This window comes from Salmo salar, chromosome 29 (assembly GCF_965601325.2).
Source record: "Salmo salar chromosome 29, fSalSal1, whole genome shotgun sequence".
Lineage (NCBI taxonomy): Eukaryota > Metazoa > Chordata > Actinopteri > Salmoniformes > Salmonidae > Salmo > Salmo salar.
Genome location: NC_138319.1, coordinates 13802563 through 13874316, shown reverse-complemented (window position 1 = coordinate 13874316; position 71754 = coordinate 13802563). Strand labels below are relative to the sequence as shown.

General features: G+C 43.3%; 4 protein-coding genes across 7 annotated transcripts in view; 2 read left to right on the top strand and 2 right to left on the bottom strand.

The window, feature by feature from the left end:
- The window catches only part of LOC106590157 (VPS41 subunit of HOPS complex), a 14286-nt gene extending 12403 nt beyond the window's left edge, over positions 1-1883 (top strand). For 2 of the 3 annotated variants that reach the window (XM_082970671.1, XM_014180818.3), the window contains exons 24-28: positions 281-417; positions 520-619; positions 702-746; positions 1445-1524; positions 1632-1883. In XM_082970671.1, the coding sequence (XP_082826797.1) occupies positions 281-417; positions 520-619; positions 702-746; positions 1445-1524; positions 1632-1712 (443 nt within the window). In that variant the 3' untranslated portion in view covers positions 1713-1883. The remainder of the gene's footprint in view (positions 1-280; positions 418-519; positions 620-701; positions 747-1444; positions 1525-1631) is intronic. The other variant, XM_082970672.1, reaches the window with a different exon arrangement.
- A 6366-nt stretch (positions 1884-8249) lies between these two features.
- LOC106590156 (uncharacterized) lies at positions 8250-19013 on the top strand. Of its 2 annotated transcripts, none has more exons than XM_014180810.3 (12): positions 8250-8351; positions 9082-13420; positions 13539-14258; positions 14492-14626; positions 14914-15001; positions 15322-15391; positions 15485-15593; positions 15894-16025; positions 16252-16341; positions 16660-16803; positions 17539-17723; positions 18022-19013. In XM_014180810.3, exons 2-12 carry the CDS (start codon positions 9083-9085, stop codon positions 18188-18190), a joined length of 6180 nt encoding a protein of 2059 aa, XP_014036285.3. In that variant the 5' UTR covers positions 8250-8351; position 9082; the 3' UTR covers positions 18191-19013. The 2 variants fall into 2 exon arrangements, with proteins under 2 accessions (XP_014036285.3, XP_014036286.3); XM_014180811.3 differs by lacking the exon at positions 8250-8351 and adding an exon at positions 8372-8866.
- Positions 19014-23277: 4264 nt separating this feature from the next.
- On the bottom strand, positions 23278-49319 carry LOC106590155 (uncharacterized). Its single transcript, XM_082970670.1, has 4 exons — positions 49281-49319; positions 32962-33620; positions 32081-32240; positions 23278-31622 (listed from the first exon to the last, which is right to left on the bottom strand). Exons 2-4 carry the CDS (start codon positions 33601-33603, stop codon positions 24166-24168), a joined length of 8259 nt encoding a protein of 2752 aa, XP_082826796.1. The 5' UTR covers positions 33604-33620; positions 49281-49319; the 3' UTR covers positions 23278-24165.
- Positions 49320-58051: 8732 nt separating this feature from the next.
- On the bottom strand, positions 58052-60421 carry LOC106590153 (transcription factor Sox-17-alpha-A). Its single transcript, XM_014180804.3, has 2 exons — positions 59952-60421; positions 58052-59460 (listed from the first exon to the last, which is right to left on the bottom strand). Exons 1-2 carry the CDS (start codon positions 60238-60240, stop codon positions 58577-58579), a joined length of 1173 nt encoding a protein of 390 aa, XP_014036279.2. The 5' UTR covers positions 60241-60421; the 3' UTR covers positions 58052-58576.
- Between the last annotated feature and the right edge of the window lie 11333 nt (positions 60422-71754).

The window sequence follows — 71754 nt, the reverse complement described above, 5'->3', positions numbered from 1 at the left end:
AACTGGTTCCCCCGCACATTGACTCTGTACCGGTACCCCCCCTGTATATAGTCTCGCTATTGATATTTTAATGCTGCTCTGTAATGACTTGTTACTTTCATTTCTTTTATCCTTATTTTTTTTAACTGCATTGTTGGTAAGGGGCTCGTAAGTAAGCATTTCACTGTAAGGTCTACACCTGTTGTATTCGGCGCATGTGACTAATACAATAAGCAGGTCTACAACATAGTGTTTCCATCACTGTCATTTTAAGTTCCTCTTTTTTCCCCTCTTTCTCAAGCCTTCATTACTGGTCTCCTTAATAACATTGGGACACATGTGGATCCCATCTTGCTCATCCACCGCATAAAGGAGGGAATGGAGATTCCTAACCTCCGAGATTCTCTAGTCAAGATCCTACATGACTACAACCTGCAGGTCAGAATATCAGCCATCACATATTGCACCTAGAATATCACTATAACAACAGATGAACAGTCCAACCTTACCTCTTCTCTTATTTGTTTCTCTGTATCTCAGATCTTGCTGCGGGAGGGCTGTAAGAAAATCTTAGTGGCTGACTCGCTCTCCCTGCTCCAAAAGATGCATAGGACTCAGATGAGAGGAGTCCGAGTGGATGGTGGGTAGATGATCAGTTTGAATATGTGTTAATGTTTACTGCTTAAGATTGACTTAAACCTTGTTATTGTTTTCTTTTTCAGAAGACGGCATCTGTGAATCCTGTCATGCATCAATATTACCATCAGGTGGGATTACCTTTAACATATGTTTTATATTGTTATACTGTAGTGTAGACACTATCATAATTGGGATGCTTCTTCCCATCATTATATTTTAACCTATTAAACATACCTCTATTCAGTAATGGCTCTAGCTAATAAACTCATCTGATGAGGCTTGCTGGGTGGAGCTAGATTATTTTATGCTGAATTAGTCTCAGACATCTGTTAGCAATTTATGTTATTCTTCAATAACACAAACTCCAAAGCAAATCAGGGGGAGAAAAATAGGTTTATTCAGAGAGGACAAATCAAGATGTTATGCTGGGAGATAGATGTTCAGATGTCAGTCTCCCCTGTCCTCAGCTTTTCCTCACCGAACAAAGGAACAAGATGCCATTTATAACCCCCCACCCTAGCCTGGGGTTGCCAATCAGAAGTCCTTGTAGTACAACTTGGCCAATGGCCAAATAACAAGCATCCTGCCCCCGACTCAATGTACAGACCAATGACAAGGTGGCACACGTAGGACATGTTGCTCTGAGTTCAGGAGTGACATTCCACAGATCCTAAACGGATGTTGAACTGAAACTGAAACTCCTATTTCCAATTCGCTATTGACCATTAGTACTCTAGTTTTTAGTCCTCTCATCCTCTGCGTTATGTGTATTTATCTTCAAAATGTTCTTATACGTCCATTAATGCATTTGCTCCTTTTATTGTAGATATGGCTCTGAACTTCAGTGTGGCTGTCTTCCACTGCAGACACATGTTCCACAAGGAGTGTTTACCTTCTCCTGGAACAGTAAGTATCTACCCCCATCATCTCCCCTTCTCTTTCTCACTCCATATGGACTTTCAGATGAGAGCAGCAGACTAGGGACTAATATGGCTTTTGCTTTTCACTTTCAGATTCCTGGAGTCCAGTTTTGCAACATCTGCAGTGCAAAGCGGAGAGGACCAGGAAGTGGGATACTGGAGATGAAAAAGTGACAGGAAATGCTCACCTTATCGTGCCATCGCTTCGTCTTTCACCAGTTGGGATGAATGGCAGTCTCTGGGTTGATAGATTTGATCTTTCTCCTTTGCTACGGTGTGATCTTCTGAATCAATGCATAATATATCATTATATTAACTGTTACCAAAATAAAATAATAAATGTTGCACTATGACCTCTTAATACACTTCTTGCAATTTGCTTTGAAATCCTAAATTCAATGAATTTAGGATTCCAAATAAAAGGCTTTTGAAATCTCAATGTGTGCTCAAAGTGATCTATGATTTTAACTGTAGCTCATTGAAGAATCTATTCGGTCCTACAAGGAAAACATTTACTTTTGGTCTTCAGTGACAACACATTTGTGGCTCAGTCGGCAAAGCATGGCGCTTGCAACACCACAGGTCGTGGGTTTGATTCCCATTGGGGCCACCCATACGTTAAAATGTATGCATGCATGACTGCAAGTCGCTTTGGATAAAAGCGTGTACTAATTCAGGAGAGGGCATGCTGCACCATCATAGGAGGATATTCCAGTTATACAGACACACTGCAGACTCTGTCCCTACTGGACACAGCTCTGCACTGACTTCGCTGTCAGACTCCTCAACCCTCCATTCAGAGACTGGCTACCCCTGACCGAAACCGTGACTGGCAGGAGCAGCCTAAGCCAACTGACCTTACCAAACTCGAACTGAATGGTACAAGAGGTCACCCATCCCATATTTCTGCTAATTAATGAATGTCACTTTAAGACCGCAGGACATTTTTGATTTATTAGAAGTTCACAGTGAAGCCAACTGGTTTGCGACTATGACTTCCCATTGTAGCCAATTCAACCGCATAATTATAAAAAAGTTTGGTCAAATTACTCAAGCATAGATTGACATGTTTTTTTTCTTCGAATTTGGCACAGAAACTAGAGGCCATGAGTAACTTGGTCAAAAAGAATGGCACCGATTGGATAGGGGGGGAGCAGTCTCACTTAAACCTTCATATCTGCCGCCCATAGACAATTGAAACTTTGTCTGTAGGTGTCTTTCCTCATGCTCAAAAAATTTGCCTAAAGGTCCTCGGGATCATAGAGAATGATAGAGGCCTCTAGTGGCCAGAAGGCAGTGTTAGCATGGGCAGCACCATTGAGGGCTTAGGAAATATATGAATAGGAAATATAGTCAAGACGTTGACAAGTTTATAAATAATGATTTTTAATTGAAATAATAATTGTCCTTCAAACTTGCTTTGGCATTCTAGTTGTCAATTTGTTGAGGTAATCTGAATAGATTTCACCCTATGCTTCCAGAAGCACCTCCCACAAGTTGGATTGGCTTGATGGGCACTTCTTACGTAACATACGGTCAAGCTGCTCCCACAACAGCTCAATAGGGTGAGATCCAGTGATTGTGCTGGCCACGCCTTTATAGACAGAACACCATCTGACTGCTTTTGCATAGTTTGGAGCTGTGCTTTGAGTTATTGTCCTGTTGTAGGAGGAAATTGGCTCCAATTAAGCGCCGTCCATAGCGTATGGCATAGCATTGCAAAATGGAGTGATAGCCTTCCTTCTTCAAGATCCCTTTTACCCTGTACAAATCTCCCACTTTACCACCAACAAAGCACACCCATACCACCACATTGCCCCCACCATGCTTGACAGATGGCGTCAAGCACTCCTCCAGCCTCTTTTCATTTTTTCTGCATCTCACGAATGTTCTTCTTTGTGATCTGAACACCTCAAACTTAGATTCGTCTGTACATTGAGAAACAAATGCCTCACTGGCAGCTTCATTAAATAGTACCCGCAAAACACCAGTCTCAATGTCAACAGTGAATAGGCGACTCTGGGATGCTGGCCTTCTAGGCAGAGTTCCTCAGTGTTCTTCTGTGTCTGTGTTCTTTTGCCCATCTTAATCTTTTCTTTTTATTGGCCAGTCTGAGATATGGCTTTTTCTTTGCAACTCTGCCTAGAAGGCCAGCATCCCGGAGTCGCCTCTTCACTGTTGACGTGCTCAGATACTCAACTATGCTCCAGATACTCAACTAGTCTAAAGAATTAGAACAACAGTTTTCAGCTGTGCTAATATCATTGCAAAGGTTTTCTAATGATCAATTAGCATTTTAAAATGATAAACTTGGATTAGCTAACACAACGTGCCATTGGAACAAAGGAGTCATGGTTGCTGATAATGGGCCTCTGTACGCCTATGTAGATATTCCATTAAAAATCAGCCGTTTCCAGCTACAATAGTCATTTACAGCGTTAACAATATTTACACTGTATTTCTGATCAACTTGATGTTATTTTGTAAGTGACCCCAAGGACATTGACATTTGTAAGTGACTCCAAACTTTTGAACGGCAGTGTGTGTGTATATATATATATATATATATATATATATATATATATATACAGTGAGGGAAAAAAGTATTTGATCCCCTGCTGATTTTGTACATTTGCCCACTGACAAAGAAATGATCAGTCTATAATTTTAATGGTAGGTATATTTGAACAGTGAGAGACAGAATAACAACAAAAAAATCCAGAAAAACTCATGTCAAAAATGTTATAAATTGATTTGCATTTTAATGAGGGAAATAAGTATTTGACCCCCTCTCAATCAGAAAGATTTCTGGCTCCCAGGTGTCTTTTATACAGGTAACGAGCTGAGATTAGGAGAGCACTCTTAAAGGGAGTGCTCCTAATCTCAGTTTGTTACCTGTATAAAAGACACCTGTCCACAGAAGCAATCAATCAATCAGATTCCAAACTCTCCACCATGGCCAAGACCAAAGACCTCTCCAAGGATGTCAAGGACAAGATTGTAGACCTAGGCTGAAATGGGCTACAAGACCATCGCCAAGCAGCTTGGTGACAACAGTTGGTGCGATTATTCGCAAATGGAAGAAACACAAAAGAACTGTCAATCTCCCTCGGCGGGCTCCATGCAAGATCTCACCTCGTGGAGTTGCAATGATCATGAGAACGGTGAGGAATCAGCTCAGAACTACATGGGAGGATCTTGTCAACGATTTCAAGGCAGCTGGGACCATAGTCACCAAGAAAACAATTGGTAACACACTACGCCGTGAAGGACTGAAATCCTGCAGCGCCTGCAAGGTCCCCCTGCTCAAGAAAGCACATATACCAGCTCGTCTGAAGTTTGCCAATGAACATCTGAATGATTCAGAGGACAACTGGGTGAAAGTGTTGTGGTCAGATGAGACCAAAATGGAGCTCTTTGGCATCAACTCAACTCGCCGTGTTTGGAGGAGGAGGAATGCTGCCTATGACCCCAAAAGCACCATCCCCACCGTCAAACATGGAGGTGGAAACATTATGCTTTGGGGGTGTTTTTCTGCTAAGGGGACAGGACAACTTCACCGCATCAAAGGGACGATGGACGGGGCCATGTACCGTCAGATCTTGGGTGAGAATATCCTTCCCTCAGCCAGGGCATTGAAAATGGGTCGTGGATGGGTATTCCAGCATGACAATGACCCAAAACACACGGCCAAGGCAACAAAGGAGTGGCTCAAGAAGAAGCACATTAAGGTCCTGGAGTGGCCAAGCCAGTCTCCAGACCTTAATCCCATAGAAAATCTGTGGAGGGAGCTGAAGGTTCGAGTTGCCAAACGTCAGCCTCGAAACCTTAATGACTTGGAGAAGATCTGCAAAGAGGAGTGGGACAAAATCCCTCCTGAGATGTGTGCAAACCTGGTGGCCAACTACAAGAAACGTCTGACCTCTGTGATTGCCAACAAGGGTTTTGCCACCAAGTACTAAGTCATGTTTTGCAGAGGGGTCAAATACTTATTTCCCTCATTAAAATGCAAATCAATTTATACATTTTTTTCCCCCACCTGGCTACCCCTACCGCGGTCAACAGCACTGCACCCCCCACAGCTACTCGCCCAAGCCGTCCCCATTTCTCCTTCTCCCAAATCCAGTCAGCTGATGTTCTGAAAGAGCTGCAAAATCTGGACCCCTACAAATCAGCCGGGCTAGACAATCTGGACCCTTTCTTTCTAAAATTATCTGCTGAAATTGTTGCAACCCCTACTACGAGCCTGTTCAACCTTTCTTTCGTGTCGTCTGAGATTCCCAAAGATTGGAAAGCAGCTGCTGTCATCCCCCTCTTTAAAGGAGGGGACACTCTTGACCCAAACTGCTACAAACCTATATCTATCCTACCCTGCCTTTCTAAGGTCTTTGAAAGCCAAGTCAACAAACAGATTACCGACCATTTCGAATCCCACCGCACCTTCTCCGCTATGCAATCTGGTTTCAGAGCTGGTCATGGGTGCACTTCAGCCACGCTCAAGGTCCTAAACAATATCGTAACTGCCTTCGATAAGAAACAATACTGTGCTGCCGTATTCATTGACCTGGCCAAGGCTTTCCACTCTGTCAATCACCACATCCTCATCGGCAGTCTCAGTAGCCTTGGTTTCTCAATTGATTGCCTCGCCTGGTTCACCAACTACTTCTCTGATAGAGTTCAATGTGTCAAATCGGATGGCCTGTTGTCCGGGCATCTGGTAGTCTCTATGGGAGTGTCACAGGGTTCAATTCTTGGGCCAACTCTTTGCTCTGTATACATCAATGATGTCGCTCTTGCTGCTGGTGAGTCTCTGATCCACCTCTACGCAGACGACACCATTCTGTATACTTCTGGCCCTTCTTTGGACACTGTGTTATTAACAACCCTCCAGACGAGCTTCAATGCCATACAACTCTCCTTCCGTGGCCTCCAACTGCTCTTAAATACAAGTAAAACTAAATGCATGCTCTTCAACCGATCGCTGCCCGCACCTGCCCGCCCGTCCAGCATCACTACTCTGGACAATTCTGACTTAGAATATGTGGACAACTACAAATACCTAGGTGTCTGGTTAGACTGTAAGCTCTCCTTCTAGACTCACATCAAACATCTCCAATCCAAAGTTAAATCTAGAATTGGCTTCCTATTTCGCAACAAAGCATCCTTCACTCATGCTGCCAAACATACCCTCGTAAAACTGACCATCCTACCGATCCTCGACTTCGGCGATGTCATTTACAAAATAGCCTCCAATACCCTACTCAATAAACTGGATCCAGTCTATCACAGTGCCATCCGTTTTGTCACCAAAGCCCCATATACTACCCTCCACTGCGACCTGTACGCTCTCGTTGGCTTGCCCACGCTTCATACTCGTCGCCAAACCCACTGGCTCCAGGTCATCTACAAGACCCTGCTAGGTAAAGTCCCCCCTTATCTCAGCTCACTGGTCACCATAGCAGCACCCACCTGTAGCACACACTCCAGCAGGTATATCTCTCTGATCACCCCCAAAGCCAATTCCTCCTTTGGCCGTCTCTCCTTCCAGTTCTCTGCTGCCAATGACTGGAACGAACTACAAAAATATCTGAAACTGGAAACACTTATCTCCCTCACTAGCTTTAAGCACCAGCTGTCAGAGCAGCTCACAGATCACTGCACCTGTACATAGCCCATCTATAATTTAGCCCAAACAATCTACCTCTTCCCCTACTGTATTTATTTATTTTGCTCCTTTGCACCCCATTATTTCTATTTCTACTTTGCACTTTCTTCCACTACAAATCTACCATTCCAGTGTTTTACTTGCTATATTGTATTTACTTTGCCACCATGGCCTTTTTTTGCCTTTACCTCCCTTATCTCACCTCATTTGCTCACATTGTATATAGACTTATTTTTCTACTGTATTATTGACTGTATGTTTGTTTTACTCCATGTGTAACTCTGTGTTGTTGTATGTGTCGAACTGCTTTGCTTTATCTTGGCCAGGTCGCAATTGTAAATGAGAACTTGTTCTCAACTTGCCTTAAATAAAGGTGAAATAAATAAAAAAATATAATAAATAAAATACATTTTTTACATGTGATTTTCTGGATTTCTTTTTTGTTGTTATTCTGTCTCTCACTGTTCAAATAAACCTAGCATTAAAATTATAGACTGATCATTTCTTTGTCAGTGGGCAAACGTACAAAATCAGCAGGGAATCAAATACTTTTTTCCCTCACTGTATATATGTGTGTATATATATATGTGTGTATATATATATGTGTGTATATATATATGTGTGTGTGGTATATATATATGTGTGTGTATATATATGGGGATATGTATATATGTATGTATATATATATATATATATATATATATATATATATATATATATATATATATATGTGTGTGTCTGTCCATATTGTTTACTTGTGGATATATCGTATGTTTCAAGAGAAAATAGCCTAATTAAAGAAAAAAGCATCTAATCAACAATGGCATTATTTTCATTGAACTCTGTAACTCTCCCAACTATTGACTTCTTTCACAACTGCCACCAAACGTACCCAAAAAGGCCATTAGATGTAATCTTGTAACATTCCCGCAAAAACCCTTAAACGCTACCAAAATTCTGATAGTTTACTGGTAACCCTGTCACTAATTTAGGTATAACTGAGGTATAACTGAGGTATAATAATTACGCTCTTAACACACCTTACCCCCGCCTCCTCAGTTCCGGCATTTTTGCTCCGGAAGTACACCAAATCTTTGGTTCACAGGAAAAGGAAAAAAACAGCTGTTGTTGGGAAACAAAACAGTAAAGTGAGTTTTAGTGACGAATGTGTTTATTTTATAGTTTCATTATAGGACTACGTATCATAACAAATGACGAGACGTGATTTAGTTAAGCATTTTTGTTCCTTGCAAATTATAGCTAGCTAACATTATTAGCTAGCTTGGTACGACACTAGGCTGTAGCCAATTCTCAAGTGTCAACGTTATCGACTGAAAAGCAGTGGTTTGCTTGCAATCTATTCATTATCAACTAACTGGCGTGCTAATCTTTACCTGCATAGTGAATGGACGTGAGTTTGATCATTGGAGTAACTAGATGGGTGGCTAGATAGATAGCTAGGTAGCTAGCTTTCTTGTTATTGTTGCAGCTAACAACATTAGCTAGCTTGCTAGTTGTCTAGCCATCCACTTAGCTGTTGCGCCCATTACAGCAGGCTAGCTAGTTAGTTTTCGTGCTGTACTTAGCTAGGTTACATATTCCAATTACTAACTTTATAGGCTACAGTACAAGATTTGAGCTATAACCACATACCACGCTTCGAGTAAGTGCTTAATTTGATAAATATCTCTGTCATTGGCTGCTTACTCTGATAGTTATGATATGACACTGACACAGAAGCACATACAGTTTACCAATACTCCATGTAGCGTGGTTATTACAGTCTCAATGGTATTGACTGTGTTATACTTTTTCAATAATAACAATGACAACAAACACCTATTGCCATTCATATATTGCATCACCTTTTCTTCATAGAATGCCTGCCCCTAAAAGACAACAGACTTCTCAGGATCCTCAAACTAAGAGAAGAAAGTTGGATCAGAATGAAGTGGCCATGCCGTCTAACAAAATGACACCAGCCTCTGCAACGTCAAGCAAGCCCCATAGAGAAGGACCTTCACAGAGAAGGAATAAGAAAAAGCCCCCAGCACAACGAAAAGACAGAAATAAACCATCAAAGTCCGGCCGTCATTCCTCCAAGACAAGATCAGCCCAAAAGGCCACCACAAGGACCAAGTCCAATCCCCTTGTCAAGAATGCCAAGCTGCCGAAAGCCACAAGTACCTCATCAAATAATCCCAACTCCAAAGGAACCCTAAAAAGACCAGCCAAGATCTCAAAAACAGCTTCCACAGAGTCAGACGAGGAGCTTATCAGAACTCGCAAACCCGATTGCATCAGAAAATACTCTAATGGGGATAGAGGTAAGCGTAAAGGGGCACAGACTAACCCAAGTGAAGCAGCCTTACCCTCAGACCCTGTGCAAATGGATCACAATTATGGTATACCCCCTGCATCTCGTGGTAGTCATTCTGAATGTGAGCAAAGTAAAACTAAGGGAGTCACAGAGTCCACCAGAAGCCCAAAGAGCCAGAGAGATGTAAAGATGGCAACTCAAGCATCTTCAGTGAAGGCTTCAGATCCCGTACCTGGACAACCTGAGCAGGTGAACCAGAGCAGTGAGACACAGGAGATGCAGGGAGATTCTGTGACTACTCCTACAGATGAAGTTAATGAGAGTGTAGAGACCAAGCCTGACACACAAATAATGTCTCCTGCTATATTAGCATCCTCTGAGAAAGCATCAGACCCCATCCCTGAGCAGTTGAACCAGAGCAGGAAGATGCAGGGAGATTCTGTCACTACTCCTACAGATGAAGTTAATGAGAGTGTAGAGACCAAGCCTGACACACAAATAATGTCTCCTCCCGCTTTAGTAGCATCCTCTGAGAGAGCTTCAGACCCCATCCTAGAGCAGTTGAACCAGAGCAGTGAGACACAGGAGATGCAGGGAGATTCTGTGACTACTCCTACAGATGAAGTTAATGAGAGTGTAGAGACCAAGCCTGACACACAAATAATGTCTCCTCCCGCTATAGTAGCATCCTCTGAGAGAGCTTCAGACCCCATCCTAGAGCAGTTGAACCAGAGCAGTAAGATGGAGGGAGATTCTGTGACTACTCCTACAGATGAAGTTAATGAGAGTGTAGAGACAAAGCCTGACACACAAATAATGTCTCCTCCCGCTATAGTAGAGTCCTCTGAGAGAGCTTCAGACCCCATCCCTGAGCAGTTGAACCAGAGCAGTGAGACACAGGAGATGCAGGGAGATTCTGTGACTACTCCTACAGATGAAGTTAATGAGAGTGTAGAGACAAAGCCTGACACACAAATAATGTCTCCTCCCGCTATAGTAGCATCCTCTGAGAGCGCTTCAGACCCCATCCCTGAGCAGTTGAACCAGAGCAGTAAGATGGAGGGAGATTCTGTGACTACTCCTACAGATGAAGTTAATGAGAGTGTAGAGACAAAGCCTGACACACAAATAATGTCTCCTCCCGCTATAGTAGCATCCTCTGAGAGAGCTTCAGACCCCATCCCTGAGCAGTTGAACCAGAGCAGTGAGACGCAGGGTGTTCAGGAAGGTTCTGTGACCACCCCTACAGTTCAAGTTAATGAGAGTGTAGAGAGCAAGCTTGATGCATGTATCAAGTGTGCAGACCCTGTATCTGAACAGAGCACCAAGACGCAGGAGATGCAGGAAAATGCGACAGGTCTTGTTAATGAACGTCTAGAGACTAAGGTCAATGCGAAAATACTCTCTCCTCCAGCTAAAGGCCTAGTAGCATATAGCAGCAGTAGTGATTCCGAAAGTGAAAGTGAGGAAAATGAAAGGAAGGCAGTCGAAGAGTCAAGAGATGTGACAAGAGATGTGACGATGGAAACTCAAGTGTCTTCAGAGAAGATCTCAGACCCTGTACATGAACAGGTGAATCAGAGCAGTACGAGCCAGCAGATACAGGAAGATTCCATGACCACCTCTACATATGAAGTTTGTGAAGGTCCCATGACCACCCCTAGTGAGAGTGTAGACACCAAGCTTGATACAAATATAAAGTCTCCTCCATCTATAGAAGCGTTTTCAGAGGACGCTTCAGACCCTGTCCCTGAACAGGTTAATCAGAGCAGTACGAGCCAGCAGATACAGGAAGATTCCATGACCACCTCTACATATGAAGTTTGTGAAGGTCCCATGACCACCCCTAGTGAGAGTGTAGACACCAAGCTTGATACAAATATAAAGTCTCCTCCATCTATAGAAGCGTTTTCAGAGGATGCTTCAGACCCTGTCCCTGAACAGGTTAATCAGATATGCATCGAAATAGAGGATATGCAGAAAAATTCCATGACCACCTCTCCAGATGAAGTAGTTGAACATTTAGATACCAAGCTTGATGCAAAAATAGATATCCCTCCACCTCTAGAAGCATCCTTTGAGGAGACCCATACAGTTGAAGTCAGTGAGAGTGCAGGGACCACACTTGATGCAAATATAAAGTGTCCACATCCTGCAACTGTACATGTGATGCAGAGCACTGAGATGCAGGAAGATTCTGCGCCCACCCCTGCAGATCAAGTTAGTGAGAGTTTAGACACCAAGCTTGATATCGAAGTAAAATCTCCTCCACCTGTGGAAGTAGCCTCAGAAGAGACTTCAGACAATGTCTCAGAACAGGTGAAGCAGAGCACTGAGAGACAGGAGGTCCAGGACGATTCCATGACCATCCCTACAGATAAACTTAGGGAAAGTTTAGAGACAATGTCGGGTGCTAAGATAAAGTCTCCACCCCTAGAAGCACTTTTCAGTGCTCTGAAGGAGTCCAGTCTTTGCAGACACCCCCTGTCTGATACAATGCGCTCAAATGTCAAAGAGTTTCTGGAGGTAGAGGATTCTTTAGAAATCATGAAAAAAGACTGCGACTTTGGTGTGACAGAGAGTATTGAGTGTACCTTAGACCTGGAGACCCCGATTATTGTTGAGGATATGGAGATCGGTCACTGTGTCGTGGAGGTGGTGGGAGAGAATGGGGAAGATGTGGATATGGATAGTGATCTGGAAATCATAGACAACTCTAAGGAGGTGCCAGAGAAGACAGTCCAGCTAACCAAAGGGTCTGAAGATGAGTGCCGTCTGGATAACAGTGAAGCTGGCACTGAAAAGAAAGGCACAAGTTCCTCCAACCAAGACAGAACTAATAGTGGCAAGAAGGAAGTTGCTAAAAAGACACAGGGTAGCCCGGAAAAACCTAAGAAACAGCAGATGAACCCTCAGGCCCGGACTAAAGCCAGACTAGCAGCGCTAGCTGAGCAAAAGGCAGCCGCCTCCAAAAAAGCGAGCAGGCAGCTCAACCTCCTTGCCTTATGTGAGGAAATAGCGGACGATATCGCCACGGACACCATGCTATTAAAGACGGAGGAAGAGGAGGAGCAGGTTGTAACGGTTGAGGCTGAACCCAGCAAGGAGCCAGAAGGCCCAAAGCCTTTCACACAGGCTGAGACTGTCCCTATCCCTCCAACTCCTGCCGGGCCCAAGGAGCCCTCTACCCCAGTAGTACCCGCTGCTGCAGTTTCTGCTCCAGCCAAGCCCCCAGCTCCAGAGCCACCACAGAGGCGCTTCTTCATCAGCCAAGTGACGGTGCCCCTCAAAATCCACGAGAAGAAGAAGCTTACAAGGTTCCAGAGGCTGCGGCAGGTGGAGCTGCAGCGGGAGAAGAATATGTCCTGGACCATGGTGAAGAAGCTCAAGTCCGATCAGGCCAATCAGAAGATGTTTCCGGAGACAGAGGCTAAACCTGCCCCCACATTACTGTCCACTCCAGCAGTAGCAGCACCCATCCCGGTGACCACAACCCCCCCACCCCCCTCAGCCAGTCCAGCAGCACCCACAGTAGCTGCACCCTGTCCTACCCCAGCTGCAGCCAGCCCAGCAGTAACCCCTAAGCTTGAGCCCCCCAAAGTTGAGCCCCCCAAAGTGACCCCAAGTAAGGGACCCACCCTTAGAAAGAGGACGCTTCCAGCAGTACCCCCGCCGATGCCCAACGGGCTGAAAGCTCAGAAGGCCAAGCCTGTGGCGGAGTATAAGCCTTACAAAGCCAGGCCCAAGTACTCCTTTGATGACTTTCAACTGGATGACGAGCCGAAACCCACAGTGCAGAAAGCAGTACTGTCGACCGTGCAGAGGGCAGCATTGAGACCTACATCTACCACCATTCCGAGGGCAGCAGTGACACTTACGACAGCGGCCAAACATGAGGTAGCTTTCTTGAACGATGATCTTAAATGACAAATTGCACGGATTCGTTTTTGTGTGGCAAAAACTGTATTGAAATTCATTCTAGAAAATGCATTCTAAACCTGTTCTCCTTCCACAGGACTCAAAACCTACCGGCCAGAAGACAGCAGTGCCTACTGGCCAGAAGGCGGCAGTACCAACCATGCAGAAGACGGCAGTACCTACCATGCAGAAGACGGCAGTACCTACCTTGCAGAAGGCGGCAGTACCTACCTTGCAGAAGGCGGCAGTACCTACCTTGCAGAAGGCGGCAGTACCTACCTTGCAGAAGGCGGCAGTACCTACCTTGCAGAAGGCGGCAGTACCTACCGTGCAGAAGACGGCAGTACCTACCGTGCAGAAGACGGCAGTACCTACCGTGCAGAAGCCGGCAGTACCTACCGGCCAGAAGACGGCAGTACCTGCCGTGCAGAAGACGGAAGTACCTGCCGTGCAGAAGACGGCAGTACCTGCCGTGCAGAAGACAGCAGTACCTGCCGTGCAGAAGCCGGCAGTACCTGCCGTGCAGAAGCCGGCAGTACCTGCCGTGCAGAAGCCGGCAGTACCTGCCGGCCAGAAGCCGGCAGTACGCGCCGCGCAGAAGCCGGCAGTACCTTCCAGCCAGAAGCCGGCAGTACCTGCCGCGCAGAAGCTGGCAGTACCCGCCGCGCAGAAGCCGGCAGTACCTACTGCGCAAAAAATAGTTGTACCTACCACTCAGAAGACCGCACCAACTGTGCAGAAGGCAGTTGTGACAAAACCAACAGTGCAGAAGGCAGTAGAGACACCAACCCCTATGCCCAGAAATGGCAAACATGAGGTAACATTCTTGGTTTTTATTCTCCTTGAAGTAACTTTCTTGGTTTTTATACTATTGAAAACGACTTATAATACAATGAGTGCATACATTTTTTTTTTTATATCCCTGTGGGATTTGAACCCACGACCTGCTAGAGCTTGGCGCTAGCAATGCTCTTACCCACATCCTTCTAATTGATCTAAAAAATATTGTCTTGTGTGGTACAAGTGTCTTCATCTCCCCTCCTCCCACAGGACTCCAAACTCACTGTACAGAAGGCAGAAGTGCCTAAACCCACTGTACAAAAGGAAACAGTGGTACCTACACTTACCCCTCAAACTGAGGAGAAAGCAGAAGCATCACCTACGCCCAAAACTGCCAAAGATGAGGTAACATCCTTGGACCTGTTCTTTCTTTATTAAGATGTAAGAATGGTATTTTTGTTTATCAATTATATTGAAATCTATTCAATAACTGTACAGGAGCCGGTTTCCCGAAAGCATCTTAGGGATAAGTTCATCATATGAACTTAGCCTTAAAATGCTTTTCGGAAACTTAACCCTGGTAACTTCAGTGACACATTTAGAAGCAGTGTGGATGATCATACAGCTGTTTTCATGCCTGACATAGTTTTGGGGATGCAATTTGTCCCTCTTAACCTCTTGTCTTTCCACAGGATTACATAGCACCAGTGTCTTCCCCTCCCTTTGAAGAGGCCCCACGAGATTCTGTTGACAAGGATCAGTGTGAAGAAAAGCCTGCTGGTACCCTCATGTCTGATAACATCCAACCAAATGAAATTTGAACAGTGTTATAACTACGGCTGTCAGAGCGCTTTATCAATTTACCTGATTTTGGTAACCGTTACTTTGGACAAAATCAAGACGTCAATATCCTGGTAGTGCTTTTTGTAGAAAAGAATTCTGAAATTACAGCTCAATTTGAGAAAATTCTGAATTTGCGATTAATCACAGCAAATCCTGCAATTAACTCTATTACGTTTTTTAAATAGTTTGACAGCCCTAGTTATAACACATCCTCAGTGTAACATGCTTTGTTATAGAATCTGTCTCTTTCTTCTCAGTTGCTGAGATTAAACCGGCATCCCCAGAGGTCAAGACAGAGGGCACGACAACAACAGAGTCCTCTGACTCGTAAGAACTTGCACTCAAATTGCAATAAATCTTTTCCACACAAAAAACTATTCTCCAGAGTTAATTCGAACAATTTCTGTGTTTCCGTGGTAGTGTGGTCGTGCAATCAGCAGATAATAGCAGTCCCCTCTCTGACGCATGTCTGCAGAAAGAGATAAAAAAACTAAAGGAGGCCGACAAAGATGAAAATCAAACCACCACTGTGAGTGTTTTGGTCTTTTGCCAAATACTGCCCACTGTATTACTGTACTTTGAATAGTTCTCTTTTATAGAAGAGGGGTGTTATCCAAAGACTATATATGTTCCTACCATGGTCCCAGATCTGTTTGTGCTCTTGCCAACTCACTCGCTGTCATTGCCAAGCATTTGGCATGACAACGATTGACAAGGAGTTGATAGCACAAACAGATCTGGCACTCAGGCTAGTAAGTTCCTGTAATTGTATAGAATCTAGGTACCGTATTTATGTCAGAACTGATCCAGTCTGCGTGTCGTCTCCTAGGATGCAGGGCAGAAGCACTTTGGAGCGGTGACCTGCGGTGTGTGTGGGATGCTGTATTCCGCTGCCAACCCGGAGGATGAGTCCCAGCACCTGCACTTCCACAACCAGTTCATCAGTGCTGTCAGATATGTGGTGAGAACTAGCGGTCTAACACAGAATGCATGCGTCCAAAATGGCACCTTACTCCCTATGTAGTACACTACAAGAGTACTGTATATTGGGAACAGGGAGCCATTTGGGACGCGGGCCTTTGCATGCCAGCTCTACCTAACGCGTCACCTCTGACTCAAACAGCATCTCTCACACACATCATGCATCTCTCATCCTATAAGCCACTGATTTGTCATGTCGTCCACAGGGGTGGAAGAAGGAGAGGATTCTGGGAGAGTACCCCGATGGCAAGATCATCCTTGTCCTTCCAGATGACCCCAAATATGCACTGAAGAAGGTGTGCTTCAGGCTCGAACTTTACACATTATCACATGGGAAAACCTTTACTGTAGTACAATCGCAATATATAACAGCATTATTGATCTTAAATATACTTTGAAGCCCCTGATACATATCACAATAGTTTATTTGTCCTGCAGTCAAGGGTTATATTCACTAGGCATCAAACGGAAGAAAACGTACCATAACGGGGAGGGATAAGAAACTCTGGGTTTCGTAGCGAAGCGCTGTCCTGTTGCAAAACGTTTTGATACGATGTGCACGACTGACTACGACCCTGCGAGGATGTCTCACGGTCTGTTTGTTGTGCTGTCAGGTTGAGGAGATCAGAGAGATGGTGGACAACGACTTGGGCTTCCAGCAGCTGGAGACCAAGTGTCCCTCCCAGACCAAAACCTTCCTGTTCATCTCCAATGACAAGAAGGTGGCTGGGTGCCTAATCGCTGAGCACATTCAGGAGGTGAGCAAGACATCTGCGTGGGTTGGGGCTGTACTACTTCCTTCTCCCCCAGTACTTGTTGAGTGTCGTAGTATTCTCTATAGAGCTCAGTGGGAGCATTTCCCAAGCAGTCACAAGTATAGGGATATCACAGTAGACTGTCTGCTCAGTCTGAGTCAGTATAACACTAGTAATTAGTCAGTCCTATAATTAGGACTGCAGGCAGTTTGTTCCCAGTTTATTTCACCGCAGGGTCATGTCATTATAAAAGCCTTATTGTTTCCCAGGGAGCCCATGTAAGTGATCACGTAGTACTGGATGCAGTATCCATCATCTAGCTTGTATTGCAATAACAAAGCCAGGAGTATGTCATTGGCTAATTACTGTAGAAGCCGTTTTGTTGTCTGATTGTAGAAGTCTGGTACCGTGGCCATTGTGAGAGCAGGCTAATTGAATAATAGTCAAACGAGTGAATGAGTGGGTGTGTGGAGTGATTTACCGCACAGAGGAGTGTGCTTATCTCTCCTTCTGCCCCATGGTGGAAACAGGGATGTCACCAGGCAGATTAAAAACTTGGCACAGCTGATAGAGAGCGCTGTAAAATGGAAGGGGTGTGGGACCTCTGAGTGTGTTTCTGTCCGCGAATGTTGGGATGATCTGCCGTTACGGGAAGTGTGCGCGTGCGTGGGAAGGGGTTTGAGATGGAGACTTTATTGTAAGGATGTATTTGCTCTTGTTGTGCGTGTGTGTGTGCAGGGCTACAGGGTGATCGAGGAGGCGGTGCCCGAGGGCTCGGAGGGAGAGAAGGTGATGTTTGAGCGTCAGAGAGCCTGGTGCTGTTCCACTGACCCAGAGCCAGCCCTCTGTGGCATCAGCCGCATCTGGGTCTTCAGCATGATGAGACGGACGGGCATCGCCTCGCGCATGATCGAGTCTCTCAGGTCAGTCTTAACTAGCTGCAACACTTTTGTTTTGTGTGTGTGAAAATCTACAGAATTTCATTGTGTAGTGCAGAGCCTGTTGGTTTAGGGGTATAACGCTCGCTCCTTCAGTCACCTATATACACTGCTCCCCACCGGAGACGGTTAAATCGCTGCGTCCACCTTTCCTGCTGTACTCCCACTTGCCTGTCTCCACCTCTGTTTCGGACTGTCCAAATAAGTGTCCAAAGTGTGCTTGTAAAATGTCAAAGAAATATATATTTAAATCTGTAGTTTCTTCTCGTATTGCCCTCCTCAGGAACAACTTCATTTACGGCTCCTACCTGAGCAAGGAGGAGATTGCCTTCTCTGACCCAACGCCCGACGGGAAGCTCTTCGCTACACACTACTGCGGCACATCGCAGTTCCTGGTTTATAACTTTGTCAGTGGGACTCGTTCAGACCAACCAAGTCTTAGCGTGGTGTAAGCAATCGCATCAAGGTGGATTTTTTTGTTGTTGCTGAGGCCCAGTGAGACTTGCCCTCACCAACTAACCAACCAATCTCTGGATCTTGTCGTGGGGACAGCCTGTCACAAGCACATTGTGGTTCTTTTAGACTGAAGAGTTAAGACTCAGACTGACTCTTCTGAAGGGGGACATCTTGGTTTTTAATCTCAGGTTGAAAACAACAACTTGTTGTTTGAAAAATATTTAAATTCTCCCTTTAATCCCTGCATAGTATTTTGAGACAAATAATATTTTTCTTTATGTTTTTTAAATAAGAAACAAGCGTTTTATTGGAAGTATTAAAGCGTTTACATGCATGAAACTTGACAGCAATAGAATACAAAGAGCATTTCACAATTCATAGTTTCCAAACATCGGAGAGAGACACTACATTTTACTCAAACGGTTCGAAAACAATGCTGTGGTCCTGTTCTAATAATGCATTTAATTCATTTTAGCCTCTTAAATCAGGTTGAAAGTTGCTGTACTAAGGTGAAGACGTATTCCTCTTGTGTAGGGGATGTTCTTACACACATCATGTTCATCATCTCTTGACATTTCATTCAGTGATATTATGACCACAGAGGTTCCATTATGTGATGGGGTACATTACTAAACTCAGCAAGAAAAGAAACGTCCTCTCACTGTCAAGTGTGTTTATTTTCAGCCAATTTAACATGTGTAAATGTTTGTATGAACATAACAAGAGTCAACAATTGAGACATAAACTGAACAAGTTCCACAGACATGTGACTAACAGAAATTGAATAATTTGTCCCTGAACAAAGGGGGGGGGGGGGGGGGTCAAATCAAAAGTAACAGTCAGTATCTGGTGTGGCCACCAGCTGCATTAAGTACTGCAGTGCATCTCCTCCTCATGGACTGCACCAGATTTGCCAGTTCTTGCTGTGAGATGTTACCCCACTCTTCCACCAAGGCACCTGCAAGTTCCCGGACATTTCTGGGGGGAATGGCCCTAGCCCTCACCCTCCGATCCAACAGGTCCCAGACGTGCTCAATGGGATGGAGATCCGGGCTCTTCGCTGGCCATGGCAGAACACTGACATTCCTGTCTTGCAGGAAATCATGCACAGAACGAGCAGTATGGCTGGTGGCATTGTCATGCTGGAGGGTCATGTCAGGATAAGTCTGCAGGAAGGGTACCACATGAGGGAGGAAGATGTCTTCCCTGTAACGCACAGCGTTGAGATTGCCTGCAATGACAACAAGCTCAGTCCGATGATGCTGTGACACACCCCCCTAGACCATGACGGACCCTCCACCTCCAAATCGATCCCGCTCCAGAGTACAGGCCTTGGTGTACCGCTCATTCCTTCAACGATAAACGGGAATCCGACCATCACCCCTGGTGAGACAAAACCGCGACTCGTCAGTGAAGAGCACTTTTTGCCAGTCCTGTCTGGTCCAGCGACGGTGGGTTTGTGCCCATAGGCGACGTTGTTGCCTGTGATGTATGGTGAGGACCTGCCTTACAACAGGCCTACAAGCCCTCAGTCCAGCCTTTCTCAGCCTATTGCGGACAGTCTGAGCACTGATGGAGGGATTGTGCGTTCCTGGTATAACTCGGGCAGTTGTTGTTGCCATCCTGTACCTGTCCCGCAGGTGTGATGTTCGGATGTACCAATCCTGTGCAGGTGTTGTTACACGTGGTCTGCCACTGCGAGGACGATCAGCTGTCTGTCCTGTCTCCCTGTAGCGCTGTCTTAGGCGTCACAGTTCGGACATTGCAATTTATTGCCCTGTACACATCTGCAGTCCTCATTCCTCCTTGCAGCACACCTAAGGCAAGTTAGCGCAGATGAGCAGGGACCCTGGTCATCTTTCTTTTGGTGTTTTTCAGAGTCAGTAGAAAGAACACTAAAGAGGCCTAAGTTTTCATAACTGTGACCTTAATTGCCTACCGTCTGTAAGCTGTTAGTGTCTTAACAACCGTTCCACAGGTGCATGTTCATTAATTGTTTATGGTTCATTGAACAAGCACGGGAAAACAGAGTTTAAACCCTTTACATTGAAGATCTGTGAAGTTATTTGGATTTTTACGAATTATCTTTGAAAGACAGGGTCCTGAAAAAGGGACGTTTCTTTTTTTTGCTGAGTTTACAAAAGTTCGCTCACACAATTTCTCATAATGTGTTTGTTTGATTCTGGTGAGTTCTTACTCACTATTTCCTTCACATGAAATTGTCGTTCTCACTCTTGCTGCCATGTGTCCTAAAAGGGAGATTCCCTTTTTGGATAGTTATCCCTAGGCGGTAGCATGGACGGACTAGCAGGCAAGGAAACAGCTAATAACATTGGTTGGATTTCTAGATGGGGCATTTTGCTGTAGTGTTCCTATTCAAGGCTCTTTACCCAAGTTGCCTCAAATATATCTAACTGTACAAATGTTAAATTTGAGCCATGGTATAAGTGAATTGGCAAGGCAGTGAGCATTTGCTTGTTTCCTCTACTGTGTATGTTTGTGCCTGACTGATAGACTGACTTGCGATACTGTAGACTTCCTCAAAAGTTCTCGTTTAAGCTGCCCTCAACGGGGCATCCCCCCCCCCCCCTGAATTCACATTTTTTATGATATATGATTTCTTCTGTCGGTAGAAAGTTTTATCAATGAGGTCATGCATTGTCCTAAATGCGAATAATAACTAAGAATTCAAAGTAAATCATGTGATATGAATAATATCAGCAATGCCATTGAAAAGGGTTTAAAAGCTTCGTGTTATTTGGTTTTTTATTAATATTATTATTAATAATATTACTACAGGAAGCCAAGGAACTGTTGCTCAGCCATCAGAAAGGGTTGTGATTCATACATTCTCTTGTATCCATGTGATGTATTAATTCATCACATTGCCCTTCATGTTAAAACATTTTCTTTTAGAAAAATTGTCATGTGTAAGAAAACTAAATGGATTTATACAGAGCTGTCATGTAAATAGTTATTTAAAAATAAACATTTTGAAAAACTATCCTGCTATGGGTAAGTTGATTTTAAGTTGCAATGTCTCCGTTGAGTGTTTTGAACATGCATGTAGCAATCATAATATTATAGCTAACATTGACAAGGAAAGCTTTGTGGTTATATGTCACATCTATTCTATACCACCTTGGAATAGGTTGGGTGACGAAAGCTTCTTCCACCACCTAGTGGACACAATACATGTCAACAGATTTTCTTTGTTCTGTGCTACCAGTGGTGGCCAGTACAGACAAAGCCCAACGTTACCAGGAAGTTTGACGAGATATTTCTGTGCATCTCTTATCAGTCATGGTGGCTCTGACAGACAGGTTTCTATCCGTTTTGCTGTTGAATGTTCTAATTGAAGCCACAGTCATTATTACCCCAATCAGCATGAGTGGGTGGGTGTTGTATTACTGTCAGTCCAATGTGTCCGAATAGTCAATCACACGTTTCCTTATGAGTTTCATATCAGCTCTCTGAGACTGGCTGATACTAGAACGGGAAATAATTGATGCTACGACACCAGTCAACCATCACGATTTAGGTCCCGAAATCCATCTGGCCACCATGTTCTCATTCTGTTTCTTTGTAGATGGATCGACGTAAACACTCTCCTGTTAGTGCATTCCACGGCTCTCCTGTCACAACACCGGGCCTGCTCGAAAGTTACTTCAGAGAAACAAAATAACCTTAGAACAACACGGACACTTCCTCAGGCGGAGGGCGTGAGAAAACACTGAGCAACGTTGATCCTCAGAGCTGCTCTGATACTGATCAGGAAATATTGTGGAAATGACTGAACATTTACAACAAAAAATAACAGGGCGGCCGAACTTTTCAGTAAATCTGAAAAGATCAAAACCAGGAGGTTAATCTCTATTACAGTGTAATACATTACTGCTTCCAAACGCTATATAGAGGAAATATAGTTCATATAATTATTTTCACAAATGCAGGGTCTACTGGTTAGCCACTAAACGTGACCACACACATAATCAGTATATTCACCCAAAATGTGCATCTACAGTATATGAGCCCTTTACAGATGAATCTTGTACACTTGTCAACCTGTGGCTACATTAAACACAGAGAATAGACAAACAGGTTGGACAAAAACAGGTATAGCTTTTGTTTTTATTTACAAATTACAGAAATTCAGTAAAGAAACACTCAATAGAATAAATCACAGCTGCCAGAAATGTACACCTATGATAGAAGTAGTGTAATAAAAGTTTGTTATTGCAAGTTGTGCTTAGGGCTATCGTTTATAAATGCAAATCTAGAGATTTGCTTTCTGAATTCATTCTATACTTTATGAATTCACTCTCATGTAATGATGCGAGAGAAATGCATTTACACAAATAAATGAACTGTCCAGCTAATACACTATACAACGTTAAGTACCAGGGGGTTACTGACAGATAATACATTTCTAGAGCTTGTGATCAAGCACCGTTTTGACCACACTGCACAGGCATGACCATGAACCTTGAAGGGGGGTCATTCCACCAATTAGGTGCCTTTTGAGTAGTGTAACTTGGTGAAACAAAACAAACATTTTGTTTCACCTAATAAAAAAATTCTGTCATAAAGAGCACATGTTCAACTTAATAAAAAATGTTTTCCCATCTCAAGAGGTTTAAACCCTGTTACACATCACCATAACAGGGTTGACGGCTTCATCTTAAATCATCCATAAATCCCCTTGTGACAGGAGGAGGCAATTGAATGCTAGCTTCCCAATTGTTTTTTTAATTGTTAAAACATTTATAGCCTGTCTATCTATGGGCAACAGCGTTGATGTGTTATGCTAGACCTGCTCAGTTTTCCACCGCAAATTGCTCAAAATAGTAGAACCAGCTCGCCTGCTTTTACACGGTTTGACTATTAGATGTTCAGTGTTTTGTTGTTTTTTTTATTTAAAAAATATATAGAAATGTAAAAAAGGAATTGTTTACCATATTGAGTTGAGTTCACGTTATAGGGCTCACCTTGTGGTCCCGTGTGGCTCAGTTGGTAGAGCATGGTGTTTGCAACACCAAGGTTGTGGGTTCGATTCCCACGGGGGACCAGTACGGAGAAAAATGTATCAAATGTATGCATTCACTACTGTAAGTCGCTCTGGATAAGATTGTCTGGTAAAATGTAAAAGAGGGACGGTTGTTGTTTTTTTATCTTAAAATGAATCACTAATCACATGAAATAAATTATCTTTATTCATATAAAAAATCTGATTTATAGAATTTTCCATGTGGTCTATATTAAAGGGAACTTTATTTAATATAGCACTTTTAAATTCTATATTTGTGCACAGTTTCTACTTAAAATATCAAAGGGACGCAGAAGGCACTGATTTTGTGGTACGACCCAGAGGCATGTTAGGTTCTGAGTAAAGGGGATTGCCATTGCGTGACATCAGTGAGGACCTGATCTAAAGCGTTTTAAACAAGATTACAGTAATGCACAGGATGCTCATTCTTAGGACAGCCCACCTACCTAGTGCTAATGGAGGGTGGAAAATACACAGTACACAGAAAATACACAGTACACAGAAAATACACAGTCAAGGTGTTATTGTAAATATATGTACAGATGCCATATTTACAGAATACAGATTGTTGGCATGGCATAACAGATTGTTGAGTAAAATGTTTTTTTGAAAATTGTACAATTCACATGATATAAAAAAAACTAGTGAAATAAGTTTCATCCATTAGTGTTGTCTATTCCACCGAAGTTATTGTAAAATGTATATTTTCTTAACAATCTATTACAATGTGTTACGATATCATGCTGTATAAGCCATCATAGTGGCAACGTTAATGTTCAGGCACAAAGTATTCATTAATAACTTTATCCCACAGGACACACTGAGTCTTATCCATCTTAAAGAAAAATATGATATCTCCTTGTACCTTGAATGCCCTCAGTAATAAGCTGACTTTTGCAGAGAGCCCATATTTAAGTGTCACAGTCAAAGGATGGGGCAGTGCTGGCCACAGGAGAAGTAGAGAATCTCTAGTACATCTGGCTCCTGTGGAATTTTCTTGACATCTGTCTGACCTTTGCCAGACTGACCTTTGCCAGGCTGGACCACCACAACCTTTCCACCTCCCGGGCCTTCTATCAGAGGGTGCACTTTATTATCTGGCATCTTGAAGTCAGTAGGGGAAAAAGCTGGCAGTGTTCCATTCTTCTCAGCCCACAACTTGGGTTCCTCTGCATTGTCTTTACTGTCCTTCGAGATGTCACCCATGGCACTGCCCTTGCTGACAGAACTTAGGTCATCCTGGTACGGGTCTGAGTCACAGCCATGAGGCAGGTTGAAATAGGTGCACTTTGCCACTAAAGGCTTCACAGTCTTCACCATGTCCTCCCGATCGTTGTGGCCGAAAAGGGAGTAAGGAACATCTTCTTTTGTATCTTTGCACTCATCTTCAGTTAACACAGATGTGTTCTTGTTTATATTAATAGGCTCTGAAACAGACTTTCTGATCACGCACTCTCTGAGGAGCCACCTATTTTCATCTATCGGGACACAGTCTCCAGGCCCGACCTGTGTATTGAAGGCGAGACAACGCGTTGGCTCACTGTATGTGTCAAAAGAGCTTGTGGCATTGAAGTATGATAAGTCCAACATTACTTTGGTCCGTGCATTATGGAATGGGGAAAGGCTGATCTTACCAGGAAATTCTCTGGACTTTGGTCTTGGGACAGATATTGGCTGACTTTCACTGGCAAGGACTTTTTCATTTGTATCTTTCTTCCCATAAAGCCTTTCAATAGTTCTCCTGACAAAGCCTTTTGTGATGGATTTCTTCACGGAATCATCCTCACCACTGGACATCTCAGTTGACGTCAGTGATCGATGACTACCGTCAGAAGTCTCTGGTCTGTTGTCAGACAGATCTGAGCTGTTTGGGCTGGTTAGTCTTGTTTGTCCATACTGAATGTCCACAAGGCTTTTTGCCATAAACATTTCCTTTATTTTCTTGACTCTATTTCCCTCAGGCTCTCTAGTTATACAGCCATCATAGCTAAATGCTAGCGAGGAGGATTGTGGAGCTGGGGGGGACGTGACTACAGTTTCTGATGTATTTATAGGCCACGTTGTCCTTTTACAAGTGTGCACAGAAGCTTTGTCTTGCTCTTTGACATCCTCAATAACATAATTGGTTGTTTGCGTCTCAGATGCTTCCTCCACAAGCTCGGCTTGTTCATTAGATAGATGGGATACGTTTGTTAAATCATCGCCATCTGAGAAAGCGGGAACCTTTATGTGGGCAAACGGTTTGATGCCCGTTGTCTCTGTAGTAATGCTTTTCCTTTGCTCTACATCAGCAATCTTCTTATCCAATAGTTTTACTCGCTCTGCTACAGATGGTAATGGTTCCTCAAAACGGTTGGTTGTTTTTGCCTCAGTCGTTTCGTATTTCGTATCCTCCTCAAACGGCTGTTTCTCTACGAAGCTTTCCTCGTACTCTGCATAACTCTCATCCTCTGTATATGGCTCATCCTTTACGCCAACATGTTCTGCCTCAGAGCTAGGCAGCTTCTCTTCATAGCGTACCTGCTTCTTCTCTGTGCTACGCCGATTATCCTCAACGTTGGCTTCTTCTGCAGTATCAGACTGTTGTTCAAAGCTAACATGCTGCTCACTATCCTTTCCGCTGTCCTTATCCATCCTGTCATCACTAGAATGCTGTTTGACCAAGCTAGGCTTAATTTCTATGACAGTAGACACTATTTCTTTTTCGGTAGTCTGCTTCATCCATAAGTGAGTCTGCTCATCCTTCACGTTAATGTGTGCATTTGCATTGGGAAGGTTGTCTGCCCGGTTTTCCTCTTCCTCGTCTAAGCTAGCCTGGTCGTCTTCAGGGGTAAACTCTCTTTCCTTTCTACTAACCTGCATCTCTATACATTTAACCTCTTTCTCTTCATGACTTGGTTGGTTCTCAATGTGACATTCAAGCTCTTCCTCTAAGCTAGCCTGCTCTTCTTCAAGACTAGACATGCTTTCCTCACTGCTAACCTTTACATCTGTATATTTAACCTCAGGCTTTTCATGGGTTGGTTTGTTCGCAACATGACGTTCCAGCTCTTCATCTGAGCTAGTCTGGTCTTCTTTAGGGGTGGACTTTCCATTCTCACTGCTATCCTGCAGGTCCAAGCATTTGGCCTCTGGGTCCTCATGGTTTTGGCCTATGTGACACTCACATTCTTCCTCTGAGCTAGCCTGGACTTTTTCTACGCTTTCCTTACAGCTGACCTGCTGCTCCATAGATGTAACCTCCTGCCCCACATGACTTGGTGGGTTCTCAATGTAGTATTCCTGGTCTTCCTTCAAGCTTTCCTCCTCCTTACTGCTAACCTTCAACTCAACATATTTAACCTCTGGCTCCTCTTGGTCGTTTGGTTGGTTCTCAAATGGACCTTCCTGTTCTTCCTCTGAGCTAGCCTGGTGTTGTTCAGCAGTGGACTTTCCTTCCTCATTACCAAGCTGGTGCTCCATAGTGTTGATCTCTTGCTCCACATGTGGGTTCTCAATGTAGTATTCTTGCTCTTTCTTCAAGCTTTCTTCCTCCTTCACATAGCCTGCTTGTATGTCCCCATCCTTCTCTTTAGCTGCCACAGAACAGGCTGTCTTGTCCAAATAGCCATCATGCAGTACTAAACTGTAAGCTTGCTCTATCTCTGAGGATGTCTGTTCTTCATCATGGTCAACCTGTTTGTGTGTACATTTAGCCTCCTCTTCCCAGTTGTCAGAACCTTCCTTATTTGCTGCCTGTCTGTTTCTGTGGCAAATGTAATCCTCTTTAAAGATGTGTTCTTCTGAGGAGAAGTACTGCTCTTGCCTACTGCTTGGGCTCTCTGGGATTGGTGACGTTGTATTTTCAGCCACCTCTTTGGGATGGTGAATATTTGTAAATGTTTTAATGATGGATTTAACATCAACATTAGCCTCTATATTAAGCACATTATCATTGGCAGCCTCTTCCTTAGGGACTGCAGTTGAATTGGCATTTACCCTTCCCTCTGGGGATGACTCCACTTTTTCATTAGCTTTTTTAGACATTTTTATTTCATTTCCATCCATGCTCACCCCTGTTGAAAGGGCTGCCAATGCTTCCTTGACCTTTTCAGGCGCATCAAGCTCATTTATTAGCTCATCGATATCCAGTGTTTTTTCTTTAATGTTGTAGTCCTCCAATGGGCGTGTCTCAAACAAGAGATCATGCTCTGAACTGTTCAGTGCTGAGCTGCGACTTCTGACTTTGTCATTGAGTTCCTGGAAGCCCTTCCAACTTTGCAGCAGTTGTGCTGAAGTAGACTTTTGCAAATCTGACAAGCTAGCTTTCAACTCCTCTGCATCCTCTATGTTGGCAATTTCTCTCAGAGACTCTATCATTTTCAAAGCCTCAGCACAGCTTACACTGTTTGCATTCAATTCAGGTATGTTCCAGTTAGTGAAGCATTCCTTTAAGGTAATAACAGATAAGAATGCCAGGAGAGCTTTGGAGGATGACCCAAATGTAGAGGCCACATGGGAGGAGAAATCAGGTAAGCTGTTTGACTTTTCAAGACAAGATGGACGATTGTTGTGTGTGATTTGTCTAATTGACCGAATTGAGAAACAGAGCTTCTCTAGCACAGGTTTCATGTCTGGCTGGGGAGGCAGTTTTTCTCTGTATGATGGTATCTGTGCTTTTGTTAGAGGCTCCTCTGCTGTTACTTTTGTACTGTCTCCCTGATCTGAATTGCTCAGGTTATCATCACCATTTGTCTCTTCATGATTCACCAAAGCGGGACTGGGAGGTATTGGTGTCTTCTTCATGGAGGAATTGAGGTGTACTGGCGTTGACTTAGGCGATAATGGCGTTTGGTGGCTTTTCCTTGGTAAAGGTGTCCTTTTCAAGGTGGGACTTACTGGGGATGATTCGATTTCCAGAGAGTGATTTCTAGATACTGGCTTTTTTTTTGCCTTGAGTCTCATAGGTGGTGACACTATTTCCAAAGTCTGAGAATATGGTGACAGTCTATTTTTCAATGTGCGATTACTAGGTACTGGTATCTTTTCTGAAGAGAGATTACTGGGAGCTGACTTATTTCTCGTCATAAGAGTGGGTAAATTTGTTCTTTCAGGTGAAAAATTGTTGTGCAATTGTGTTTTCAAAGAGATATGTCTTGGTAGTGGTGTCCTTCCTTGTTGAGGACTGCTAGATAATTGGGTCTTTTCTGAAGTGGAGTCACTGGGTAATGAAGACTTATTTGGTGGCGATGTCTCTTCCAATGAGTGGCTGTTAGGTAGTTGTGTTTTATCTACTGCGATTTGACCAGGATTTGATAACTGGGCCTTCTCCAAAGTAGGATTACTGGACAATGAAGACTTCTCCACTGACAATCTTCTGAGTGATAGTTGCTTTTCTAGGGAGGCATTACTGATCAATCGTGTCTTCTTCGTTGGGAGTTTAGGTGATGATGTTTCTTTCAGAGTGGAGTGGTTGAACAATGTTGTTTTTTCCAATACATGGCCAGTGGGTGATAGAGCCTCCTCTGATGAGGGGGAGATTGATAAGGCTCTTTCATCTGATGTGAGATTAGTAGGTGATGTCGAGATGAAACATGAGGGACTACTAGCTAATGAAGCCTCATTTAAGACATTGTTGGATGTTAAGGTTTTAGCAGGCTGTGATGTCTTGTCAGATGAGAGACCATTGGAGATTGGTGCCTTATCCACCAACACTTTTTCCACAGTAGGACCACTGGATATTGAAGACTTCTCAGCTGAGGCTTTCCTGAATGATAGTTGCTTTTCCAGGGAGAGATTACTGAGCAATCGTGTCTTTTTTGTCGAGAGTTTAGGTGATGGTGCTTCTTTCAGAGTGGAGTGGTTGAACAATGTCTTTTCAAATACATGGCCAGTCGGTGACGGAGCCTTGTCTGATGAAGGACTGCTTGGTAAGGGTTGTTCTTCATAACCTAAACTACTAGGCGATGAACACATTAAATATGAGGGACTGCTAGCTACTGAAGACACATCTAAGACTTTGTTGGACAATGGCGTCTTCTCTGTTTGTGTTTTAGCAGGCAGTGGTGTCTTCTCAGGCGAGAGACTGTTTGAGACTGGGATCTTCTCTTTTAAGGAGCTATTTGGTACTAATGTATTTTCCAATGACAGATCATTTGGAATTGGTAGCTTCTCTACTGAGATCTTTATGGGCATTGATGTTTGTTCCAACGAAGGACTGTCAGAGGGTGATGGCTTTTCTACTGAGATTATTGCAGGAGGAAAGACAGAGAAACCGTTGGAGAGAGCTGGATTTTCAGCTGAGGGATTAGTGGGCAACCTTTCCTGTATAGTATCAATGTGTAATGGGGTCTTTTGCAATGATGGGTCAGAAGGACATGGTAATGTTGTGTTTTCCATAGTGAGGTTTGTCTGTGTTGCTATATTTTCAAATGTTCTATGTGGAAATGCTGCTGTTACCAAAGATGGACTACTTGGTGTTTGTGTTTTTTCTTTCAAAAAACAAGACGCATCTTCTTCAATATCCATTTCACAATTGATTTCTGACACATCTGGAACAATGTCCCCCTCAGTTTCTACCTGAGACATTGTTGGTGTCTCCACATTTTGAGTTTCCTCCACTGGGTCTGGGTACACAGTTGGGAGGGCTTTCTCTAGCCAGTTCTCAACATATTCATTGATATTAGAAGAGGATGAAAGGAGTGACGGCAGTGACATATCATGACTCTCTTTTTCAATCCTTCTCTCCTCGTGCACGGACCTCCGCCTTTTCAGTGTTCCCTTCACCTGGGCCTCCGTAGGAAATGAAACGTGCAATAATTTCTTCTTTACTGAAACTGAAGTTTCATTTCCATTTTCACTAACATTTAGTTCTTTCACTGACGATTCCTTTGGGTTTTCAATATTTAATTTGATTTCCTTTCCTTTTAGTTTATTTTTCATTAGACTTCTGGCAGGTTTTGGTCCATAAATTTTCCTTATTGATGCATTGCGGCTAAACCCCCCAGTTTTCACTCTTTTATTGTTTTCAGGGCCATTTGCATTACTCTCTTTACGTCTTTTGTCTGGTGTTGTACTCTTACGAACCTGGTACTTTCTCAATTTGGGCTTTGAGAAACTTTTCTTGACTTTCTTTACACCTTTATTGGTGGAATTTTCTTTGCTTGCTTCAGAGACCAACTTTGGGGTCTCATTGTCTTTGGTGGGCTTGGAGAGACTGGTTTTATGGACATTTAGTACCCTGTTTTTTAGGACAGATCCTCCAGCCTTAAATGTGGGTATGGTGAAGTCAGATGACAGAGACTGGTCAGCCCTCCGCACGCTGATCGACTCTGAGGCTGTAGATAGTCTTTCCAGCTCCATCTCTAAGTCATTACTGGAGGAGAAGCGGGCTGTTTCCGAGGTGGCTGGTCTCCCATACATCAGACCATACATGGACACACCCTGGACACTGTACTGGCTGTTATCAAGGAAATTGTCCTGACAGGTCTGCTGCTCGTATATGTGCATTACACTTTCTCTGACTTCCTCCTCACCATTTTGGATCTGTAAAATCTCAGCCGCCCCAGATTTAAAAGTGGATTGCATCTTATTGTAGTTGTTGATATCCATAGAGCCAACTCTCCTTGGTTTAGGGACTGGCCTGCTGCTGCATTGTCTGACCATGCAGTACTCCTCTTTGACCTCTCCATTCTTAGTTGTCTCTCTGTAGGAGTATGATCCCACAATGTTCTCCTGAATCTCATCTCCTGATGGTGTGTTGATGTTCTCCAATGAGGCCTGCTTCTGTCTGGATCTCCTGGGTCCTGGGGTAGGAGCCCTCCTGAGAGAGACCTCACCGACATGTATTTTAGAATTATCCTCATCTCCTTCCACACTGGTAAGTCCACTGGCCTCTGGAGACATATCATCCTCATCATCATGATCATCCTTTTTAGCATTGTACCCACTGATGGTGCCCATGGCGTTGGGTTGTGTTGGTGGTAGGGCATTGGACTCAGGAGATCTGATCTCCAGCTCAGACTCAGCCACACTGAGCTGGCTGGCCACACTGGACCTGGTCAGGGTGGTGGTCCAGTGGATGGTCTCCTCCTCCTTGATGGTCAGTCGTACCTTCATCTCCACCGTCATGCTGCCATCCTGGTTCACCCGAAAGGACTTCTCAATGTCATCATCACCGGGCATACCGTTGTCTGCCCCTTCATGTCCGTTGTAGGTGTCGGCGTCCGTTTCGGCAACTGACTCCAGAAAATGGCCAGCCTCCAGCACCACAGATCCCGTGTTGTTACTGGGGAGGTCACACTGACTTCCTGCAATGGAGTGGTGTATCTGATTCACAAAGTATCTCTCTGACGATGAGGAGAAAAGACGTGATTTGCTGCTGGATACAGACTTCTTTTTCCCTTTGGAGTGGATCAAAGGAGAGAATGTGAAAAATGATGGATGGACATTTTTTGGAGGCAAGGATGTTTCAGCAGGTCATCAAATCCCCCAGAAGCAAGAAGAAAAAGAGAACAAAAACATTAGTTAGAAAACCAGATCCACTGTCCACACTGTTCTTACTGCATAATGACTGGCCGCATATAAAGATGTAGGTCATCCATGGTATTATGGATGAAACTAACGTCTCAGCACTTTCCCACTGCTTATCCCGTAACGGTACGTAGACAGGGAGGGGATAGATTACCGCTAGTACAGTAGCACTGTAGATGTGACATACATTCATGTCTAACAGTGCATTTTCATATTCTCAAAGTAATGAGAAACATGGCAGTTGAAAGGGATATGCTGTCAAAATTCTATTTAAATCATCAAGGCAAAACATACAAAATGTTGAGTGAACATAGCTAATTGGACTTACGGAGTGCCGGTTGTTTTAGTCTTTTAGATGCCATTCGTCTGGCAGGAAGCCATGTTGGAGCAGAAGATCTCTGTGTCTTGTAGTTTCCAGACTTAAAGGCCTCCCGACCGGCAGCTACTACAATCCCAGAGCATAGAATCAGAGCAGGGAGCCCATCCACCTGTAGACAGACAAATTAAATATTTTTATTGTACTCTAATAATAGTGGAATTCAATTTTGATTTGAAAAACGGCATCTATTAATTATTAAAATAGCCCACTTTTAAAATCCTGCCTTAAAGCTAATACTGTATTTATCCAAATTATTTTCACCAAATATGTACCTAAATCATGTAGGTACCTAAATCATGTGCAGTTTGCTAAAAAATAGAAGTAGAAGAGTTGAAATGATCAATTGAATTGTTTGTAATTGATAAATTGATAATTCAATAAATATTGGACAGCAAGGCTAAATCAATCTCATGACACATTAAAAAAAAGGTGAACTTTCTGAGGTCCCTACTCCCTAGAAACAGTATCCCAGAATGCCTTCTCGGTTAATATGATTAACAATTAAGGAGCTTAGGACTTTCTCTTTCTCTGGCTGTTATGTGTCAGTCAGGCAACATGCTGCCAATCAGTTAAGGCTGGGTCACCTCCAGTCATGACGTGAGGGCATCGCAGGATAATACCAATGTTGAGTGAGGTAAGAGTTGAGTGCCTGAACCTCTAAAGGAGAGGCACACGTGTTTGGTTACAGTATCAACTGTGGTGTCCTGCTCTAACTGGAGCTTGAGGTTGAACATATGAAAGAAGTGTTACTAAACAATAACAAGCAAATCTGAATTATTATTATTATTATCAGTAACTGTAGTGTCCATAGGCATGGAGAGAGCACTTACCCTTCTTCCATCCGGTGTGTGTAGTTTGACCACAGGAAAGTGCATCAACTCGGACACGTAATCCAGCAGCGCCTCAAAGGTGGGAGTGGTCCTTTTCTGTAGCATCATATTGTGTTTGACACTTGGGTCCCCATTCCGAAACACCATTAGCCTCTTAGGTGTGCGCACAGTCACAGGTGTTTTTTTGCGCATGGGCCTGCCAGGGTTCTGTTTGGCCAGTTGCAAGGCCCGACGGCGGGCGCTCATGGGCCTGGCATGGTACCAGGGCGGAAGCTTCTTACAGGCTGCTGCCATGTTGATGGGTTTGACCTTCCGCTGGTCTGAGCAGATGTAGGCCTTCCCATCCTCCAGTTCATCTAGTGTGTGCACCGCATGGACACCCCGCGGGGTGGTGATGTTCCTCACCCCGAACGGCAGCGGGACCTTCTTGGAGAGGCTGTCCAGGAGGGCATCGAAGGTCTTAAAGGTGCGGCTGTTGATGGTCATGCGCAGGCCACTGAACTGAGGGTCACCGCTCTTGTAGAAGCAGACGTGCTTGGAGGCGATGGGGTCTGTGATATAGGGGTGACGTGACGTGGTCACTGTGTGCCCACTCCCCGAGGACTGGTCCTGGGGGGGCCTTCTTGGCCCCACCTCACTCATTTTGGCTGGTTGATAGGCTATGGAGAGAAAGAGGAGATGAATGACAGTGGGTCATTTAATTAGAAGAAATCATGATAAACAGTAGATTGATTATTATCAAATCAAATCACATTTTATTTGTCACGGGCCGAATACAACAGGTGTAGGTAGACCTTACAGTGAAATGCTTACTTACAAGCCCTTAACCAACAATGCCGTTTTAAGAAAATACCTAAAAAAACTAAGTAAAAGTAACAAATAATTAAAGAGCAGCAGTAAAATAACAATAGCGAGGCTATATACAGGGGGTACCGGTACAGAGTCAATGTGCGGGGGCATCGGTTAGTCAAGGTAATTGAGGTAATATGTACATATAGGTAGAGTTATTAAAGTGACTATGCATAGATAATAAACAGAGAGTAGCAGCAGTGTAAAAAAGAGAGGGGGGGCAATGCAAATAGTCTGGGTAGCCATTTGATTAGATGTTCAGGAGTCTTATGGCTTGGGGTAGAAGCTGTTAAGAAGCCTTTTGGACCTAGACTTGGCGCTCCGGTACCGCTTGCCGTGCGGTAGGAGAGAGAACAGTCTATGACTAGCGTGGCTGGAGACTTTAACAATTTTTAGGGTCTTCATCTGACACCGCCTGGTATAGAGGTCCTGGATGGCAGGAAGCTTGGCCCGAGTGATGTAATGGGCCATACGCACTACCCTCTTTAGTGCCTTGCGGTCGGAGGCGAGCAGTTGCTATACCAGCCAGTGATGCAACCAGTCAGGATGCTATTGATGGTGCAGCTGTAGAACCTTTTGAGGATCTGAGGACCCATGTCAAATCTTTTCAGTCTCCTGAGGGGGAATTGGCTTTGTCATGCCCTCTTCACGACTGTCTTAGTGTGTTTGGACCATGATAGTTCATTGGTGATGTGGACACCAATGAACTTGAAGCTCTCAACCTTCTCTACTGCAGCCCCGTCGATGAGAATGGGGGCGGGCTAGGTCCACAATCATCTCCTTTGTCTTGATCACGTTGAGGGAGAGGTTGTTGTCCTGGCACCACACGGCCAGGTCTCTGACCTCCTCCCTATAGGCTTTCTCATCGTTGTTAGTGATCAGGCCTACCACTGTTGTGTCATCTGCAAACTTGATGATGGTGTTGGAGTCGTGCCTGTCCAGCAGTCATGAGTGAACAGGGAGTACAGGTACAGGGAGGGACTGACCACGCACCCCTGAGGGGCCCCCGTGTTGAGGATCAGCGTGGCAGATGTGTTGTTACCTAATCTTACCACCTGGGGGTGGCCCGTCAGGAAGTCCAGGATCCAGTTGCAGAGGGAGGTGTTTAGTCCCAGGGTCCTTAGCTTAGTGATGAGCTTTGAAGGCACTATGGTGTTGAATGCTGAGCTGTAGTCAATGATAGCATTCTCACATAGGTGTTCCTTGTCCAGGTGGGAAATGGTAGTGTTGAGTGCAATAGAGATTGCGTCATCTGTGGATCTGTTGGGGCGGTATGCAAGTTGGAGTGGGTCTAGGGTTTCTGGGATAATGGTGTTGATGTGAGCCATGACCAGCCTTTCAAAGCACTTCATGGCTACAGATGTGAGTGCTACGGGTCGGTAGTCATTTAGGCAGGTTACCTTAGTGTTCTTGGGCACAGGGACTATGCTGGTCTGCTTGAAACATGTTGGTATTACAGACTCAGTCAGGGACAGGTTGAAAATATCAGTGAAGACACTTGCCAGTTGGTCAGCGCATGTTCGGAGTACACGTCCTGGTAATCCGCCTGGCCCTGCGGCCTTGTGAATGTTGACCTGTTTAAAGGTCTTACTCACATTGGCTAAGGAGAGCGTGATCACACAGTCATCCAGAACATCTGATGCTCTCATGCATGCTTCAGTGTTACTTGCCTCGAAGCGATCGTAGACGTAATGTAGCTCATCCGACGAGCATTGGAGTTGGTGCAGTACGATTCAATCTTAGTCCTCTATTGACTCTTTGCCTGTTTGATGGTTTGTCGAAGGGCATATCGGGATTTTTTTTATAAGCTTCCGGGTTAGAGTCCTGCTCCATGAAAGCGGCAGCTCTACTCTTTAGCGCAGTGCGGATGTTGCCTGTAATCCATGGATTCTAGTTGGGGTATGTACGTACGGTCACTGTGGCGACGACGTCATCGATGCACTTATTGATGAAGCCAGTGACTGATGTGGTGCACTCCTCAATGCCATCGGAAGAATCCCGGAACATGTTCCAGTCTGTGCTAGCAAAACAGTCCTGTAGCTTAGCATCTGCTTCATCTGACCACTTTCGTATTGACCGAGTCACTGGTGCTTCCTGCTTTTAGTTTTTGTTCTCATATTAATCTTGTCCATCTATGACAAAAAAAGTTTTTTTTGTTTAAAGTCTATTGGCTATAAATCGATTTCTGAATGTGCTACAGCAACAAAAACCACTCTCTCCTGCTGCGTTATGATGTAAGGATTCCAGGCATATGCGTTGTTAGTGGCTGGGACGTAGGGTTCAGCCGGGAGTTGATGGACAGTCCGAAGATCGAATGAAATGGTAGAAGGGACATCCCAGCTTAAAGTGGTGTCAGATTTCACATCCTGCTTAACACAGGCAGAAGAGACATACTGCTGCGTCCGTGAGAATCAGGGCTACCGCTCAATGCAAGGCATTTCGATTTATAATAAAAAATGTTGGTTGGAACCAGAACAGGTCCTCAAAACAGGGGACTTTACACCTAAGAGGTTTTAAAGTGCTGTGAAAATATTTTCAAAATTAGTAATACATCATACAAGTGGGAGGTAATGTAACAATTATCTTTCCTTATGTACTTGAATGAGTATGCTATTTCAAGTATTTAAAAAAGTATTTATTTTTTGTCTATTATATAGGATCTTTACCAAAGAAGAAGTGAACACATGATGATTATGACCACAGGCTTAACACAACAGACAGGCCCCATTAGCAATGCTCATTACGCATAAAGGACATCAACAAAATCACATTTTCCTCGTTAGGCCTAATTGTTTACTGGTCCGATTAAACTGGTAACAGATTGAGTGACGTCTTGAGGGCATATGTTGTTTACTTCAAGGGACATGGTGTTATCAGGCTTAACAGACTACTGAGAAGTGGAACCTTGCATGACTGACATTTTCAATTGCCTAATTACCCATGTATAGGTTATTGCTGACTACAACAATGAATGAAACAACATTGTAATTCATTATATAGGATTCTTTGCTATTTCAGGCTATTGGATAATATTAAAGTAGTTGAAAATAGTTTAGTCTCTTTGATCCAATTTCTGATCAGGAATTTGTACAAATAAACATTTGTGCCGATAGTGTAACTATTTATCACATAGGCCCTTTCATTTCTATCACAAAATATTATTGTAAAGTAACATTGCCGACACTGTTATATGGTAGAAATATACACCGTTATCTATATTTTACCTACAAGGTTATCTATGTGTTACCTACAAAGTAGCTAGGCTAAAGGTAGATTAATTTGAACAGAGGTATGTGCGACAGCTCAACTCCTCTCATCGACAATAAAACGAAAACAAAAGTAAATTAACATTTCATTAACATAAAAGATTGAGTAAACTCACCTAATATCCCATGATAAAAATGCCAGTTGGTGTATCCACAAAAGTATCGACAAAATGTTGTCCCATGCTCTGCATTATGGCTACTGTTGGCCAGCTCGGTGCTGGGAGCTAAGGGTTATTTAGGGAGGCAACATCATGGTTAATTTGCTTAATCTTTGCTGAAAGATAATCTCCCCTAGAACAGTGTTGTGTGTGAAGAGAGCGACTATACATTGCCCAGATCAAAGAATATAATTAATTCAGCTATCATTCATTGTTTCCAGGAAGTAATTTGAGAGATTCCCACCTGAGGTGATAACGTACTGTACTTTTAGAATTTAAATTTTTATTTTAGGGGCGAGATCAGCTTTAATATTGCAGATAGATTGTAGCTTCCATCAATGTAATTGTCTGCGTCATCTCCAATCATCCATATATTTTGGGTAAATACTGTATATACAGTACATTGATACATACATAGATACATACATATAAACACACACACACACACACACACACACACACACACACACACACACACACACACACACACACACACACACACACATATATACACTGCTCAAAAAAATAAAGGGAACACTTAAACAACACAATGTAACGCCAAGTCAATCACACTTCTGTGAAATCAAACTGTCCACTTAGGAAGCAACACTGATTGACAATACATTTCACATGCTGTTGTGTAAATGGAATAGACAACAGGTGGAAATTATAGGCAATTAGTAAGACACCCCCAATAAAGGAGTGGTTCTGCAGGTTGGGACCACAGACCACTTCTCAGTTCCTATGCTTCCTGGCTGATGTTTTGGTCACTTTTGAATGCTGGCGGTGCTTTCACTCTAGTGGTAGCATGAGACGGAGTCTACAACCCACACAAGTGGCTCAGGTAGTGCAGCTCATCCAGGATGGCACATCAATGCGAGCTGTGGCAAGAAGGTTTGCTGTGTCTGTCAGCGTAGTGTCCAGAGCATGGAGGTGCTACCAGGAGACAGGCCAGTACATCAGGAGACGTGGAGGAGGCCGTAGGAGGGCAACAACCCAGCAGCAGGACCGCTACCTCCGCCTTTGTGCAAGGAGGAGCAGGAGAAGCACTGCCAGAGCCCTGCAAAATGACCTCCAGCAGGCCACAAATGTGCATGTGTCTGCTCAAACGGTCAGAAACAGACTCCATGAGGGTGGTATGAGGGCCCGACGTCCACAGGTGGGGGTTGTGCTTACAGCCCAACACTGTGCAGGGCGTTTGGCATTTGCCAGAGAACACCAAGATTGGCAAATTCGCCACTGGCGCCCTGTGCTCTTCACAGATGAAAGCAGGTTCACACTGAGCACGTGACAGACGTGACAGAGTCTGGAGACGCCGTGGAGAACGTTCTGCTGCCTGCAACATCCTCCAGCATGACCGGTTTGGCGGTGGGTCAGTCATGGTGTGGGGTGGCATTTCTTTGGGGGGCCGCACAGCCCTCCATGTGCTCGCCAGAGGTATCCTGACTGCCATTAGGTACCGAGATGAGATCCTCAGACCCCTTGTGAGTCCATATGCTGGTGCGGTTGGCCCTGGGTTCCTCCTAATGCAAGACAATGCTAGACCTCATGTGGCTGGAGTGTGTCAGCAGTTCCTGCAAGAGGAAGGCATTGATGCTATGGACTGGCCCGCCCGTTCCCCAGACCTGAATCCAATTGAGCACATCTGGGACATCATGTCTCGCTCCATCCACCAACGCCACGTTGCACCACAGACTGTCCAGGCAGGATTTGGCGGATGCTTTAGTCCAGGTCTGGGAGGAGATCCCTCAGGAGACCATCTGCCACCTCATCAGGAGCATGCCCAGGCATTGTAGGGAGGTCATACAGGCATGTGGAGGCCACACACACTACTGAGCCTCATTTTGACTTGTTTTAAGGACATTACATCAAAGTTGGATCAGCCTGTAGTGTGGTTTTCCACTTTAATTTTGAGTGTGACTCCAAATCCAGACCTTCTTGGGTTGATAAATTGGATTTCCATTGATTATTTTTGTGTGATTTTGTTGTCAGCACATTCAACTATGTAAAGAAAAAAGTATTTAATACGATTATTTCTTTCATTCAGATCTAGGATGTGTTGTTTAAGTGTTCCCTTTATTTTTTTGAGCAGTATATATATATATATATATAAATTCACGTTTTGAATTCAGTGCCATTTTGCATATCAGTTCCTAAACCATGTGCCATGGAATTGATACATTTTCCCAACTATTTTGCAATCTATATGGCACAGCTGTCAATTTTTTGGTCCTTAAATGAAACTGGTATACTTTTTTATTCATCACAATTTTCTTTAACCAATTTTGGTCTTTAATTGCAGGGCCGACAGACAAGTTCCTTACTTTTCCCCCCTTCCACTTGCCTCTTCCATTTTTTTGCAGTAATGCTGCAATTAGTGTGTTGTAATTTTGGGTAGAGCAGACATTTCCATATATTTTTGTTAGCTGCATGTGTGACATAACTCCACCAGTCATATTTATGATATAATTTACAAAGATGAATCCTGTTTTAAACATTTTATTGAAAAATAAAGTATTTTTTTAATCAATTACCAGATTTGAGTTTAACCACAATAATTGTTGTATTATTTGTTCTGGAGCCTGCCTGCCGTCCTGTACCTTTGCCCTTGTTGATGTAATAAATTTTTTTACTTCGACACGGTCTGCATCTGGTCTTACCTTGATACCTGATAAGCATCATACCCAAGAAGATTCAAGACTGTAATCACTGCCAAAAGTGCTTCAACAAAGTACTGAGTAAAGAGTCTGAATACTTATGTAAATGTAACATAAAAAATAAAAAAAGTAATACATTTTCAAACATTTATTATGGGGTATTGTGTGTAGATTGATGAGGGATTTTTTTTTTTAAATGGACTGGATATTATTATTTACCATTCGGATCCTTTTTCAGTAATAAGTCAATCAGATCTTCTTGTTGAGTGTCTGATAATTTACCATTTATATAGGAGTGGTTAAAATATGCTAATAACGGTCCTCTGAGGATATGAAAAAAAAAGGTTTGGTATACCTCCACTAATACGCCATCCAGCCCTGGAGTTTTCCCAGACTTAAAGGCTTTAATTGCATCAAGAAGTTTTTCCTCTGTAATTAGGCCTTCACATGAGTCTTTCTGTACATCTGTTCATTTTACATTATTAATAGAAAAACAATCCATAATATTAGCTTAGGTTAGTGGAGAAGGAGGATACTGAAATGAAAACATATGCTTAAAGTACTTTACTTCCTCTTTCAAAATATTGTTTGGTGAAACATGGGTCATTTGTAACAAGTTTCAGTAAATTCTTTTTGGTAGCATTTCTATGTTGAAGATTAAAAAACAATTTGGTGCATTTTTCCTCATATTCCATCCAGTTCACTTTATTTTTTTATAATATATTACACTTGGTCTTTCTTGAATAAGTTCCTCCATTTCTTTTTGTTTTTCCTCTAACTTATTCTGAGCCTCTATGGTACAGTTTTTATTGCTATCTACTGTATCTGTACTGTTAGTCCTTCCATTTCCTTTCTTAATATGGACTCTTTTGACCTAAATTGCTTTTGTATTGGAGATGAGTACTGAATTGCATGGCCTCTAAAGGCACATTTAAAAGTGTTCCATACACCAAGGGGATCTGCTGTATCTATGTTATGTCAGAAAAAGTCAGTTATAAATTCTTCTGTCCTAGTTTAAAAAAAAGTTCTCATCCAACAGGCTTTGATTGCATTTCCAATATCCTCGCCCACGTGGAAGTTCTGTAAAAGTAATATATATGCCAATTATTTGATGGTCCGACCGCATTCTGTCCCCTATCGACACTTTTTAAACTTTTGATGCAAGAGAGAATGACATAAGAAAGTAGTCAAGATGACTAGCTTGATTGAGCATCCACCATGTAAACTCAGAACAAAAAGAAACGTCCCTTTTTCAGGACCCTGTCTTTCAAAGATAATTCGTAAAAATCCAAATAACTTGACAGATCTTCATTGTAAAGGGTTTAAATACTGTTTCCCATGCTTGTTCAATGAACCATAAACAATTAATGAACATGCACCTGTGGAATGGTCGTTAAGACACTAACAGCTTACAGACGGTAGGCAATTAAGGTCACAGTTAAGAAAACTTAGGACACTAAAGAGGCCTTTCTACTGACTCTGAAAAACACCAAAAGAAAGATGCCCAGGGTCCCTGCTCATCTGCGTGAACGTGCCTTAGGCATTCTGCAAGGAGGAATGTGGCCAGGGCAATAAATTGCAATGTCTGTACTGTGAGACGCCTAAGACAGCGCTACAGGGAGATGGGATGGACAGCTGATCGTCCTCGCAGTGGCAGACCAGAACGTGTAACAACACCAGCACAGGATCAGTACATCCGAATGTCACACCTGCGGGACAGGTACAGGATTGCAACAACAACTGCCCAAGTTACACCAGGAACACACAATCCCTCCATCAGTGCTCAGACTGTCCGCAATAGGCTGAGAGAGGCTGGACTGAGGGCTTGAAGGCCTGTTGTAAGGCAGGTCCTCACCAGACATCACCGGCAACAACGTCACCTATTGGCACAAACCCACTGTCGCTGGACCAGACATGACTGGCAAAAAGTGCTCTTCACGGTTTTGTCTCACCAGGGGGGATGGTCGGATTCGCGTTTATCGTTGAAGGAATGAGCGTAACACCAAGGCCTGTACTCTGGAGCGGGATCGATTTGGAGGTGGAGGGTCCGCCATGGTCTGGGGCGGTGTGTCACAGCATCATCGGACTGAACTTGTTGTCATTGTAGGCAATCTCAACGCTGTGCGTTACAGGGAAGACATCCTCCTCCCTCATGTGGTACCCTTCCTGCAGGCTCATCCTGACATGACCCTCCAGCATGACAATGCCACCAGCCATACTGCTCGTTCTGTACGTGATTTCCTGCAAGACAGGAATGTCAGTGTTCTGCCATGGAGCCCGGATCTCAATCCCATTGAGCACGTCTGGGACCTGTTGGATCGGAGGGTGAGGGCTAGGGCCATTCCCCTCCAAAATGTCCGGGAACTTGCAGGTGCCTTGGTGGAAGAGTAGGATAACATCTCACAGCAAGAACTGGCAAATCTGGTGCAGTCCATGAGGAGGAGATGCACTGCAGTACTTAATGCAGCTGGTGGCCACACCAGATACTGACTGTTACTTTTGATTTTGACCTTTGTTCAGGGACACATTATTCTATTTATGTTAGTCACATGTCTGTGGAACTTGTTCAGTGTATGTCTCAGTTGTTGAATCTTATGTTCATACACATATTTACACATGTTAAGTTTGCTGAAAATAAACACAGTTGACAGTGAGAGGACGTTTCTTTTTTTGCTGAGTTTATATCTCACTACGTACTGTACCTTACCATTTCGTATCGCTGCAAAACCATGACAGTGATTGCTTTTTAGGAGGTTAAAGGCAACATTTGAATTATGGCTAATTGAAACTTTGGCTACCAGCTGACAACAGGTAATACATTAATTTCATACAAATATGGCAAATACTGCTAAATTAAAACATAACATATTTCGTTTTAGCCGGATTTTTCAAATGTAAAATAGGGCACCATGTTTGTTATTACACTATAAGTGAGAATAACATTGAATACTGATAATATAAAGTGTAATTAGTAGCACATTTGTCTGGAATCTTATAAAATGAAAGCAGGTTTGTCCATTCTGACCAGTAGGGCCAGCAGATGGTAGCTTACCCATTTCTAATTTCCCAGCAAAGCAAGGCAGTAGGCCTAATCTCATTCTTTAGATGATAAGGATTACGGGGCTTTCCATTAGAATACCCTCAGAGAGGAGCATTTTATTCTCAATGAGGTGAGGTGTGTAGGGCACACACGTCACGGTCATTTCAGGGATACACTCACCTTTACGCTGAGTTTAGCCCACCTTCTCACGTTGTTTAATTAATACAGCTGTATCTTACACATGCAATCAGTGGAGCCAGTGCATGCAATTTACCTTGAATATCTTTGACGTTTGTGATCCCACATTTTCCTATAGAAAATATATTTATTATTAAAACATTATTTTTGATATACGTCTAACTTTCCACAGATTACAGAGTTATCAAGGTTGTAGAGTGGATTATGATGAAATCTGAACTGAGGGTATTAACTGGTTGCTTATGATCATCTGTATATCTGCAATCAGATGTAATGCGAGGGCGACCAAAACTGAACTACACCAACTATTTATAGTGAGAGAGGGGATTTACTCAGGAGGTGGCTTCATTCCTGAGAAGGCTTGCTATGTAAGGCCTTGATCAGTATAGTAAGGGACCAAAGGAACATTCTAATGCCAATTCTACTTACAGTAACAAATGTTTCAAAACAAAACTATGTCAGTGACATGATGCAACCCCAAACATCTATTTTAAAATTATAATTGTGTGTGGGGGAGCAGCATGTCTTTCTGTGAGTGTGTGTTTGCTTGATGTTCCAGGAAAGAATTCCTGCTGAGCCTGACCAGACAGACGTGAAAGAATTCAGGAATGCCATTGCGGCCTCCCCGTGCACCCACTGTGTCCACTGTGTGGCCTGTTCCCAAAACAATACGGAGCAGAAGAATTTGACAAATCCTTAAAAGGAAGCTGGAGTGAACAATGGAAGAAGGCCTCCAAGTAAACAGGTAGGCTTGGAGCCTGCATGCCCCTCATTTCAATCCTCTCCTCCCTCCAGTGATAAGAGACTGGGGAATGTTTAAAGCAGGGGGCTTGGGGGGGGGGGGGGCACACAGATAGAGCAGCAGAGATCCTGCCCCACAACTGACACATGCCTTGTTCCTACTGAAAATTCACCCAAGCTTCAAGCTTCATCCACCTTCAATGTTAACACGGGGGTTCTGTTTCTTTAACTTTCAGATTCTTCTAAACCAGATGTTAATGTGATCATCTACCTCTTCTTCTCACAGTCCCGATTACACTTAAAATTACACACTGTCACAACATCTGTCTCAACATTCCATGTGCGTTGCCACTCATACCATACCCTTAGCATCTATAACTAATTGGTGACAAGTTAGATTGAAACTAATTCTGTTAACGGGAAAAAATGTGTGATATGTTTTGGCCCTTGTACCCTCTCTATATTTGGCTTGGTGTTCTCTATGCAGCTGCTCATGCAGATCTGTCTGCGCGTACTCACGTCAGACACCTCTCTACGATGTAATTCCTCAATCCACGGCCACACTCCTCCAGTATGTCACACACTAAGTGTTGGGGTCAATTCCTGCTCTTCAGGTCAACAACACCCAGCATTCACAGAAATAAACACCTTGGTTTTGCTCTTTGTTCTAAAGAAGTTATGGGAGGCAAGAAACAAAAGCTTATTGAATGCATTGTTTTGAATTAGAATATTCCTATATGGCTGACGTGGGTTCCTGGTAAGATTCCAACCATCGCAGCTGCCAGTTAACCAATTACATGTAACTCAACTGCAATCTCACCAAGAGTTACGACTACGACTGGTCATTCCAATTAAAAACCAAGCAGCTGATCAAGCTCCTATCTAAGCTATGCTCTGTAACATACACCAATGGAAAAGTTTTCATATTTTCAGAGATTTCTTAGTAGAGTATGTAATGGTACAAATTCCATTTATCCTGAGAGGACAGTTAAATGTGGAGTCAAGTAAAAAAAATCCAGCCAGCCCACTTTGTTAATGTCCAAAAAATGCCTGCTATTCAGAATTCCATCCGAATGACATCATGCTTATAGGGTTGCACCTTTTTCCCTTTTTCATCAGCGGAATTCCCAACTTTTGAATGAGCAGTGTCTGCCAAACAGGACTCAAGAGGTCACTCCACCCATTCGCACATGCATGTATACACACTTTCCATATCGACAGATCCTCCCAAAACACACATTTGCAGACAGAAACACACACACTCAGAGGTCCCACACCCCTTCCATTTTACAGCGCTCTCTATCAGCTGTGCCAAGTTTTTAATCTGCCTGGTGACATCCCTGTTTCCACCATGGGGCAGAAGGAGAGATAAGCACACTCCTCTGTGCGGTAAATCACTCCACACACCCACTCATTCACTCGTTTGACTATTATTCAATTAGCCTGCTCTCACAATGGCCACGGTACCAGACTTCTACAATCAGACAACAAAACGGCTTCTACAGTAATTAGCCAATGACATACTCCTGGCTTTGTTATTGCAATACAAGCTAGATGATGGATACTGCATCCAGTACTACGTGATCACTTACATGGGCTCCCTGGGAAACAATAAGGCTTTTATAATGACATGAACCTGCGGTGAAATAAACTGGGAACAAACTGCCTGCAGTCCTAATTATAGGACTGACTAATTACTAGTGTTATACTGACTCAGACTGAGCAGACAGTCTACTGTGATATCCCTATACTTGTGACTGCTTGGGAAATGCTCCCACTGAGCTCTATAGAGAATACTACGACATTCAACAAGTACTAGGGGAGAAATGACTGATAGACATACAGTAATTTGATAATCTAAACATGTTTCTATTACGCCCCATTGTAATGTTGTACATTTCACAATCTTGAAGTGTGCAGAGTAGACCTCTCTTTTGGGTCGGTTGGGAGACAACAATCATTTAATAGCTCACACAATCATTCAATAACATTGTAATAAAAAAGCAGAAATTTGTCTCTGTCACTGTGTGAGTACTGACCCCAGGGCTGAGTGCCACACGGCTGTTAGCTTTGGAGAGACGTGGGGCGGGCGGAGGGCCAGCCTGCTGCCGGGACGGAGGACGGCCTGGCTATGTTGCGCCCCAGATAGCGTCCCGGGGTGAGGAGTGATTTATCCGTCTATGTTTGGGATGGGGCCACCATCAAACAACCTCCCTCTGATTAGGGGTCAGTCTCAGACAGAGCAGCCAGCCAGCCATGAGTTGAGCAGAACAGACCAGACGGGTAGCCTGCCTCCGTCGCGTCCGAGACACCGGATGCATCCCGACCACCACACAAATGGAGTTTCCATACGCTGCCCCAAACACACACACACACACACACACACCACACACACACACACACACACACACACACACACACACACACACACACACACACACACACACGGTGAGCCAGGAGTCAACTCAATTGAGCTGGCCTTGACATTCCCTCAACCCAACAACAATAGGATTCGGTAAATCTCAGTCCCCCACTGTTTAACTCCTGTCCCAGTGGAGTATTAAATACCACTGTGTCTTCCTAACACTCGGGTTTCACTTGCAGGTTACTGCCGCCCCTGTTTTACTGGGGCCCTGGATCCATTGTAGGCATTTTCTGAACATTGCAATAGCTGACCCTTTCAACATAAAGGTGAACCCCTTCAGTTCACTGTACCTTTCATTTGTAATCTTAATTCCATTGCTACAACTATAATTATGTATTTAATCAATTGTATCAGTATTTCATTATTTTTATTTCATAATCAGTGCTTTGAGCTCAATGTATAAAGTGGTTTATATATTTGATATATATATTTTAACATGATTTCATTTTGTTTCTTGCTGAATTTGTCATGTATAATTACAAAAAATATATATATCTTTTTTTGTACTCTTCCATACAGTGTTATGACAAAGCAATGTGCAGTTTTCACGTAGAAAACTGTCTTCAGAAGTCATTTTCCAGTCATTCAAGGAAGTGACTGCTAATCAGTACAGATTAAAACCTGAACAATACATTGTAAACTATCTACACAACTATACCGGGACTGTTCATAAATCTTACAGCCATAACCACTATCTGCATCGGAGTTTCTGTTCTACAATATACAGGGAAACAGAGGGCTGGACAAAGCCTGGAAATATCCTAAACGACCTCATACAGAGTACATGCAGGATATTTACTGCCCATTTCTATGAGTGATTTACAGTCCTGTATAGATACCAGGACAATAAGCTATGATTGATCAGACTACATATACATAGAGAAATGTGATGCAATTCCATTGAAACCATTCAGGCTTTATCCCATCAAACTGTAGCCTACTGTACATTCAGCCCACAACACTCAATTAAATCATACACATTCATGAACAAACACATACACACTCTCCTGCCTCTCCTCTACCCCTCGGCTCTTTCTCTCCCCTCCTCTCCTCTGTATCTCTCTCTATCTTTCTCACAGATTTTTGAACACCCCTGTTCCAACATGAACATGAAACAGCATTTAAGACCTTAATTTGACCTGTACTTGTTGCTTGATCGGTGGTTAGGCTATTAGCTGGTCAAAATGAGGCTACATGAAAAGTGGAATACTGTTAATATAACCGTGTGTTAGTACGGGTTTTCAGTAATTGTATGTAAATCCTCAGCAACAAAAAAGTGATCCAATCAAGTTCGTACATCTGAATGCACACAACAGCAGAGAATGAAATCAACCTGTAGGAATGACAAAAACAAAATCCCTTTTCAGATCTATGCAAATAGAGCACACATGGGGAAGTCTAAAACGAAACGGTGATCCTGTATTGTAGTGGCCAAACAGTGAGCTGTGTCTGGAATTACAGAGCCAAGGATACCCCTCCCTCTCCTGCATGCTCCATATAGGACCCACTGGTGTTCACGTGCTGGTACTCTCCCTTACCTCCTAACTCCGTCTGCAAATCCCAACGTTACCTGCAAACCTCACAGCCCTGACATCTGACACAGACCATGTGACACATACACTCGCCTACATATTTATTTGGACAGAGAAGGTAAAACTTTTAATCTGGCACTATACTCCAGTATTTTGGATTTGAGATCAAATGTTTTATGAGGCAACAGTACAGAAAGTAACCTTTTATTTGAGGATATTTTCATACATATGTTTTACCATTTAGAAATGAATGCACTTTATGTATCTAGTCCCCCTATTTGAAGGTGTCATAAGTATTTGGACAAATGCACTTATAGTGTATTACATTTTGTCAAAAGTTTAGTATTTGGTACAATATATTCCATGCACACAATGACTACATTAAGCTTGTGACTCTACAAACTTGCTGGATGTATTTGCAGTTTGTTTTGGTTGTGTTTCAGATTATGTTTTTGCCCAATATAAATGAATGGTAAAGAATGTATTGTGTCATTTTGGAGTCATTTGTATTGCGAATAATAATATAATATGTTTATTAACACTTCTACATTCATGTGGATAATCATGAATGAATCGCAAATAATGTTGAGTGAGAAAGTTATATATACACAAAGATCATGGGGGTATGATATTTATGCTTCTGTAACTTTTTCACTCATCTTTATTCATGAGTCATTCATGATTACCTGTAATTATGGTAACATCTACATTACATTTTACATTTACATTTTAGTCATTTAGCAGACGCTCTTATCCAGAGCGACTTACAGTAGTGAGTGTAGACATTTCATGCATTTTTTTTTAAATATTTTTTTTTTGTACTGGCCCCCCGTGGGAATTGAACCCACAACCCGGGCGTTGCACACACCATGCTCTACCAACTGAGCCACAGGAAAGCCAAATGAGACAATATTTGGTGTCACTTGAAAGTCTTACAGAGCCTGAAGACAAAATTCCTAACAACAACCACAGTGACAACATAGTATATAGCCTGGCCTACTACTACTACTACTACTACAACAACAACAACAACAACAATACAATAGTCAAGTGTGACATTTTAGTTGATTCTCCAAGCTATGTCTTGGGAGTGAAAATGGTGTGCTCATTGTTTTGTTATTATTAGTAGTAGCCTAGGCTAACACGGCTAATACAATTAGCCAGTTAGTCAAATACCGACCCACCCTCTCAGAATGTCTGGGTCGAGAAAACAACATAACTATGTATTGCTCAATTGTCACCGTGCGTGGATTAGGAAAACGTCGATTAATTTAGGCAGACTGGTGAATTTCGAGTGAAAATAAAAATAAAGAGTTTTGCTGTCCTGTGTAACCTTACCATTTCAAATTGTAAGTGAACCTTTTGCTAGGGATGGAGTTTGGTGACACACCGTAATCATTTTACAAACTGCGAGAGAAAGACGTAGGTAATATAATCAGCAGCTGCACCTCACCATGTGGAAAGTTGAGTTGAACGGCTGCTGCGCTGACAAACTGCGCGAGACTGCCCTCTGGCGGGATTTTGTAACATTGTATTTTAGTTCAGCTCCTAACTTCATTTTAAAAGGAATTCAGAAAGATGAATTTGCTGGTGCAAAAAAAACGGCACAATATTATATTCATTATATAGAACTATAAACATAAAACGAATTGCATGTATACACATCTGAGAAAGCAGGATGAGAGTAGCCTTCAGTAGCTTAATGCCTTTTGAATGGGTGTCAATTTGTGGATAATAATACACTAGGCCTGGATACTGGAAAGGAGACTGTACTTGAAAAAGGGAGGAACCCGCCGTCTGCTCTTGGGGAACTGGAAGTAAACTGTTTGCTATTCTAATGACACAGTGTGTTTATAATTTGTTTGAAGCTTACAGTAGCTCAAAAACATAAATGGGAGACTTACTTTCCTGTGTAGGACACACTCTAAAAAATGCCTCTGTTAAAAAACAGAAGACACACCTAACTTATATCCACTATTAATGGAATACTGTGGAGAAACATAGAGGCACATTTTGATTTAATGAATTTGTTATATTTCAATTCCAATCCTTAAACTTGAATAATATAGAGGCACATTTTGATTTAATGAATTTGTTACATTTCAATTCCAATCCTTAAACTTGAATAATATAGTGGCACATTTTGATTTAATGAATTTGTTATATTTCAATTCCAACCCTTAAACTTGAATAATACTGTTATAAGTTATTATTAGTCAGACAGTCCTTGAACAATAATGCGTAACGGAGGTATTTAGCTACCAAGCATAAAAGTATAGGCCACCTACCTACGCCATAGATGTCAAAGTGAGAAAAGAATAATGGCAGCTAGGGACTATCTGTTGTTGCAGATGTACCAGTGTGGGTAAGTCATGTTACTGGCGTTCTCAGCACTTGGTGTGAGTCTAGTTCCTTTATGTTTATCCTACGACAGTGTTTTTAATATCGCACCTGAACTGACACACACACACACAACAAAGGGGGCTGACCTGGGTCATGACACTCTGACCTCTCTCACTCTATTTAGATTGTATTTTCATGTTTTTTTTGTAGTTCTTTTTTAGGAAATCCTACCGGTGATACCAAAATAGGAAGAGCGGTGTGAATTTTATAGAACAAGGTTTCCTCTCGGATGGAGGATGTTCCCAGCCTATCTTTCATGGATAGAGCAAACAGGAGTCATTGGGACGAGGAAGTGTGGACAGGTGCTCTCGGAAATATTCAAAGATCCACAGAAATAAAACACAATGGTCCACGTTAATCATATTATCACTGCCACTAAACACTATATCAAATTCATTTACATTTACATTTAAGTCATTTAGCAGACGCTCTTATCCAGAGCGACTTACAAAATGGAGCATTCACCTTATGATATCCAGTGGAACAACCACTTTACAATAGTGCATCTAAATCTTTTAAGGGGGGGGGGGGGGGGGTTAGAAGGATTACTTTATCCTATCCTAGGTATTCCTTAAAGAGGTGGGGTTTCAGGTGTCTCCGGAAGGTGGTGATTGACTCCGCTGTCCTGGCGTCGTGAGGGAGCTTGTTCCACCATTGGGGTGCCAGAGCAGCGAACAGTTTTGACTGGGCTGAGCGGGAACTGTGCTTCCTCAGAGGTAGGGGGGCCAGCAGGCCAGTGGTGGATGAACGCAGTGCCCTTGTTTGGGTGTAGGGCCTGATCAGAGCCTGAAGGTATGAAGGTATAAATTCCACCAAATACGTTTTCAATTGACATTTTCTTTGCTGGATTTTTTTTTAATGTTCTGGTTTTATTAGTAGGCCTATTATCAAAAGAAATAAATATTATAAAACCTTATTTAATATCGATTAATATATTTTAAATATCAGTCACTTTCATTATACCTAGCTTCAAATTATTATAAAATTAAAACATTTTACGTATGTAATTATTTATTTAGAAATAAATGAATACTTTCAGTCGTTTGCAACTTGTCCTTTATGGGTGGTTCTATTCAAAGCACAATTGTTCATGAAATGAAATCACTGTATTTTATTCCTGGTTATGGTGAACCAGTGGAGGCTTCTCAGAGGGGGAAGAGGAGGACCATCCTCCTCAGTGAATTTCCTTTAAAAAAAAAATTGAAACTTTAAAAAATGTATGAATTTCAGATAAAACTATACTAAATACATTCACGTCGCCAAACAATTGATTAAAATACACTGTTTTGCAATGGTCTACATTAGCCTCAGCAGCACTCTGTAGGGTAGCACCATAGCGTAGCTGGAGGCAGCTAGCTTCTACCTCCTCTGGGTACATTGACTTAAATATAAAACCTAGGAGGCTCATGGTTCGCACCCCCTTCCAAAGACTTTCTACCAGCATGTCACAAGTGCAACCAGAGGGGGAAAAAACTCTAGACCAACTTTACTCCACACACAGAGACGCGTACAAAGCTCTCTCTCACCCTCCATTTGGCAATTCTGACCATAATTCTGTCCAGATTTGGGAGGGGTTGAAAAATATTACGGACCACAAAGGGAAACCCAGACGCGAGCTACCCAGTGACGTGAGCCTACCAGACGAGCTAAATGCCTTTTATGCTAGCTTTGAGGCAAGCAACACTGAAGCATGCATGAGAGAACCATCTGTTCTGGATGACTGTGTGAACACGCTCTCCTCAGCCGATATGAGCAAGACCTTTAATAAACAGGTCAACATTCACAAAGCCACGGGGCCAGATGGATTACCAGGTTTTGTACTCAAAGCATGCGCAGACAAACTGGCAAGTGTCTTCACTGACATTTTCAATCTCTCCCTGACCGAGTCTGTAATACCTATATGTTTCAAACAGAGCACCATAGTCCCTGTGCTCAAGAAAGCAAAGGTAACCTGCCTAAATTATTACCACCACGTAGCACTCACGTCGCTATCCATGAAGTGCTTTGAAGGGCTGGTATTAGATCACATCAACACCATCATGCCGGAAATCCTAGCCTAGACCCACTCCAATTCGTATACCGCCCCAACAGATCCACAGATAACGCAATCTCAATCGCACTCCACACTGCCCTTTCCCACCTGGACAAAAGGAAGAATCCTGTTCATTGACTACAGCTCAGCATTCAACAACATAGTGCCCACAAAGCTCATCACTAAGCTAAAGTCCCTGGGACTAAACACCTCCGTCTGCAACTGGATCCTGGACTTCCTGACGGGCCGCCCACAGGTGGTAAGGGTAGGCAACAACACATCTTCCACGCTGATCCTCAACACTGGGGCCCCTCAGGGGTGCGTGCTTAGTCCCTGCACGACTCGAACACAATCATTAAGTTTGCTGACGACACAACAGTGGTACAGTGAGGGAAAAAAGTATTTGATCCCCTGCTGATTTTGTATGTTTGCCCACTGACAAAGAAATGATCAGTCTATAATTTTGATGGTAGGTTTATTTGAACAGTGAGAGACAGAATAACAACAAAAAAATCCAGAAAAACGCATGTCAAAAATGTTATAAATTGATTTGCATTTTAATGAGGGAAATAAGTATTTGACCCCCTCTCAATCAGAAAGATTTCTGGCTCCCAGGTGTCTTTTATACAGGTAACGAGCTGAGATTAGGAGCAGACACTTAAAGGGAGTGCTCCTAATCTCAGCTTGTTACCTGTATAAAAGACACCTGTCCACAGAAGCAATCAATCAATCAGATTCCAAACTCTCCACCATGGCCAAGACCAAAGAGCTCTCCAAGAATGTCAGGGACAAGATTGTAGACCTACACAAGGCTGGAATGGGCTACAAGACCATCGCCAAGCAGCTTGGTGAGAAGGTGACAACGGTGCGATTATTCGCAAATGGAAGAAACATAAAAGAACTGTCAATCTCCCTCGGCCTGGGGCTCCATGCAAGATCTCACCTCGTGGAGTTGCAATGATCATGAGAACGGTGAGGAATCAGCCCAGAACTACACGGGAGGATCTTGTCAATGATCTCAAGGCAGCTAGGACCATAGTCACCAAGAAAACAATTGGTAACACACTACGCCGTGAAGGACTGAAATCCTGCGGTGCCCGCAAGGTCCCCCTGCTCAAGAAAGCACATATACATGCCCGTCTGAAGTTTGCCAATGAACATCTGAATGATTCAGAGGACAACTGGGTGAAACTAAGGTAAAACATTTTTTAATACAAAGTAACACAAGAAAATTACAATGTGTTTTTCTGCTAAGGGGACAGGACAACTTCACCACATCAAAGGGACGATGGACGGGGCCATGTAACGTCAAATCTTGGGTGAGAACCTCCTTCCCTCAGCCAGGGCATTGAAAATGGGTTGTGGATGGGTATTCCAGCATGACAATGACCCAAAACACACGGCCAAGGCAACAAAGGAGTGGCTCAGGAAGAAGCACATTAAGGTCCTGGATTGACCTAGCCAGTCTACAGACCGAACAGGTCCCCTTTAACACCGACGGGGCTGAAGTGAAGCGTGTCGAGAGTTTCAAGTTTCTTGGTGTCCACATCACCAACAAACTACCATGGCCCAAACACACCAAGAAAATTGTGAAGAGGGCACGACAACACCTTTTCCCCCTCAGGAGACTGAAAAGATTTGCCATGGGTCCCCAGATCCACAAAAGGTTCTGCAGCTGCACCATCGAGAGCATCCAGACTGGTTGCATCACCGCCTGTTATGGCATCCGACTATAAGGCGCTACAGAGGGTAGTGCGTATGGCCCAGTACGTCACTGGGGCCAAGCTTCCTGGCATCCAGGACTTATATACTAGGCAGTGTCATAGGAAGGCCCAAAAAATTGTCAAAAACTCAGTCACCCAAGTCATAGACTGTTCTCTCTGACACTGCCTAGAATATAGGTCCTGTCCTGGATGTCAGGAAGCTTGGCCCCAGTGATGTACCAGAACGCCAAGCCTGTTAGACTAATGGTCGCACCCTAGATCAGCTAGATGCAGGCAAGAGTGTGCAATGCGGTATTGAATGTGTCACTGCCTGTCACCTTGATTACTCAAACTTCTCTCGACCTGTGCACCTACGTTGTAAACTTTCATTCATAGGCTAAGTTGTAGCAACCTCATAATGGGTACAGGGTAAATTCGAGTATCATGTAGTAGCCTAACCCTATCAATGTTACATTGAGCTGGGTGAATGGAATATAAATGACAGTCATCCAATATGCTGTAATAGAAATAAGGCCATGTTCATTAAAAAAGAATCACCCTCCCTCATCTAAAACGGCACCAACCGCCACTGTGCTGAACCCATCATATTACTGGTAAAAGTTAGTCACTGTTTGTCAATATAATGTCTGTTGACTGACATGCACAGAGGTACAAAATTGATCTCTGAAACTATTTCCTGAGGTTTTCCTTAAGTGTTTGAGGTCTTGACGTACAGTGGGTAGCTGTGAAGAAAAGATACTGGGCACAAACATCAACACTACCCCCAGTTATTTGTGGGCTCTACCACAGCCTCGCCTCCCCAGACCCCCACCTATCGACCCTCCATAGCAAAACACAACGGCGTGGAAACTGACTTCTGATGTTGTCATCTTCTAATCACTACACGACTGGACACAAGCTAAAAAAATGCCTGGAGATGCCATAAGGAAATTGGAACAAGAGTACAAAGAGCTGATCGGAACAGACCTCAAGTTTACTCACCTTTCTGACTCAATCTCTTTTTTTTCCTATGGCAAATAAGCCAAGAGCTAAATGTTTAATGTACAGTATATACATTCACAGTGTGTGCTCTGCTGTTAACATTATATTCATTTTAGAGGTAGTATTTACTGGTTTGATCATGTTTACCTTTCCCCTTTTCCTTCAGGCAGAAATTAGTGCATTCATATAGCATAAATCTATAAAAGTTGTATAGAAAATATTGTATAAAAGTCAATTGGAAGGCTACTCTTAATGTCTCCGAAAATGGTGCTATAGAACCACTCAGAGAATCACTGATATAGTAACTGAGGTCATGTCAAAAGGAGAGGGACCCACATTATGTTTCTTCACCACCCTGTGAGAGCTATTTATAATCATATGAGACAAGGCAAGCGGCAGAATCAGAAGAAAAATAAACGATTGAATCACTGCATGGAACAGAGGTTGACTTGATGTGGACTATATTTAGGGGCAACACAACTGGACCCTGGTCGTTCTGACAGGCAGGGGCTATGAAACCGATCAGGCCCCGAGAAGGAGGGCATTTGCCTGGGATTATAGAACTACCCTCCACCCCAAACCCTGGTTTAGACAGGGAACAGACACACCCTCCTCTGTGTCTGCAGCTGTCTCACATTCTGTATACGCAATCCACTATTATTGACTTCATCGGCAGCCAGGGCTGCTTACTATCAGTTTTACTGTCCTTTCTATCTCTTACTTACCTTTTTTTTATGTGTTTTAATTGCACAACCTAAATATTCCAACTGTTCATTACCGAGAATAGTTTGCAGGGAACTGCTTTGATTTTGCTCTTGCATGTTCTCTGTCTTCCTGGGTGCCAGTTATGACTGAAGTGTGCAGGTTTTGCTTTGATTGTTGTTCTGATTAATAGATTGTATCTCATTAGTTTGTTTTGTGTGTTTGTGTTGTCATAGTAACCCTTAACAAATACTCAATTGTAGACTTAGGGTAAAGCCAGATTTTTAAGGCAAATGTTATTCATAAGACATAGCATGGGTCTCTTCTGTCTGTTATAATACAGAGACAGGGGGTTTTCAACAGTGTTAAGTTGTGTCAGATATTGGGGTATCTATTTCTTTATGTTCTGTACTGGTTAAAGCTGTTTGTGACTTTTTCTGGGAGTGGATGAAACTTGTTTTACCATGTTTGTGGTAAATAAAGCCATATTTCCCAAGTTTTTTTGTGTTTGAATAAAGCTGTATTTGTGAAAGGCAGCTAGCTACCTGAGGTAAGATTAGTGCGTTGCTGTGATTAAGTGCTCCTGTGTTAAAGTAGGGAGCCGCCCGGCCGAGCCTAGAGGTAATCTCCCTGACTACTCCCCTCCCTCCCCTCCCCTTCCCGGCCACTCGCTGCCAGACAGACAGGCCTCAGGAGACTTCACCACCTCTCCCAGTACACAGGAGCACCACATAAAGCCACTCTTTCTTAGACTGTAGGGTACGTCTATTAGTGTGTTCTCTCTCTGTCTGTCTTGCTCTCTTTCTCTCTCTCTCTCTCTCTCTCTCTCTCTCTCTGTTTTTTCTTATCCATTTTCCTGCCCTGTTCATGCCCATTTTCCTGCTCCCCCCCAAACCATCCCACTCCCAGTCTGTACAGGTGACCCCCCCCCCCCACCCACTCTGTTGATCTTGCTGTGGGGATAATGGTCTGAGCCGGTCGGTTATGCCATTAGCTATCCCAACAGCGCTAAACCCAGCTGCAGACTGAATTTACACAGATTCACACCAATTAGACTGGATTCTCCAGTCTAGCCCAAGGGGAAGTGTGTCACCTATTATAAAGGGGGGTGGGGTGCAAATGTTTCACGTGTAGGGCGGAACATTTGCCTATCTGTGTTTTGTGTGTGTGTGTTTGGGGTAGTACTTATGTATTACAGTATAAAGAGAAAATGTCAGTCATATGCAGCGCTGGATTAATGACCAATGCGTAACAAATTAAATGAATAAAATAGGACCGGGACAGAGCAAGTCACCCACACTGGGATATGGTTTATCCATATATTTAAAACGAGCCTTTTATTGTTCTTGAAGATTTAAAATCTCTAAAATGACAGCATCATGAGTGTGGGAAGTACAGGGAATAACCTTGAGCTACAACCTCTGCTTGTGTTACATGGGAGAGATTTCAAAACATTGGGCATGAACAAAGTGGAGGAATATACGGCTTTGGAACATGCTTCCTCTAGAGTACTGAAAATGTATTCTGGGGTCAGGGGGATTGACCCCTTTAGAGAAGAACCTCTTCCTTTCAAAAGGAACATCTTTATTTATAAAACGGTACCCAGTTGTTCAACTATAAATACATCTGAATTGTTGTCTTGATGCACTTCATAATGCCTTCCTCATCCTTTCAACATCAAATGTCCATATCCTTTATCTGTTTTCTGAATTAATCCATGCTATAGATATAATACCTGTTGAAAAACTTAAACATATACCTTTTATTTGGCTATCAAAATATATTTGTATAAAAATGTTTAGTAATGTATGACTGTCCATTGTCTAGCATGGGTGTAGTAAATATACTCAAATTTAATGGCCTCTGCCATTAATCAGAGGAGACTAAATCACTTAGAAACAGGATGTCCGGGACATAAACTCTATTCCCATACTGTGAAAACAAGGCGCCATGTGTAAGTCAGACCCTGAGATCACCTCTATTCTAAACGGGGCAGGAAGCCGGTCCAGAGCCTTCCACTGTGGATGAACTTAGTTGCCAGGTGATCTGTTCCACAACATTCCACAATGATACCATCAAGAAAAAAAAGATGTATATTTGTTAGATTTTTTTTTACATTGTTGTGAAATGAATCTAGGCTACCACTAATGTCTACACAGTATACAAATAAGTTACCTATCTTATGGCTAAAAAACTGTTTCAACAAATTTGATTATTACTAACTTTAAACACATGGTCTATAACCTCTACAGACGAAGTAAATGTTGCGATATATAAACAATGAAAATATTGCACTAATAACTAAATATAGCTACCTAGGTGCTTGAATATACTGTAAGAATCTATGTGGTACAGTATTTCAACAATGAAAAGACAAAGTAATGTAATTAAAAACCAAAAAACAGAGAAGGGAACATCTATTTTGGTTCAAAACTTTATTTTTTAAAAGTGCAAAAGTATAAAACAGCTATACATAAAACCTTCAAATAGTAACTGTACATTTATTACCACAAAATGTATTTATATTCCTGCTCAGGAGCTTTCCCCTTTGCACAGTGTGTGAACTATCATCATCCCAATTCAAATGTCCTATAGCTTCTCAGCTCATAAAGTGACACAAATTGAACGTCTTTCACACAATAAGAAAATAACATACTGCATTTAAAACCTCAAATTAAAGAGTTCCCACTGTTCCCACTTGCCTTTAATGGTAACAGAATGAAAGAGAAAGACAGAGCTAGACAGGGAGGGAGGGAGAGAGAGAGAGAGAGAGCGACAGAAAGAGACAGAGAGAGAGAGAAGATAGAAATAGAGAGAGGAAACAGAGAGAGACATTTGAGGTCAGGTTATGTACTGTAATAGCTGCAGTAGTAGAGACGTGATTGACAGACAGGGCGGACCAGGAGGTTAGGAGTTGTTGTAGTTACAGTAGTACACTGTGCTGGCGTCAGAGAGCACAGAGGATATCAGGCTCTCAGGTCCCTGCATGTTGGCCTCATGCACCCCATAAGACAGGCCTGTCATGTCTCCGGGTCTGGAGGAGCTCAGGTACTGCTCAAACTCACTGCGGTCCACCTCCCCTATCAGCTCTGAGGGGTGCATCTGCTCCACCTGGTCTGCTGGGTGGGGTTGGGAGTCTGGGGGAGGGGAGAGCTGTCCTGCCCCATGGCCTGGGTGTCGCTTGGGGTGGCTGGGGCTGCAGTGCTGGCTGTAGTACATGGCCAGTTGGTTGAAGGTGGGGCCAGCCTGGGAGGCTTGCTGCTGCTCTGTGGGGGAGGAGTGGTGTCTGTGGAGCATGGGGTTGGCGTGGTGGTTGGAGTGAGGGTCCTGAGGTGGGTACTCTGCCCCCTGGGAGTGGTAGGCATACACGGGCATCATGTGGCACTCCTCCTGAGAGTGGCTGTGGAAGAACATGGAGTCTGTCTCCACGGCGTCCAGCGGGGATGTGTCGGGGGTGGGCAGGCAGTAGGATTCGTAGGAAGCCCCTCCGAGGGCCTGGGCTTCGCGGTAGTGGCTGAGGGATTGAGGAGACACTTGGTAACCATGCTCATGGTGGTAACCCATGCTCTCCATACACACCCTACCGTCCCCACCCAGGGAGGTGCTCTGCTGGTCGGACATGCTGTGGACCAGGAACCCGGAGTCCAGGCGTTTAATCCTCTTCGCCTGCTTCCTCCTCCGGGGTCGGTACTTGTAGTTGGGGTGGTCCTGCATGTGCTGCACCCGAAGCCTCTCAGCCTCCTCTACAAACGGCCGCTTCTCCGATACAGGAAGGGCTTTCCACGACTTCCCTACAGATCAACAACAAAGTCCACGTCAGTTATAGCGGCATCAGGCATGCAGTCTGGTGACGCGCTCCAAAATAGCTCATCGTCAATTTAGTAACAGCAGAACTTTCATTTCGAAATAACATTAGTGTTTGATTCATTTGAGTTACATAGACTATATTTCAATGGCCAGAATAAGGGCAGGGCGTTAGCATCATGTGATTTTTCAAGAGAATTATGCTTTTTCAAGATAATTTGGCCCTATGCAAATAGCCTACTACAAACCAAAATCATCGAAGTATAGGGATAAAATAATATTTATAATATTGCTGCTCGAATAAATGCAGTATGCTTCCACGTGGTAACACACTGCTTAAAATTATACAAATTCCCTAGCATTTGATCACTTACGAAATATTATTGAAATACTTGCTAAGCAAGAAATTCCCATTGGTCTTTATACATATCACGTCAGTAACAGGCCTAATCAATCAATTGCTATTTAATTTCCTTACCCAACATTTTGCTCAACTCCGCATTGTGCAGGTCTGGATTTTGTTGTGCCAGCCGCTTGCGCTCATCCTTCGCCCACACCATGAACGCATTCATGGGTCTCCGGATCCGCGGCTCATTCTTCCCACGGTTCTGGTTCCCGGAGCTGGACTCGCTCTTCTCTTTGGTGTCCCCGAGAGGGCTCAGGGGGTCTGCCCACTGACAGTGTCCCATTCCAGGCATCATGATTGAGATCGCGCACCTAGCCTGGTTCTGATCGTCACTGGCGTAACCCGCATCGGGACTACTCATCGCTGTCCACCTTCGGGCTGTCGACACCAACCGGGCAGCAACTCGCGTAAAGAAAATGAGAAAATAAGTGTCACTTGCTGTGTAGGTATATAAAATGAAAGTTTTAATAACGCAAGTAAGAGTAACGATACAAAACTGAGTGGAAAATATCCGTCACTGTTAGATAATCGCTTAGAGCTGACTAAACTAGAACTGACTATCTTACTGTGAGGTTGGGGATACTATAAGCGCATAGGCAACCAATCACAATAGGGTGGGAGTGCCCAGTACCCCTGAGGTGTAACAAGTTTGAAGTAAGCTGCCTTCCAGTCTTGTTGGGAGCGGGATACCACACATTGTCCTCTATGTGTAATGTGAGGTGCCCACTGTTAGAGAATGGATTAAACATTTCATTTTCATTTAAATGTATATTCGTTGTTTGTTTTTTCATGTGATACAAGACTGTGGGCGTAGGCTTTGTGTTACTGTGCGTTTTGCAGTTATGAATCGAATAGAACGTATTGCATTCGTGACATAAACTCCACAAAATAAATTAGGATACATCAACCTATAGGGCTATAGGGAAAAAATAATGCCAAATTGAGCAAATATTAAATAATGAATAGTCTACAAAGTCATTTATTACAGAAACATTTGAATTAAATCCATGTGCTGCTGTTCTGCGAGACGTGTTCTCAATTGCTCATCTCATGCCATCCCTTTCAAATATTTTTTAAACGTTTTTTTGTCATGTTTATATAACTTATATCACTTTATACCACCTGTAAGTTTAAACTCTCCAAAAGTCGATACTATTCAGACATAGGTCTAATACACACGCACTCTCTTTCATCTGTGTATTGAGATGCAGGGTTTGGTAACTGGAAGTTCAGGTTTACGCAGGAAATAATGATATTTCTAAAGCGCAGATTTTCGCATCATTTTAGACAGTCGGCCAGGGTTCACAGCCATTGACTGAGGCTGGATGTAGATTATGTTGATACAAAGAAGCGTTAATTAGGGGTTAGAAATTCTTACAGGAGATGCTGGTGATTACACCACATTTGCAAACAGTCGAGATAGATTAAATAAACACCCATCTATCTCCCTTTGTTGTCTGTGAAGTGCAGGACTTGGGACCACAGTTAGGGGACACAAGGGCCATACTCAGTGGTGATTATTGGGCCGTATTCTTCAAGGCCGAACATGACATGGTTGTCTCTGACAACAAAGCTAGGGTAGGTCTCCAAGCCTAGGCAGTTGAGGTCTACAAATCGGTTTCTCTCACCCTAGCAGAAGTTCTTTTTTTAAATGTAACCTTTATTTAACTAGGCAAGTCAGTTAAGAACAACGTCTTATTTACAATGACGGCCTACGGGGAACAGTGGGTTAACTGTCTTGTTCAGGGGCATGACAACAGATTTTTTTACCTTGTCAGCTCGGGGATTCAACCCAGCAACCTTTCAGTTACTGGCACAACGCTCCAACCACTAGGCTACCTGTGTTATAGCCCTGTCGTTTTCATTTGAAACTGTCAAAACATGTCATTAAATTAGGTTTAGGTCCAAACTGTCATTCCTGGTTGTACAATACATCACTTACTGGCACAAGTACCATTGGGGGGGGGGGGGGGGGGGGGGGATGACTCACTAATATATCACTAAAGTATGTTGCAGGTGACCTTGGTCCTAAACCCTACACACACTACTCTCCTCCACACATTGGCAGGAGCTCACCGGAGCTGAGTACTGGCTTCTCAAATGTTCTACTTCTTGAGCTCCTGTTCCTCTTATAGAATACTAGCTCAAGAGTATTGTGGAGCTCCTGCACCTACACATAAACAATACCGGTATCCAAAATGAGCACTAGTACCTTTTTCAGTCAAAGTCAAGCACTGGTGGTGGATGAATGAGTGTGTAATTGTGTATACTTTGTAAAGTAATTCATCAGTGCTTAAAATTAGGAATAAAAGAAGTCCAGCAGCCTGAAAAAGCAATATATAGGAAGTATTTAAAACTTCAGAAAAATCACTTCTTCTTTTCATCTGCCACAGATATGACCACTGCTCACAGAAATGTTGTTATAAAACCATGGCTGATCCCTTGTCTATCACCTACAATCCTGTAGAAAGTCGCCAATCACCACGCAGCCTACATGAGACAGGAGAGAACGAGGTGAGGTGAGAGAGCTGCCGTTGATTGAATCAGCTGCAGCCAGAATATCAGTCCACCCACACACCTAACGCTATTTGAATGTTCTAATAAGCATGTCGAGAACCAAGCCGTGTCCATAGTGGTCAGGAATCAAAACAACAGTCAGAGACTGCAGGCGTCCTTATCAGTATCGGCAGGGCTTAACCTGCCGGCTCCTTCTTTTCTTCACCTGTCCTCGAGCCGTTCCCATCATGCCATGTAAATACAGTTAGATACAGCATGTCAGACTGGAGCCTTTCCTCTCTCAGGTCAAAGAGGGCTGACAGAAATATGAGAGATGCTTCTACAACCCCATCGTGCCCCATCTCGGTACTAGCAGGGCATCCAGAGTATACTGGCTGGGGGTGGTGTCTGGCGCTGGGACAGGATCTGGTGCTATAATATTGGCATCGTCTATTTTACCACTGATGACCTGATACGGTTTTCCCCCGTGGTCTCATGAGACTGCACTGAAACCTCACGAGTTTGAAAATGTGTGTGTGCATGTTTATATATGTCTATGTGGGTGTGTGCATGTGTGAGCGCGAGCAGCCATGATGCATGTGTGCGCGCGCGCGCGTGTGTGTGTGTGTGTGTGTGTGTGTGTGTGTGTGTGTGTGTGTGTGTGTGTGTGGTGTGCATGCCTTGGCTGTCTCCTGGTGTGTGGGAGAGAAGAAAAATACTATCTTTTTGAAGGGAGAAGTCATAAAGCCACATTTCCTATACAAGGTGAGGTTCAGAGTCCCCCCAGAGGAGGGGAGTAGGGCAATAAGGGGAGGCGACATGCCCCGCGGCCATCCCCCGTCCTCCCGTGTCTCCCACCCCGTGCCTGGGGAGTCTGGGGCTGGGTGGGGGCCAGGGCTCTCGACGCCAGCCTCTGGGCTCCACGCTCAGGGAGAGGTCACTTGGCTTGCTTACACAATGGCATTATCTCAGTTCCAGCCTCGGCTACTGCAGCGGTGAGCACTTCCTGTCCCTCCGCGAGCACTTCCTGTCCTTGGCGTAGCAGCACAAACTGTCCGCCTTCCAAGTGAGTTCTGACACACTGTCGAGCTGCTGGTCGCCAGACTCGCTGTATAAATGTCTGTGGGCGGCTTTCTGGGGAATTGCACAATGCGATTGCCGAGTCCTTTGTGTTGAGTTGCGAGGCAGCCGTGTTTAGTTTAAATCACTGGTACGGAAGGCGTATATATGTTAGCACTCTACTCAGATCCCCAGACACTCTCAGGCTATAAGAGCCTGAGCTTGGTCAAAGCCATAGAAAGGCAAAGGTTTACCAATGGACCTACTACTCAAGTTCAAACGTTATGGTTCATTCATTGGAAGAAATAGTATCGTGGATATTCATTTATGCTATTTTGAAACATCAAATCTTCCAATTTCAAGGCCCTCCAAAAGTGACACACAAAAAAACACATGAAAACACAAATGAACAAACGAATGAATAAATGAAGGCTAAAACACACACAGTGCAATTACTGACCAATAGGGCCTATAGGAAGTGAATAGAATAAATGTGTGTGATAATCTGCGATTCTATGAGTGCTTAGACTAGCTCTGAAGATGACTACCTCTATCACCTGCCTGGGGGGGGGGGGGGGGGGGAGATGGAGGCGAGGTGTTTGCAGGAAGGGGGAACGGGGAGGATTTAAGAGGAGGTTAAAGAGGGTCGAATGGAATGTAACAGGTGTTCTCAGTCATACACCATACTCCTCTCTCCCTCTTCCATCCCCAGTATGTAAATAGAAATCACACATTTCATCCCTAAGATGATTCAAGTCACTTCATAGTTGCTAATGAAATGCCATCAGACGCTCAGCCACCACTAAGGCTGAGTTGTGAAGCAACATGTAGTTAAGATGACATGCTGTATCTATTGTTTTGCGAAGCCCCATATACCGTAGAAACACAGCTCTCTGAAGCTGTAATAACCCGGCTATTCAGTATCACTACCTTCCATTGTGCAATCAATTCGGTGAATGTAGGTTTGACTATGATATTTAGACTTTTTATGTTTGTTTTTTTCATTTTTTTTAATTATCTCATTACTAATCTGCTCCATGAAACAGATATAAGATATGAAAGCTTGTGCTCAGGTCAGGTGACGTTCAGATGGCTGATGGGAAAGGTTGTGTGGTGGTTGAGTTTGGTCCTGTTCCTTTCTTACTTCCCTGTGTTAAAGCCTGTGACCTCGCTGTTTGTACTCCACAATCCCACCATACCTCAGTGTGAAGCAGTTCAGAAAATTGACAAGAGAAAGATCTTACTTTCTTTCTGTCCTCAACCTGCCAGTCGATGTTGTTATTGTAAAAGATCATGTGTTTTCAATGACTTGCCTTGTTAAATAAAGGGAAATAATAATGTCACTGAATACAGTGCATTCGAAAAGTATTCAGACCCCTTGACTTTTTCCACATTTTGTTATCTCACAGCCTTATTCTAAAATTGATCAAATATTTTTTTCCCTCATCAATCTACACACCATACCCCATAATGACAAAGTGTAAACAGGTTTTTAGAAATTGTTGCAAATTTACTAAAAATCAAAAGCAGAAAAACCTTATTTACATAAGCATTCAGACCCTTTGCTATGAGACTCAAAATTTAGCTCAGGTGCATCCTGTTTCCATTGATCATCCTTGAGATGTTTCTAAAACTTGATTGGAGTCCACCTGTGGAAAATTCAATTGATTGGACATGATTTGGAAAGGCACACAACTGTCTATATTAAGGTCCCAGAGTTGACAAGGCAGGGCAGAGCAAAAACCAAGCCAATTGTCCGTAGAGCTCCGAGACAGGATTGTGTCGAGGGCACAGATCTGGTGAAGGGTACCAAAACATTTCTGCAGCATTGAAGGTCCCCAAGAACACAGTGGCCTTAAATGGAAGAAGTTTGGAACCACCAAGACTCTTCCTAGAGCTGGCCACCTGGCCAAACTGAGCAATCAAGGGGAGAAGGGCCTTAGTCAGGGAGGTTACCAAGAACCCAATGGTCACTCTGACAGAGCTCCAAAGTTCCTCTGTGGAGATGGGAGAAACTTGCAGAAGGACAATCATCTCTGCAGCACTCCACCAATCAGGCCTTTATGGTAGAGTGGCCAGATGGAAGCCACGCCTCAGTAAAAGACACATGACAGTCTGCTTGGATTTTGGAAAAAGGCCCCTAAAGACTCTCAGACCATGAGAAACAAGATTTTGTGGTCTGATGAAACCAAGATTGAACTCTTTGGCCTGAATGCCAGGCTTAACGTCTGGAGGAAACCTGGCACTGTCCCTACGGGGAAGCATGGTGGTGACAGCATCATGCTGTGGGGATGTTTTTCAGTGGCAAGGACTGAGAGACTAGTCAGGATCGAGGGAAAGATGAACAGAGCAAAGTACAGAGAGATCCTTGATTAAAACCTACTCCAGAGCTCTCAGGACCTCAGACTGAGGTGAAGGTTCACCTTCCAATAGGACAATGAGAGAAAATAGCTGTGCAGCGATGCTCCCAATCCAACTTGACAGAGCTTGAGAGGATCTGCAGTGATGAATGGGAGAAACTCCCCAAATACAGGAGTGCCAAGCTTGTAGCGTCATACCCAAGAATACCCGAGGCTGTAGTCGCTGCGACAGGTGCTTCAACAAAGTACTGAGTAAAGGGATTGAATCCTTATGTAAATGTCATCATTCCGTTTTTTTTTATTTTTATACATTTGCAAAAAATTCTAAAAACGTTTTTTTGCAAATGTTATTATGGGTATTGTGTGTAGACTGATGAGGGAAATAAACGACAATCAATTTTAGAATTTGGCTGTATCGTAACAAAATGTGGATAAAGTCAAGGGTTTTGAATGCTTTCAGAAAGCACTGTACACCCCCCCCCTCTTAGCCAAAAGGGTGTGTGTGTGTGTGTGTGTGTGTGTGTGTGTGTGTGTGTGTGTGTGTGTGTGTGTGTGTGTGTGTGTGTGTGTGTGTGTGGGGGGCGTGCGTGTGTGCGTGTGTGTGTGTGGGTGAGTGTTGTGGGCTATAGATCCCCCTCCTCAGGGGAATGCTGGGAACATGAGGTCATGAGGTAAGGGGTGCAGGGGTGGATGGGTGCGCCTCAGACAAGCACAACACAGAGTAAACCCTCTCCACTCTCTTTTCATTGTTCTGAAGGCGTTAATCTGTCAGGGATCTGCTGGGAATCAGGTGGCAATCTCCTTGGGCATATTGTCATCGTTACCGGTCTGGGCTCATTCTGGTACCCTCTAGTCTCTTTCTACCACCCCAACACACACACTCATGCATGCTCGCACACACACACACGCACGCACACACGCACACACACACCCATCGCTCTGGGCTGATGTAGTTGTGATTAAACCATTTCTTGTTTATCTCCACAGGTCAGTTTAGAGATGAGCATATCCGCCTCATCACCCGCCTCGCCTTCACTCTCTGTCTGTTTGATCAATCCCAGTCCTGGATCCAAGACACGTTTTCAAACCTCCTTTAGTCATGCTAACAGGAGGATGTTTGAAAACTTTCCACCTAAAGTTGTGGTAACCTCTGGTTTTGTGGACTTCCAGGGGGTCGAGCAACAATAAGACGGAAACGCAAAGTAAAATAATCAAAGTCACTTTCCTGAGTACATGACATCTATGGTGGGGTTTCTTCACTTATGTAGCGTATGGCTTCATAGGATATAAAACCATTCCTCTTCAGTTTACAGTAATGTACTGTTAAACCAAAGTTTCTTTGGAATTTATGGTAACATACTGCACATTTCTTTCACAGTAACTTACAGGTAACTGGCTGCCAGTAATTTACCGTAAAAAACACAGGATTGTTTTTACTGTGCATATACAGAAATAATAACGGCAAGGAACAAACACTTAAAATGTTGAAATGCCAAATCACCAGGTATATACGGACTAAAATTAAGATAAGATTATAGGATGAGTCCCTTTAGGTGCCTACTGCAGTCTGTAGAGTGATTGGGGACGTGTGTGTCTGAGTCCAAATGAATCCAGACTTAAATGAAGGTACAGTCTGATTAAAGTGACCCCTTCCTGTCTATTCCAGTAACTTTACCTGTGATTGATAAGTCATTGTGTCATCATCACCATTTTAGGATAAAAAGGATAAAAGTCTCACTCACTCATGAATCACATTTCAAAATAGAAGCACAAGGGTGACTATTAGTTAACCGGGGAAAGGGAAAACCCATGTTTCCTTACTCAAATGAACAGAGAGGTCAGTCCTTAAAGGGAGGACAATGGCTGCATCCCAAATGGCGCCCCATTCCCTATATAGTGTACTACTTTTGACCCAAGCCCTATGGGCCCGGGTCAAAAGTAGTGAACTATATAGAGAATAGGGCAGCATTTGGGACATAACCGATCTCTTTCATCTTGATCACTTTTACTGCCCTGACCTGCATAACTCTCCACCAATGACCACTGCATTGTCTTGGCCCACGTGCTAATTGTGTCTTGTGCTTATCATTTTTATGACTTTATCCGTGAAGACAGAGGTATGGCTGGCTTCCTGACACTCCAGGCTTCTTTTTAACCAATCACATTATTAGGGTCAACATTGGACACCCCGTCTTCAAACTGTATTGTTTTCGGCAGTGCAATAATGTTCCTTAACTGATAAGACCCTATCTATTTTGAGTTTTGCGCAGAGAGGGATTTGTCCCTGATACATGATTTCTGTGTTCCAGGGAAGAAGTTATTTTAAGAGTTAAGTTTCAGGGACAGCGTAAACTGTGTGATAAATGGGGGAATACAGTAAAATCTGAAAAATATCTCTAAGATCTGTGTTGTGATATGATCAGGATGACTCGTGGTGAGAAAAATGTGTAACCTTTATTTAACTAGGCAAGTCAGTTAAGAACAAATTCTTATTTACAATGATTGCCTACCGGGGAACAGTGGGTTAACTGCCTTGTTCAGGAGCAGAACAACAGATTTTTACCTTGTCGGCTCAGGGATTCGATCCAGCAACCTTTCGGTTACTGACCCAACACTCTAACCACTAGGCTGTAGATTGTCTTTAAAGGGGTCGTCAGCAGTTAAGACATCTATTTATGGACTTAAAAATTAATGCCATGTACCCATTGATTAGAATATAACTTAGAAATGCCTCATGAGCTTAGCTCAATTGTCGTACCCAATCGGAACTCAACATACTGTGTGTGCTTGTTTACCTCCAATGTTTGTATACAAAGTAAAAACTATCATTTTGATATACCATCTCTCAGATTTTTACCGCTTTGTTATTGTTTCTACTGTTGATTGCCCGTTTAAGCAGCGGTATTGTTTTTCTGACAACTAGCTACCACATAAATAGTACTCTCCACGTCTTGGCATGCATTTGAACCCTCCTCCCTGAAAAGAAGGCCCTCAATTCATCTCATCTGTCACACATACAGGCGACGCATAATAGCACCTTCCTATTTCCATTCCTACAGTTCAACACATGTAGATGCCTATGCATCCATGTTTGTGTGCCTTTTAACTTACTGGTGAGTGCTGAATATGAGTTAATTCCTAATCTGGGCACCATGGCCCATGACTTTGAATGGGATGAGAGGGACAGTGGGGCCTTTGTATGTGACAATCAGGGTGTGAATCGATTCCTCAGGCGGTCAAACACTCCTCACTCTTTCATGTGTGGCCTTTGCCTGGTTGAGGTGCTAAAGCGTCACCGCAGAACAAAACGCTGATACCCCCAAGGGTGCTAACTGAACACCATGTTGGCGCGAGGCGACCAATAGCGATCAATAGTGTGTGATCAGTGGTCTACCCCCCCCCCCCCCTCTCTCTCTCTCTATCCAGGCACAGACAGGGAATCTGTGGATCAATATGGCGAAGCACGAGAGCTGGAGAGGAGGAATTATCTCTTAGACTGAAGATAAGAGAGACACCATTGCATTTAGCCACAGCATAAACATCTGCATCACTGGTCTGGCTTGACTGGACTTCTACTTATTCAACACAGTGCCTTATGAAGAAACTCAATGCTACTGCATTGATATAAGTTTATGAGACGGTCATGTGTGGTTTGTTAATTAGTTGACTAATTGATCATTGTTTATTGCCGTGATTTAATGTCATACATTTGTCGTAAAGAGATTGCAATTACGATTTTTTTGGACACCATTGTTCATTTTCGGAACTTCCTCACAAACGTAGTGACTTCTCCTTTGATGGTTTGTGACGACACGCTCTTCACAACGTTCATATCCCCTTCATATAAGGAGATCACTGCACCGTCACAATGATGCTGACATAATACACATACAGTGTATTCGGAAAGTATTCAGACCCCTTGACTTTTTCCACATTTTGTTAAGTTACAGCCTCATTCTAAAATTGATCTTTGCACAATAGCCCATAATGACAAAGCAAAAGCTGGTTTTTAGAAATGTTTGCGAATTTATTAAAAATAAAAAACTGAAATGTCACATTTACATAAGTATTCAGGCCCTTTACTCAGTACTTTGTTGAAGCACCTTTGGCAGCGATTACAGCCTCGAGTCTTCTTGGGTATGATTGGCACACCTGTATTTGGGGAGTTTCTCCCATTCTTCTCTGCAGATCCTCTCAAGCTCTGTCAGGTTGGATGAGGAGGGTCGCTGCATAGCTATTTTCAGGTCTCTCCAGAGATGTTCGATCGGTTTCAAGTCCGGGCTCTGGCTGGTCCACTCAAGGACATTCAGAGACTTGTCCCGAAGCCACTCCTGCATTGTCTTGACTGTGTGCTTAGGGTCGTTGTCGTGTTGGAAAGTTAACCTTCGCCTCAATCGGAGGTCCTGAGAGCTCTGGAGCAGGTTTTCATCAAGGATCTCTCTGTACTTTGCTCCGTTCATCTTTCCCTCGATCCTGTCTAGTCTCCCAGTCCCTGCCGCTGAAAAACATCCCCACAGCATGATGCTGCCACCACCATGCTTCACTGTAGGAATGGTGCCAGGTTTCCTCCAGATGTGACACTTGGCATTCAGGCCAAAGAGTTCAATCTTGGTTTCATCAGACTACAGAATCTTGTTTCTCATGGTCTGAGAGTCTTTAGGCGCCTTTTAGAAAACTCTAAGCGGGCTGTCATGTGCCTTTTACTGAGGAGTGGCTTCCATCTGGCCACTCTACCATAAAGGCCTGATTGGTGGAGTGCTGCAGAGCTGGTTGTCCTTTTGGAAGGTTCTCCCATCTCCACAGAGGAACTCTGGAGCTCTGTCAGAGTGACCATCGGGTTCTTGGTAACCTCCCTGACTAAGGCCCTTCTCCCCCCCCGATTGCTCCGTTTGGCTGGGTGGCCAGCTCTAGGAAGAGTCTTGGTGGTTCCAAACTTCTTCCATTTAAGAATGATGGAGGCCACTGTGTTCTTGGGGACCTTCAATGCTCAACTGTGGGACCTTATATAGACAGGTGTGTGCCTTACCAAATCATGTCCAATCAATTGAATTTACCACAGTTGTAGAAACATCTCAAGGACGTTCAATGGAAACAGGATGCACCTGAGCTAAATTTCGAGTTTCATAACAAAGGGTCTGAATACTTATGTAAATAAGATAGTTCTGTTTTCTGTGGAAAAAGTCAAAGGGTCTGAATACTTTCCGAATGCACTGTATCAACCCTTACAAAAATGTCCATTCAATATAATCCACATAAGAATTCACATTTTCTGTTGCATTAGGATTATTTTTCTGCTGTAGCAAACTGGCTTAAACTAAGATCCTACAACTGTATAATGCCCATAAAGGAAACACGGGACATTACACACAAAATGGGCTTGTCCATAAAGGACCCACACAGCCATATCCATTAAAATATTCATAACAGTTCAAAATAATAAACTTGTAGTTGTGTTCATTAAATAACTTTCTCCAGCTATCCCATGTGCCTACATGTTTTACAATACAATATAAAAACACCTTCAATTATGGGTATTCTTTAATTTATTGTGTTTCATATGTAGGCCTAACTTTCCAAATACAGTCTAATCAACTTTCAGATTTGTTCCACTTAAAACAATGGCTACTGCACATGCAGCTTCTCTTCCTACTCCCATGCATCTAAGGTTGAAGTCGGAAGTTTACATATACTTAGGTTGGAGTCATTAAAACTTGTGTCACGTCCTGACCAGTATAAGGGGTATTTGTTATTGTAGTTTGGTCAGGACGTGGCAGAGGATATTTTGTTTATGTGGTTCGGGGTGGTGTTTTATGTAGTAGGGTGTTTGATTTATTATTTCCGGGTTTTTGGGGTTATGTTCTAGGTTTGTATTTCTATGTGGTCTCTAGTCTTTTGTATTTCTATGTCTAGTTTATTGGGGTTGGACTCTCAATTGGAGGCAGGTGTTTTCTCGTTGTTTT

Excerpts from the sequence above, each read along its gene's own strand:
- LOC106590156 (XM_014180810.3), top strand. The coding sequence starts at position 9,083 with ATGCCTGCCCCTAAAAGACAACAGACTTCTCAGGATCCTCAAACTAAG. Across the intron at positions 13,421-13,538 it reads CGACAGCGGCCAAACATGAG|GACTCAAAACCTACCGGCCA; the intron begins GTAGCTTTCTTG and ends CTCCTTCCACAG. Across the intron at positions 14,627-14,913 it reads CCAAAACTGCCAAAGATGAG|GATTACATAGCACCAGTGTC; the intron begins GTAACATCCTTG and ends GTCTTTCCACAG.
- LOC106590155 (XM_082970670.1), bottom strand. The coding sequence starts at position 33,603 with ATGAGTGAGGTGGGGCCAAGAAGGCCCCCCCAGGACCAGTCCTCGGGG. Across the intron at positions 32,241-32,961 it reads ACACACCGGATGGAAGAAGG|GTGGATGGGCTCCCTGCTCT; the intron begins GTAAGTGCTCTC and ends GTCTGTCTACAG. Across the intron at positions 31,623-32,080 it reads ACTAAAACAACCGGCACTCC|GGAAAAAGAAGTCTGTATCC; the intron begins GTAAGTCCAATT and ends TCCACTCCAAAG.
- LOC106590153 (XM_014180804.3), bottom strand. The coding sequence starts at position 60,240 with ATGAGTAGTCCCGATGCGGGTTACGCCAGTGACGATCAGAACCAGGCT. Across the intron at positions 59,461-59,951 it reads GGAGTTGAGCAAAATGTTGG|GGAAGTCGTGGAAAGCCCTT; the intron begins GTAAGGAAATTA and ends GTTGATCTGTAG.